We start from the raw sequence: 72,089 nt of genomic DNA on the forward strand, positions 1-72,089 counted from the left end.
ACAACCACATTTTCCATTCATCTGGTTATATATATATTATCATCGTAGATCTTGTATATAACTTAAGTAGATGTGCGTGGCATTCCAGAAAGGTGGGATCGCCCTTAAAGTTTCCAAATGCATTTGTAGCAAGCAAGAACTGAAGTACTTTGGCACACATACTGAGGGAAATGAAGGCATCCAAACCCTTAGAAAGTGCAAAGACACCTAGGACAACCATCTCAGTAATCTTTAGAGTGGCCATCTGTTGTTCTATGTATATTAAAGACTTTGTCACCTCAAGTATTCCACTGAGGAACATAGAAAACAGAGCAGAACATTTGACCGGAAACGTGAATGTCAGGTTGTGCTTTGGAAAATGATGAGTGATTGGGTTTCAGGAGAAGAAATGCTGCTCTATTACTCCAGAACTGTGCTCAGAACTCATGGTCAGTGCTAGTCTATCGGGAATGGGGCAATTGCGGCACAGCTTGCCAGCTGTTAGGCTTGTGAGCACCATCATCTGTTCTTATAGGGCTAGACCTTCAAAGATGCTGCCCCCCCCCATAAAACGATTGCTGGAATATAACCTTAAAACAATGCACAAACCAGAAAAACAATACAAGTCTTCACCATAAATGAGTAGGCATTCAATGCTTTGAACAATTGACCTATTATCAATAGCCGAGGAGTAACTCAATTTTGTATTACGTCAACCCCTGAGAATACATCATTGGCATGCACGGTGGAAATTACAAGGAAATATATCACACTATGAAAAGTGCGGAAAATAATGAGAAACCAGACGTAGAAGCTTGTAACTGTTGCCGGGGGAACCTTAATAGGAGTTAGGTGAATACATGGGGTATTTTCAGTAGGTGAATGAGTAATTGTCAGCGAACAAGGATACTGTCATAATCAGTAGCAAATATAAAATTATACCAAATAATTTGCAACAACAAACTTTGAATATTGTGCATGACGGCCACTACATTAAGACTGATGTCACAAAAAGATCTCCTACCAGAAAATTGTGGTTCACAAAGGTGGACATCATGGTCAAAGACACAAAAAGGTAATCTCACTTGTCCCTATAAGAGCCGACTACTAGGTTCTGGAGCTGTGCAGACTTCAAACCAGCCAACAGCTTAGTGAAGGCCACTGGCAGCTCACTTTTCTGGGTGACTGAACTCTAGATGCAGCCTGAGAGACTATAGAAACATGCGTCTGAACTCCACAGGTGATCTTCTCACCTACTGTTTTGAGATGTTGAATGAACACGCTACCCAGAAGGGCCCCTGGTGAACCTTATATAATTGCAAAGATTGTTAAGAGGCAAAGAAGTAAATGAAAGCCTAAGGGGGCAGGAGAAGATGTGTTTGTGTGTTCAGCATTATGACAATGAAAACCAACAAAGCAATCTAGTTGGTCACTGAACAGAAGTGACTGCATTTTGTTGAAAAGAGGAGGAGCTCCAGTCAGCAGCAGGCACAATGTTTAAGAGAGAGGGAATATAGAAACATGTCTTATGCATGAGTCTCATCACCCTTTCTGGGGACCCAACAATACAATACTCAATGTGATTCAACCATACTGGCTTTGGTTAATGTCACTGACATTTTTTACATTTTTATATTAGTTGTCAAAGTTTAACAAGGTTCATAATTACGATGATGACATGCCTAAATGAAGAACTTCAAGAAGGCCTTTAGGAGTACCACAAAGAGTCTAAGAAGCGCAAGTATATGGGTGATATTGGCTCCAAAACAGAGCAGTGTAGTTAAGTTTGTGGCTGGAGGACAGCAAATCTGATGCTTTATTATCTGGAGAATGATGTGCAGGCCTCAAGCTTAGGTATGGTTTACATATCCATGTAGCATGACAATACCAAAACATTTATAGAGCTATTCTATTACTTCTATCTTTTTCTTTTACCCAGGATGTTCCTATGTATTTTTCCCTTTTTGGATCAGTGTGGGAAGAGGCACACAAAGGTATCTCAGATCAGCCCCTTTGACCAGGACCCGGCATTTCGCAGGAACAAATAAGTGTGGAAATGTAGTAGCTGCAGCCAGGGGGGAAGCCTCATGGTTGATCCATTTAAAATAGTACCTCTTATCTCAATAACATGGAGCCCATTCAAATCAATTGTTTTAATGCATATGGATGATCGCAAACATCGTGTGCATTGGTTTTTCAATAATGAATATGAATAGTTCGCGGAGAGGATGTAGTTTGACAGCTAGATTGCCGACTTAGGAGCTGGGAAACCAAGGTTCGAGCCTCGGGGTCGCGTCCACAACCTGTGATTCTGGGCAAATCACTTAATCTCCCCGTGCATACCAAAAAAAATGAATGTGTCCTTGTGTAACGTAACCAGTGCTCATGTAAAGCGATCCAATACCTTCGGGTCGAGTTTGCGCTATATAAATCTGTAACAAAAAAAATAATGAGTGCTCTAGAACTGGAAACTGTTTACAATCACTTGTCACGCACCTATCCTTAACTTTACCCTCAATAAACTGATTATGGCAGTTTGCTGAATGGTGCATCCTCACATCAGTTATCATGTCATGCTGCCTCAGAGACTATGTCGATGTCTCTCTGTCTTCCTTTGCCACTGTTTGCGTCTGCGTACGTCTGTCTCAGTGTGAGTGTCAATATACATTTCTTCCTTTCCCAGAGTTAATTTGTCTCTGTCTGGGTATCCATGTTTCCTGCCCACATGTGTGTCCATTTTTCGCAGGTCCATGCCTTTCAGAAGAAGGTTAACCATTTTCATTCATTGCAATTGTTTGTTTTTAAAGGCCTTACTGTTCTTTGCAGACCCTCAGCCAATAAGCATGTTTAGGCTGTAGGAGTCTTGTGGCAACAGGCAATGATAGATGGTAGACGGTTTGACAGCAACCACATGAAAGAGCTATTATATCAAAGAGAACTTTCTTCCCTAAATGCAATCTAGCCTAGGTAACCAACAAAATTAAAAAAGGCCAATTTTCTTAAGAAAAGGACAACGAAAAACGCAATTATCAATGTTATTCAAAGCTTTACAAGTATTCAAGTCAGTCCCTGCAACTTCCTGATATTCTCAGTTGATAAGTAAATGTATGAACGTCTTTACACCATGACCATACACATCACATGCATCTGTAATGCAGAAACATATTTGTGTTCACAAAGTGCTTGACCCTGCTGGTCAACAAGTCTACAGCCGGAACACAAAGCAAAGTAAATCAGAGATCTATCTTTGACAGCTACTTAGAAACTGGTCCAAAGGCTTCAGAAGATGGCAAACAATAAATGTGTACTATGCGTGGGTATGTGTCTGCACTGGAATAATTTTATAACTCATTTAATTCTGCAATCACATTATCCTTTGTGATCAGGGTCCACGAATGAGGAATTGTTCCCCTCTCTGCAAATTTTCCACCATAATCTTTTTCCAGTATCGTTTGGAAATGGTGTACGTACCATTTCCAGTAGGATTGGCTTGAGGTGTCGGGCATGATGCACCAGTTTGCATAAGCTGGTCCTGCTTTTCTGTAATTCCTATAAGGAATTTGGACTTTGTCACTGAGAACCAGGAGACAGTCACTTGCCACAAGACTAGAACAAATTTCAGTGATCAAATGATCAGTTTGATACCACTGAATGCCACTGACAGCCTGAGGACGATGGTAATGAACACTGTGGTCACCATCATGACCAGAGATTGTATTTGTGCAAATGGCCTTGCAGAAGGGACACTGCTCCCAGCACCCACATAGCTGCTTTGCCAATACTTCATGTGGCTTCACTCGAAATGCCTTCAGACTAACTGTAGCAAAACCCTGCTTTAGACTTGTAACTCGACTTTCCCATGTTTTACACATTGCCTCCTTAAGAAACTCTAGGTCCTTAATTTGCTGATGTTCTATTCCTTTCAGGTCGTTTCGTGAAATGTTTAGGTCATCTCCAAGTTTTCTGCAAAGTGCATCCAACCACATTGAGGCACTGTTACTCTCATTTCCATTTCTATCTTTGACCACCTGTGTGGCTTCACCAATGGCTGAAATAATGAGAATTTGAAAAGAATCTAATGTGATGCTCAATATATTTTTTAGCCTTTGATTTCCTTTATCTGTACAATAATCTTGGACACATGTCTCAATGAAAGTCTCAAAAAAATCCTTTGTGAAATGAATGTACTGCCTGTATTGTTCAAAGTCTTCCTTCTCTGCAAGATAGATTAGAATGTGTTTTTCCAACTTTGCTCTGTTGCCATTGAGTGCTGGGTAGTCGGACCGCATCAAATCTGCAACTTTAAGAGCCGCCACATCATAGACTGTATTCTGGACAGCTTCTTCAATCTTGCTGCTCAAAAACTCAGAAAATGTAGTGATGGATGTTGCTCCTTCACAAGCTATCTTAAAACAATTAAAGAAATCACCTCTCTTACTTTCGAGATAGACGACAGGATCATTTGATACCTGGAATTCTCTCTGAATATTAATGAACTTGTGTGCTGCAATGTTGCAAAGATACAGTGATAAATCAATTTGATACGCTGCAGTTAGCTTAAAATTGGAGTTATTGGATATACTTTGCACCTCTTTACTTATTTCTTTCAATATCTCATGGATGTAGTGTTCACTGTAATCCATGTTCTGTTGTCGTATACTTTCAGTATATTCACGGACAAATTTTACAAGTTGTTCTTTTATTTGTTTTATGCATTCCGTATCATGACTACTTAAAGTCTTAGGAACCCTAAACCCATTTTTCTTCATTTGAACGTGCTCAGAAACATTAAGGGAAAAGCCTTTCCTCTTGGATTCATCTTGAACCCTTGCTAATGTACTAGGATTCTGCGTAAAATGATCCAAAATAGCATTTTCTACATGGACCATGATATTAGGGTGCTCCATGGAAGGGGCACTAGAGGATAATTCAGCCACCCACTGAATCCACAACTCATTAAAATTATCTGCAAGTTTTACTTCATCCAGTGTTTCGTTTTTTAATTTTAATGCTAAGTCTTTGCTTTTTTTAAACAAATTGTCTTCATACTCAGACTTCCTCTGGTCCAATTTACTTTGACCTTTTTTAAATCTAATCAGTTCTCCACACTTGGTTTTCAGTTCTTCAATAAGCTCTTGTTTAAGAACCTGAAGCCTGTTTTCAACATTGACTCTCCACTGGACAAGTATTTCATAATCCCTGTCTTCAGTGAAATATACTTCGAGGTCCTTCTTAATGCCATCGTAATTTGCCTGAACTTGATCTTCAATATGTGCATTCTCAATCTGGCTAATCTCCCCTTTCATAATTCGGTTGTTGTATTTATTCTGTACATTCAGTATATGCCTTCTGAGCTGCCAGGTCCAGTCATTAAACTTTGTTTCAAGTTTGCTGTAAGCAGAGATTTCCAAAGTATTCTTGAAACTAAATACAAAATTTTCATTTAACAATGCTTTCCAAAGATCTTGAATGCGCCCACTTAATTGTGAAATGCTTAAAACTTTAGATTGTGATTCTTTTTGTGCCATAATCAAAATCTGGGATCTAAGTTCCTGAACATTTTGACTGTATTTTGGGTTGAGAGGTGCCATTGGTGGATTCCCTTCCCATAGATGTGAAAAGTAATAAATGTGGCTATTGGCATCAAATGTAATAACATCACTGAAGCAAGTCACATCACATAGCTCTTGCTGTGCTGCTGTCCGAGTCATTTCATCTAGTTTCTGCTGAAGGCGTCTTCTACCCTCCATGTTTTTAACACTGGCTGCTAAGTCTGTCACATTTTGATGAACGAACAAACAGCTTGGGGAGAGTTTCACTTGTTTCATTCTTAAGAAGGCCTGGACAGCAATCTGAAGGATATCCTGAATTTCAGATGGGTTTTCTCCGGAGATGTTTATTAAAGTCATGTTTCCGAGACCAATGACAAAGGTCGCTAGCTCATTGTCATGATTAAGCATTGATTTATTGGCTAATTCAGAGGCCCTGAGCCCTTCTGTGTCAACAACTAGAATGAAATCAAAGCCCACCTCTTGCCTTAGATCTTGATCAACTCTAACCAATTGCATAAATGCTCCATGAGTACATCGCCCAGCACTGACAGCAAATTGCAGACCAAACATTGTGTTTAGTAAAGTGGATTTTCCTGTACTCTGAACACCAAGCACGGACAGAACAAACAACTTTTTATCTCCTAGATTTCGCATTACTTCATCCAATACAGCTTTAATCCATTTAATTGGAACATATGAGGCATCACCATCCATCAACTCAATGGGGAACCCATGAGCCATCAAGTCTGCAGCAATTTTTGGAAGCTTGTTCAGATCATCATACCTTCCTGGTACAGCATCCAGTGCCTCATAGATCTGACCCACTTCTCTCAATAGATGTTCAAGGCCAAACATTGAAGCATTGATTTTGTTGGATATTATTTCTAAATCTTTGTACACTGCATTATTCAAATTACTTCTCTTTCCTTTATCCACAAGAATTCTGGACCACAAAACATGGTATTGTTCACGAAGTTCCAAGAGTTGATCAGAGCTCAGCTCATCTATAAGCACCTTTAACCAATTCATAAAATAGAGTTTTGTTTTATTTGATTGGGTCTGTAATACTGTGATTAGTGACATCATTAGATCATTAATGGGATATGCTCTTTCCACCTGGGCCTGGCGTATGGCATTTTTTTCATATTGAATGTCACTTATATGCTCCTCTATGCTTCGGTTTCCTTTATGTCTCAAGCGGGTAAGCTCTTTGTCTTTCTCACACCATCTGTGCCACAAGCTTCCTTGAAGAGGAAGCAACTGTTCCTTCACATCTCCAACTTTTGCATCATCTAGGAGACACATCAGTTTTTTAGCAAGTTCATGGCCTTCTTTACATTCCTCATTGTCCTCGTCTATAAGGATTCCATGTTGTCGTGCAACACTTGCCCATTCATCTAGAGTGGATTTGTATTTCACAAACTGATCTACAGTGCGGATTTCAGCAGAGGTTGATAACAAACTATTAATCACTGAAACTAGCACATCAATTATTTCAGATTCATTTCTGTTCTTGAGAGGAATTTTAACAACATTTTTAACTCTTACAGGAGGACCTTTTTCCAAGTCAATGCACAGGCAAATTAATGGTTTTGGAGAACTCACAAGCTCTCTCAGTACTTTACTATCCATTGTGGTTTTGTCAGAACTAGAAAAAATTACTACATTGACAGATGAAATTTGCTGCAAGAAGCTAGCTTGCTTCACATGTTCTAGTGCATCGCCATGAAGATTAGTAAATGCAATACATTGGTGAAACTGGTCATCCTCTTTACCACTTGGGCAATACCAGAAGATTTCTGCAACACCTGCCATTAAGACAGAGTCGCATCTGCTACCGCGACAGTGCCGATGGAAAAATATATTATGACTGTGCTCACTTAGCAAAGTATTCATGAGCTGAGATTTAGAATTTTCAGACCTCCCCATTCTAAAGAACGAAACTATAGGAGTGGGGGCACCAGAATTCAATTGGGCACTGTGTTTTGCAGTTCTAGATGTCATTTTAAATATTTTACTTTTCTGCAAATAGACTTGCCTAAAAGACCAAAGAGGGAATTCTACCTTTGAAGTGGAGGGGTTTGGCACCAAAAATGGTAGTGCGAATTGACAAATGGCAAGCTTCATTGCAATCCACTGCCTCAGAAATTCATCAGCACAGTGATATATTGCCATTTGCAAATCCATAGGGTGCATAGGTGCGTGTTTTGCAAAAGGTGTTTCTTGTGACCTGTCGGGCAAACCAAAAAGGTCCACCATAATATCCATGTTTTCATCAGGAGGGCATATTTCTTTAGCAGTGGTGACATAACACTGACCTTCCTGAGTGGTGGGCCTACAAATCATATCCCTTGCACGGTAGTCCATCATCATGAGCTTCTGTAGAAAACAAAAAGGAAGTTCACTGTCTTTGAGCGTCTGGCTTCCTGAGATGTGCAGAGTATACCGGTTTATAACATGCACATGCTCTTGTGTCATTTTCATTGGAAAGTAGTTTTCTAGCCCAAGGTTTTGGATCAAGTCAAAAATGTCTTTATTTTTTATAGCTTCTGACATTTCAACAATTGTGGTACCATTGCCATCCATTTTGGAACTGTGAATGTTGACTGCTCTAGAGATGTTGTTTATTTGTCCTACTAATCTTTCCTTGATTATCACATCTTCTGTTTCCTCATAGTTTCCTAAAATGAGGTTGTGCAAGTCTTTCTCCAGCAATTTCAGATCATTGCGTTGGTCATGTTTCTTAACAATATCAGACACTTTGATTGACACATAATCTTTAATATGATCCCTCATGAAACCCAAACGCTTTTTTTTTTGTTTTGGGGTAACTTCCTTGGAATGAACTGCCACTGTTAAACCTGTCAAGAGGAGGAATGCGTGAGCTCTATAAGGACTCTGATTCTTAAGACTCAAGTATTCTTTGTGTGCAGCCTGCATTTCATTGAGCATGAAGTCTATTTCAGAGCATCCCAAAAGGTACGGAAAACAACTTATTTCCAGAGAGTAGCCCAATCGAAGTACAAATGAAAGTAGTAAGAGTTCCAGGTCCTTTTGCTCAGTGGCTCTCAAAGCTTTTAATAAAGAGTACATAGAAAGACCTATATTACATGTGGACTTTACCTGAGCTTCATACACTGCCTCAATGCAGTAGTGGGAACTAAAGCTGGTTTTTTGTAAGGCTCTTTTTTCTTCTTGTAAAACATGAATAAACTGATTAAAACTAGCGGTGCACATTTCCTTTTGTTCATTTTCAGACTGGTAAACCCACCTAATTATGGAGGAATAGCTATGAGGATTCTCAGAGGAATAGACATCATAATCTACTAGGCAGCGCACCTGAGTTTTGAGAAAGACCGTTTGCGTTTCAGGCAACCTTTCATACATTTTCATCACTTTGGTCAAGAAATCTGGAAGAGCTTTGTTGGAGAGGCATTCATTATTCCAGGTACTGTAGTTTTTAGTTTTTTCATTTAGTTTCTGTTTAAAGTCTATACATTTCTTCAACTGCACATCAGCATCTGTAACCTCCCAGGATTCAACCTCTTGTAGGAATGCTCGTGCTTCTTCTACTGCACTTGCAAGCTCTTCACCAAAGACCAAATTAACATTTTGCTTTGTTATGGCTTTGTAGGCTTCCATAAGCCCACTTGCTACCTGATGAACATCTTTAAAATCTTTCCTATGACATTCTAGGATCATGTCCCACACTGGTAGCAGGTTAAATCCTCGGTCAATTACACACCATGTTTTATTACTAGACACAAGCCCAGATTTCCACTGTGCAAGAGAATCCACTTCAACAGGGCCCCCCGTCTTGGAGACCAACAGTTGAATGTATTTCTGAATAGATTCAGTACCTATTCCTTGGAAAAATGACTTTGATTTGGAATTAGACACACCCACACCAGCTACTGCACTAACACTGAAGCCACTGAAGCTGGCTCCCACATAAATGTTAAGCATCTTGGTTGCTATTATTTTCATCTCTTCTAGCTCTTCAGCCTTGAAGCCCTCAGCTGAAGCTTTCCACGTATATATCCCACCAAGATGGAAAGGGCCCATGTCAACATGTGACCCAAATGTAGAGAAAAACTTCCCATATCTAGCAGCAATCATCTGAACTTTGTCTTGTTTGGTAGTGTGTCCAAGTAGTGCCTCAATCTTCTTTAGCTCACATAATGCTGCAGCAGAAAGTCTTACCTGATGTTTTTGGAAGAAACAGGAGGCAAGTGGAATGTAGTTGTATTTTGTGGTACAAATGTAAGTACTCTCAGTTGTCAATTTTCTCTTTTTATCAGATTCCGAAGCTCTGCTTGTGTCAAGTGAAACACCCAAATATCCAACTTTGGCCTTGCAGCAGGCACTAAATCCTAGACTCTCTATGACTTTAGTGAATGTTGATTCTGATGTGGAGGATGAAAACTCCTTTGTCTGAAATGCAGGCCCTTTGTCTGGACCAAACAGGCTGAAATTCTCTGGAATGCTAATTAGATGATCTCGCTTTTCTAAAATATCCTCCAGTTTATTAGTCTTGTATATCCCTTCCAGAATTCTTCCCCCTGATGCCCATTGTAAAACGTCCTTATCGTCTAGATTTTCACTTGAAGATAAAGAACCATCTGCAAGTGTTAACTCTTTGTTCAGACCTTGTATGACATCAATAAGAGTGCCCCCAGACGGAGGCCAACATTCTTTAGGAATGCTCATCACCACTCTCAGGTTCTCCAGTTTGCTTTTAACCTCTTCATCATCTTGGCTTTTGCCCAGAGTCTGCATTTCTTTCAACTCCATCAGTGTCACCTTTGCCTGCTCGTGAGCCTTTTTCATCGTTTCTGAGCGGTCTTCTTGCAGTTTCTTCAGAATTACTTTACTGTCTGGGATTCCGAAAACCTTTTTCAATGCCTGCTTCTCCCAAGGATGCTTTACATATGGTTCTAGCTTCAGATAGTCTTCATGAGTTACGTGTTTTATAGCTTGAGCACTGGTCACCCCAAGTGCCTTTTCCAACTTAGGAAGCCAGTACACTCTATCCAGACCCTCATCATCGAGGATCTTCTCAAGCTGCTGACGCCCAGTATCTGCCAGGACCAGATGGCCAAGTGGCTCCTTCTCCTCAGGCAACATTCCTGAAATAAAGGACAACAATGTCTTCAGAAGCAAAGCACAAGACATGTATGTAGTTTCAGTTCAGTCAGGTTGGATACTGTTTCAAAGAAATTAATAGCGGGAACAGGTTAGGAGGTGGAATGTTAGAAAGCGGGATTGAGGCAACTCTCTCATATCAGTTGATTCATGGGGAACATCTCGATTACCTTACAGTAAAGAGGACAGTTTTCATAATTTACATACCTGTAATTGGAGTCCATATCTAGTCCACACATTTAAAATTTAATGGGGGTCATTAACAAAAAAAAGTCTGTCACTCCAGTGCAGATCAGCATACTTTTGATCCAAGAAGAACGTGCAATAGTCTGCTCCTTGTGCAGGCATAACAATAACCTCTCACTCAAGCACCTAGGTACTAGTTAGTCTGGCATATGTATATACATAACTGAAAGCCAAAATAAAAAAATCAGATAGTGCCTAAAGTTTTATAATAAATAGAATGAGAGTATGGGTGTATCTGTGGAGGACCCCATGCTCAACAGTATTACTTGTAGGGAAGACTGGTTAAAAAGCACATTTGATTTTGAAAAATGAAGCCTGTCTTAGAGCCAAAATCTGGAGCTAGTTGGATAGAGCCCGGAGAGCAATATGAGATTTCTTGGCACTAAACAGAACCAAAACACGGAGGAAGGAACAGGATATAGAGATAACATAGCTAGACACCCTGTATAAAACTGCAGTTCTTCAAGCTTTTAAGCATGTGTGAATATTCATTGATAACAAGCTCCTTAAAATTTGAGCTTGTGCTGAAAGCCTTGTCCTCCAAATGTACATTTCTGAGGGGCCCAGGGGTTCAAATGAGCTAATCTCAGCTCTCATTCTGGTGACTAATAATTCACCTTTCTTTGTAGAAGATGAATTGAGTGGCAAAACTTCTCTCAGACCCTTAAATGTCAGGCAGTAAACTTCAAAGCTGTTCACAACTTAAGAGGCAGCCAGTGGAGTTGCTCCAATAGAGGTGAAGTATATGCCCATCTCAGAAGAGGTATATATAAGCTACGCAGCTTCATTTTTTATAACCTGTCGTGTTTGGATAGGGTTATCACGACGCCGGAATCCAAGAGAAGGCACTGGACTGGACCACATCCTTCCTCTCCGGGAGAACCAAGAGCGTCCGCCTCCCACCCTTTTGCTCCAAAGCCACCAAGATCATCTGCGGCGTACCACAAGGCTCCTCACTTAGCCCAACGTTGTTCAATATCTACATGGCACCGCTCGACCACGTCGCCCGACAGCACAACCTCAACATCATCTCCTACGCCGACGACACCCAGCTGATCATCTGCCTCACCGAAGTCCCTCTCACCGCCAAAGCCAACCTCCACAGAGGAATGAAGGCCGTCACCGAATGGATGGACAGCAGGCTGAAGCTGAACTCTGACAAGGCGGAGGTCCTCATCCTCGGCTCCACCCCCTCATCCTGGGACGACTCCTGATGGCCAACATCGCTGGGAGCAGCCCCAACACCTACTGACCACGCGCGCAACCTCGGGGTCATCCTCGACTCCACACTCTCCATGACCAAGCAGGTCAACGCTGGCCCCTCATCCTGTTTCAACACCCTCCAAATGCTCCGCAGGATCTTCAAGTGGATCCCCACCGAAACAAGAAGAACTGTCACCCAGGCCCTCGTCACCAGCAGACTGGACAACGGAAATGCCCTCTATGCAGGAACGACAACCAAGCTCCTGAGACGGCTGCAACGCATCCAGAGCGGCTCGGTACGGCTGATCCTCGACATCCCCCGTGGCAGCCACATCATACCCCATCTGAGAGACCTACACTGGCTCCCCGTCAACAAGAGGATAACCTTCAAACTCCTCACCCACGCACACAAAGCCCTCCACAACACCGGCCCAGCATACCTCAACAGACGATTCAGCTTCCACACCCCCACCTGCAACCTCCACTCAGCCGGCCTTGCCCTCGCCACAGTCCCCCGCATCCGAAGAACGATCGCCGGTGGCAGATCCTTCTCACACCTCGCCGCCAAGACCTGGAACACCCTCCCCACCAACCTACGATAGACCCAAGACCTACTGGCCTTCAGAAGATTTCTCAAGACCTGGCTCTTCGACCACAAGCAGCCCCCCCAGTGCCTTGAGACCCTCACAGGTATGTAGCGCGCTTTACAAATACCCTGATTGATTGATTGATTGATTAGGTAGTCCTTAATATATAGATTTGGCAGAGTTCAGCCTTGAATAGATGAGCTCCATCAAAATGGTTTTCCTTGCTTCAAGGTGGAGAGGAATACTAAACTTTACTAATTTTCAGCATCCCCATACATTAGAGAACTACAGATCCCAACTGTTGATTCATGGAAAGTTTTCTATTGGTAACAATTTAAAGGTTTCTGCCTGACATTTGGGGTGCTGGAAGCGGGCCCATTTCAGAACTAACAATCTTGATTCCGTCAATTGATTTTATTTTTCAAGATTACTATCTATGTTTTTTCAGCGTAACGTTATAGTTTGCTCTTTCTCATGTTATGTTATGTTATATTATACTGTCTGTATTTTTATAGCACACTTATCACCAGGCGCTTTGTATCTGTGTGTGAGGCTAGCCGTGGAGTGCTTACTCGAAGAGCCTGGTCAGGCCTTGGTTGTTATCCCAATTCAAACCATCGACTATGGACTATGGATAGGATAAATGCCTCTGTGCTGTGCGAGGAAGCCTGCTTGCAAAGGATGAATACATTTTGAGAACTGAACATAGTCACTTATTAATTTTTCCCCGTGTGGATAAAGATTTTTGCAGGGTTGGAGAGTAGTGACATCGGCCTATAGCTCTTAACCCCTTACCTGCGGGGCTAATTCCCCTGCTGTGCTGGGGGGAGGGCAGGGGCGCACGCAGCGCCGCGGTGCTCTTGACGAGCTCAGCTCATCATGTAGCACGGTGGCGCTGTGCTCATGACGAGCTGAGCTCTTCATGACCACGCCCGTTCCAATGGAATGCCCAGCACAGCAGGGGAATTATCCCCGCGTAGGCGCGGTGCAACAGTCATGACGAGCTGAGCTCGTCATGAGCACAGCGCGACCGTGCCTCATGACGAGCTGAGATCGTCATGAGCACAGAACGGGTTAAGCATCTCAGAGACCTATCCTGGTTTTTAAGCAGCAGTAGTACTATGGCTTTTTTGAAAGAATCAGGACCTATAGACTGTGTCAGAGACTTACGGCCTGATTACAATGGCGGGGAGGTTACAAAAGCCTTAGTAACCATTAGTTGCTAATAACCTAACTTTGAAGCATCTCGGAGTGTCCCGACCTTTTCTGAACCTTGGAGGTTGACAGGAAGCTTGTTGTAAGATATTACAAAAAACGCAGTTTTTTTGGAAGGGACCGCCGCGCTGCTAGAGCCTTGGACTACCGGCATTCAGTGGTAACACAGAATATATATATATATATATCCAGATTCCACTCTCCACGCCGCATTCTCTCACAGCGCTCAACAAAATGAGAGAGACGGACTCTTGCTTAGTATAGCAGCCGCTGATAATTTATTTATTTAATCTTATGTGCATTGCTGTATTCAAAAAACCAAACGCGTTTCGGCGTTCCCTGACGCCTTGTTCGCTGGTAGTTTGTGTGGGGAAACCCTCCTACTTTCATACAAAACAACAAACCTTCGTGATTGGCCATGGTTGATACAATAGACATAAACAACATACTCCAAAGCATTAGTCAACACCATAGGGACGAATTTGTGGAAAACATATTCCAATTAATGAATTGCTCCCTTTCTATCATTGTAGATATATATACATTTATGATTTTTACGTCTTGATCTGACAATGAAAAAAACCAAAATACAATTTACATATCACTGTAAAGATAAGCAAAAAATGTCTTCAGTCTGACTATCGTATATTAAAGTGATTACTATGCTTTGTCGTTTGAATTAATCATGTATCCATGGAATCCACCCAAATATGTGCAAAGTGCAAAATAATTATTTTAAAATTATGACATGTCAAAGTTCTATCGTTGCATCTCCCAGCCGGGAGTGCAGAAACAAGGTTGTACGTGAATTTGAAATGCATATATTGACATACTGAGGGGGAGTTAAGGGTGATGAGGCAGACGATCCTTGATGTAATTGTTAAAAATGGTATCTGTGCAAATACAATGATACTTCAATCGAAAGACAACGTGTTTGATTCCTGATACCCATCTTGTTATGCCACTATTACCTAGTTTACATATTTCAACTTCAATTTAGTGTTTTCTTTCTATCATCACATTATTCTATTTATACCCAGTTAATGAGAATTGTTGTATTTGGGATTATCATACAATATCTTTGCCATTCATGGTATCTTCTCCTGTGTATTATTAAAGGCTTTAATGGACAATTTAATATTATTCATTTATCATACAGCATCCCATCGACTAAGAATACCGCATGTTAATTGAACATATGAATAAATATAAAGCCTTATTTACAAATATGAGGAGTGTTCTACATGATTTCCAATGTATAGCCTTTAATACATACTAATTCTCCTTTGTATAGATAGACAGGTGAAGTTGTAATTATCTGTAGTGTCTCATAACTATCCTAAGAAGTGATGTAAGTCTTCGCAGATGTTAAGGCCCCGTGGACTCTTAGTTTCTAGTTTGACTATATAACTGGTTTCTAATCGTCGGAGTTGTTTCTCCCTGTCCCCACCCTGTTTCGTGCTAGGAATGTGATCTATCACAAAATAACTAAGAACATTGAGATTACCTCCATGCTCCGTTCTTACATGCCTAGCTACGGGGTACGTGGGGTCCAAATTTACTGTGGCCCTTAGGTGCTGTAAAATTCTTGCTTGTACCGGGAGCTTAGTGCTCCCGACGTATCTTAATCCACAAATACAGGTTAACATGTATACCGCATACTCTGTTATACAGGTGTAATGCCCTTTAATCTTTATGGGCTGATCAGAGAACGCACTAGTATAGCTTTTGGTGTTGGAGCCAAATTTACAGGCTCGGCAAGAAGAGCATTAAAAAAAGCCATTGCGGGATGAGAGCCAGTTGTCTTTTTTAAAAGTCTCAGGACTGGTTTTCACCAGATCGGATTTCATTGAATGGGCTTTGCGAAAAGTGAAGTTGGGTTTGTTAGTATATATGTCTTTCAGGATACCATCTGTCATCACTATTGGCCATTCTTTATTCACAATTCTTCTAATGACTTTGGATTGCCTGCTGAAAGTTGTAATAAACCTACAGGTTTGTTTGGACTTTTCTTGCTCTCCACCCGAGTTTAATGTGGGGGGGTTTTCTTGCATATTGATATCTACCCTGGGTTGTACAAGGGTTTCTCTTTTGATTAAGGCAATTTTTCTTAAGGTGGCTGTCAGACTCTTTTCCCTATAGCCCCTCTCCAGTAATCTGTGTTTGGTTAAGGTAAGAGCTTCCTCACAAGCAAGTGTCGTACTGCATGCTCTTTTTACTCTGAGGAATTCGCCATATGGTAGGCTCGCTATGGTGTGACTAGGGTGAAAACTACTTGCATGAAGCAGAGTATTCCCTGCAGTAGGTTTCTGGAATAAACTTGTCTCTATTTGCCCTGCTTTGATGTTGATCTGAATGTCAAGGAAGCTAATGGTGGTAGCATTTATATGGTGTGTGAATTCCAAATTACATCGATTGTTATTAATAACACTTATGAATTCAATTGCCTCCACCTTCGTACCTTTCCAGATAATAAATATGTCGTCTATAAATCTCCATAGACGTACAATGTGACGATCATAAAGGGCTTTATGTTCCCCCCTGAGGACATGCTCCTCCCACCAGCCCACATGTAAACATGCGTAGCTGGGGGAGAAGCAGGCCCCCATAGCGACACCTTGTTTTTGCCTGTAGATTTTACCATCATATAGAAACCTGTTATTGTGGAGGCACCAATGTATCATGCTAAGCAACATTTTGTTGTGACCATAGTATTCAATATTGCGTAGATTCAAATAATGTTCTACTGCTAATAGGCCATCAGTATGCTTGATACACGTATAAAGTGATTTAATGTCCAAAGTTATTAACAGATATTCATTTTCCCATTTTACTTCATTCAGTTTGGCTAAAAAGTCTCTAGAATCTTGTATGAAGGAGAGCAATGTCCTGACGGATTCCTGCAAAAAGAAGTCCACGTACTTGGACGTATTTTCAAAAGTACTGTTCTGGGCCGAGATGATAGGCCTCCCTTGTAGTGGATTGGTTCCCTTGTGAACTTTTGGGATGAGATAAAACGTGGGCAGTTTCGAATGGTTATTAAATAAAAATGTATGTTCTTCCTTGGTTATCAGACCTTCTCTTGTCCATTTATTAAGATCTTTCTTGTAATGTTCGTTTGCTTTATGGACTGCTGCTCCAATAGAGATTTCGTAACATTCCACTTCATCGAGGTGCCTCATTGCCTCTTCTCTGTATATCTTTTTATCCCACAGGACAATATTGCCCCCTTTATCTGCTCTATTTATTACTACAGAGTCATTGTTCTTTAATTTGGCCATAAGTTGAAAGTATTGGTTTTTCTTTATTTCCGGTTTTGAATTTATTAGTGCACGTTTTTTTGTAAAGAGATTTTAATTCATCTACCATCCTCCTTTTCCCCCTGAGATGTTTTCTTCCTGTAGGAGAACTTGTGTGTTTGGGGACATTTCATTTGTTTCATCTGTTCTTAGATTATATAATGTCCTTAGCAAGGGAATTTCTTTTACTGCAAGGCTCATTGTTTCCTGAGTCAATTGTAGTGTCTTCTGTTGTTCTGTTGTATCAGGGTTTTTTATAGCAAAATATTTAGTCAATTTTAACTTTCTGATGAATTTATATACATCTATTCTCGTCTTTACAAAGTCAAAGTTACTTTCAGGACAATAGCTGAGGCCCAGGGCTAGTAACTGTTTCTCTGCCTCATTGAGCTCGATTTTGGTTAAGTTAACGATTGTCCGGTCATTATTAATGTTCTTTTTTATTTGTTCCAATTGCAATTTTTCTGCCACCAGTTTCCGCGTCCTTTTGTTGCTTCGTCTGCGTTTGCGGCGTCTCCTGTTCCTTTCGGTGTTTGAACATTTGGTTTCTGTTGGTAACGCGGCCTGAGGGACTGGATTCTCTGTTCTCGAATGTATTCCAATTCCTCCGCGTACGTTAAAGGGCCCAGTGATGCCGAGATTTGTCCTGTGCTTCCTCTGTCTGAGTCTTCATCACTGGATATTACACTCCCTTCAGAGCTTGAGCTCTCTGGCAGCAGTGAAGATGTTGAGGCCAAATCTGCATTGCCACTGCTTCCTTGTGTCACTGGGGTTGTTTTGTTCAATTTCTGTCTCTTTACCTGGTCGTATTTCTTTGCAAATGTGAATACTTGACCCCTGTCATAATCGTTTTCATCCCTACTAAATTTCCATACTTTCCTTTTTTTGATTGCATCTTCTAACTTTGATTTCCTTCAGCGCATTTCTTTAAACAGTTTTTCTACAGTGTCTTTATTGTTCATATTTGTGAGAGCATCAATTTCCTCTTTTAGTCTGCTAATTTCTTTGAGATCATTTTCCCTGTCAATTCGTGCATATTTAATTAGCAGGCAGACTAAACGCATAGACGCTTCTAAATTTGATTCTGCCCATTCTTTTAACAGCAAAGGGTTCGGTTTCTCAAAACTTGGTGCAAGCATGATGCGAAGTCCACGGGGTATGCGACCTGCCTCATGATATTTCACTAATGATTTGGCTTCCCAGTATTTAGTGACTTCGCTCCTGTGATGCTTTTCTAGTTGTTTCATTAAATTTCTCAAATTAGGGTGCTGGTCAGTTTTATCTGGTGGTGCTCCCTGATGTATTTCAACAACCGGAAGGTTTCCAAATATATATACACTGAAAAAAACATAGGTTTCACACCAGTTATAGTTAGGAGTTAGCATTTAAAAAACCTATTAAATTCGCTGAAAAAACCATAGGTTTCACACCAGTTATAGTTAGCTGGAAATTTTACTGGCATAAAACCATTGACATTCCCACGTTATAGTTAGTTGGACTCACTATAACTTGCGCGTGCAATGCACTGCTGATGACGTCACATATTACATCACTCATGACATGGTCAGTGACATCACTCATGACATCACTGATGACACCATCCAGGGAATGTGTGTCTTCTGAAAAATAAATATTAGTGAGTAATGTTTAAATATTTAAATATACGTATTAGTGTTTAACTTTGTGTATAAGTGGCTGCATGGGTTGGTGAGTAGCTACATGTGTATGTATATGGGTTATTAGATGTTTTTCTTAGTATCAGTATGAGTGTTTGTATGGTTTGGTGGGGGTATTACTTAGCACATAGATGCATGAATGACTGACTCTCTGTATGTGTTTTGAAGACAGCATATGTGCAGGACTGTATGGGTGGATGAGTGTGTATATGTGTGTGTTACTGAGTGAATGACTGTCTCACTAGTGTCTTTATCAGTAACTACATATGTTTTAATATAATATATGTGAATATTGATGTATATAAGTGAGTATATATGAGAGTGAGGGATTCTAAGAGTTCCTGTTTAAATTAGTATGTGTTTCTATAAGTGATTGTTTAAGAGAGTAAGTATGTGTAAGTTTCCTTAGAAGTAAGGTGGTAGTGTGTGTATAGCTGTATATGCAAATAAATGGATGTTCAATAGTTTATTTGCATGTGTGGGTATGTGTGTGAGTAACTTTTGGATGACTGTGTAACAGGATGTATAGGTGTATCACTACATATGATGAGTGAGTATATGTATGAGTGACTATATAGAACTGTTGGTGAATGACTGAATGTGTATATAGATGGTGGAATTACTGAATTGGTTGTTGTAACTGGTATGGGTATTTCCATTTTTTTGAACATTTTAGTTTCTATTTTTGAATGTGTTTCAAGGGTTACATTACAGTGAAAAGAGGTCTGTCACTCTGTCACAAGAATGATGTCATGAGTGATGTCATGAGTGATGTCACTGACCATGTAATGAGTGATGTGACGTCATCAGCAGTGCATTGCACGCGCAAGTTATAGTGAGTCCAACTAACTATAACCTGGTAATTTCAATGGTTTTATGCCAGTAAAATTTCCAGCTACCTATAACTGGTGTGAAACCTATGGTTTTTTCAGTGAATTTCAAAGTTTTTTTAATAGCAAATCTCTATAGGTATGAAAAGTAATATTTTTTAGAACTAATTTTATATTGTATAATTATGTAATAGTATTTTTTTTGTTTATTTATTTATTTATTTTTGTTTGCCCCGGAGCGCTCCCAGGGCGCGTACCGATGCGCTCACCAGTAAGCAGTGTTACGGCGTGCGCCGTTGCACGTACCGGTGAGCGTTCCGTTAGCGCTATTGCCGCGAACGAAAACAACATCGTGACGTATCGCGTAGCCGCGTGATGCGTCATATGACGCACTGCGTAAGCACACCCGGAAGCACCCGAGCGCTTTCGATCGCGCAACGTAAGCGCCCCGGGGCACGACGACGGGCCGCCCCGGGGCGTGACGACGGGCGCGTAGGGTCATGTGACCCGAAAATAACACTTTTCATTGGTTCAGAACAGTTTTGTTTTCCAAATGATGAAAGCCCCCACCTTTTTTCCTCATTCTCACTTTGTTCTTTGAGTGAGGAAGACCGGCTTATTTCTGACAGATATGGCTACAGTACTATCAGCAGCTGGAGCATCTGCCCCACAACCACCACCACCACCACCACCACAAGGACCACCAGAACATTACATTGGTGGTCAAGAACAAGAGGAGGAGGAGGAGGAAGAGGAGGAAGAGACAAGGCAGTTCCTGCCTGAAGACAATGCCCCATACAAACCTAGGGAGCATTTCATATGGGAGTTTTACAAAATCCCAAGGGGTTCCAAAAAAGTGAACGCTGCGAAGGTAACCTGTTTGATCTGTGGTGCTGTGCTATCCAGGGGGAACCCTACAAAAAAATATTCCTTTGGGAATCATACGATGATTCGGCACATGCAGCGTTTGCACCCCAACAACTATTCTGCAGCAGAGGTGAGAGAACTCTGCAGCAACCTACCCCAATCATCTGCCAGAACCTCAACAACAAAAGAACCCACTCCATTACGCTCATCAACGTTGCTGGTGATAACCACAAATGCCCGAAGAAACCAGTTGAGCCGTTTACAATTCCCTGTTTTTTGTTTCTCCCCATAAAAAATACAAAAAAAATGTAAAACTGTTCAGAAAAGCCAAAAAAAGTAAAAAATGTTCAAAAAACCAATAAAAAAAATATAAAACAACAAAAAGAATAAAAAAAAGTTCTTTTTAGAACTACCTCTAATTTATAAAAATAAACATATTTTTAAAGAATCTCTGTCAATCTTTTTTTCTGCAGGGTACGCGTACCGGTACGTGCACCGGGGCGCACACCGAGGCGCGCACCAAACAAAAAAAGAAAATAAAATTAATGAAGGAGTGAGCATGAGGAAAGAACACAGAGAGAGTAATGTTAAGAGAAAGAGAGCTAGAGGGAGCAACACAGAGGGATTGTTTATTACATAGTAAAAAAGAGAGAAGGTGTAATAGGGTGTAAGTGAGAAAAGGAAAATTAATAAGGGAGCGAAAGAAGGGAAGAGAGAGGAAGAAGACTAAAGTAGAGGTACTGGGAGAATGTGAGTGGGTGTTGAAAGTAAAAGGAAGGACAGTAAAGGATGGGGAATGAGGGGTAGTGACGGAACCGGAATAAATGAACAACGGTGAGGGAGGGTGAGAAAAGAGCAGTGAGTGTAAGTAAAGAGGGGTGAAATAGGGTGGATAAAACTGAATTAGGGTAAGACATGGGGAGTGACAGAGAGAAAGGACAGAGAGAGTAAAGGAAACAGTGACTGAAAGGGTCTGAGTGAAACAGCAAAGAAAGGTAAGTAAGGCAGTGTGGGTGAATTATAGGGAGTCAGTATGACAAAAGAGTAGTGACAGAGTGAGGGGACAGAGACAGGGACGGTAAGAGAGACACAGTGAGGGAACGGAAGTGAGGAACTGTGAGGTCAGACGGACTGAGAGAACGAGTGAGAGGAGTGAAGTAAATGAGTAAGAGAATGAGTGAGGGAGCAAAGGAAGGGAAGAGAGTGTAAGGGAAGTAAAGCAGGGAGACTGAAAGAAGTTGAATGTGGTAGGACAGTAGGGAAAGAGGAGTAAACATGGAGGATAAGAATAAGTGAGGAAAGCAGAGTAAGGAAACAGGAGTGAGGTAGGGTGAAAGAATAGTAATGAGGTTAAAGCAAAGGGTGATGACAAATTACATTTTTTTAGTCATACTTACCATATAATTAATGTAAATTTAATTACCTGTTTTAACTACACTTTGTATCTATGAAAGAGAGACAAAATAAGTTATAATTAGTAAAATATATATTTTAAAATAGAAGATACAAGTCAAGAGGTTAAAAATCATAAAAGTGTACTAAGAAATAAAGTAAGAGTGAAGGACACAGAAAGGGAAATAAAGTAATGTAGAAGGACAAAAAGAGGGAAAAAGAAATAGAAGGAGAGCAAATTACTAAGAGTAAGGTAGATACGGTCAGTGACAGAGAGTAAGAGAAGAGAGAAATGAACTGAAGGTAAGAAAGATACTAAAAGAATGTGAGTTAGCAAAACTAAATCAGAAAACAGGAGTAAGTAAAAAGGGAATGACTGAGAGGGAAAGGAGTCTGATTGAGGATGCATTTACAAGAATGAGGAATGGAAGATGAGTGAGAGTGAGTGAAGGGGAGTTACAGAGTGAAGGGATGAAGGGAGAGAGGATAATATAGAAGGATTGAGGGAAAAGGAGTGAGGAAGTTAGTATCCAGAGGGACTAAGGGAAGGACTGAGTGAAGTGGAATACAATGAGTGAGGAAAGGAAAATGAGTAAGGGAGGAAAAGAAGGAAAGAGAGGGGAAGAGGAGTAAAGCATTGGAACAGAAAGAATGTGATTCGTTGATGAAAGTAAAGAGAAGGACACTGAATAATAGGAAATGACAAGTACTAATGAAACCGGAGTAAAAAAAAAAAGAGATGAAGAACTATGAGAGAGGAGCAGTGAATTTGTTTTAAGAGAAATGATAGAAGGTAGATAAACATAAGTGACCATAAGACAAGGATAGTGAGGGACTGAGAATATAGAGGTAGTGAAGGAAAAACAAAGAGAAGAGGACAAAAGAAAAGAGCATAGAAAGATAAGTCAGGGAGGGTGGGTGAGTTATAGTGACAGACTACGACAAAAGAGCTGAATGAGTAAAGAGGAATTACTAAAACAGGAAAGAAGGAAAACACGGAAAAGGGAAATAAAACAGAGAGACTGAAAGTTGAAAACTGATGCAAGGGAGAGAGGGGATGCAAACAGTTGAAATGGGAATAAGGGATTGTGAAAGAAGTGGAGTAAAGGAACGGGGGTGAAACAGAGTGAGAGAAAGACATTATAAGTGAGTAAAAAGAGCTGAAAGAGGGTGGAAAAAGGAAAGTGAGTGTGAGACAATGGGAATAGAATTTAAATTACACAATACAAACTATAGAATAACTTGTACAACATGTTACATAGTTTATTTTTGCTGTTCTCAGAATATATTGAATTTCACTTAAAACAGTGAGTTCAAATTACTCATATGACAGCGGAAAAAAACCACAATCTAAAAGATTGTGTTTTAAAAAAACCCTTATAAACTTAAAAATCACAAATGCACACTAATCTTTGATTCACTTACTTTTCCTTTAGGCCAAATAGTACATCATGAAGGTCCTTTTCGTTGGAAAGTACTCTGTTGTTCACTAAAAAAACCATTTCATCGACTTTCTAGAAGAAAAGCTCCAAGAACATCTGAAATATTTTCATTATTTTCATATACACCTTTTTTTCAGTCATGACTCTTTGCTCATTCCTTCACTTTTCCTTAAGGCCAAATAGTGTCAGATGTATGAGTATATTTTCAAACGACTTAAAAGAAACTCTGAAATTACCGTTTTCCCGACGTTCTGAAAGAAAGGCTCATACAACATTTTCACAATATTTAAATTTTCATAATTCCATCTCTGACTCACTCATGTTCATCATTTTGTATGATACTGATATCACTTACTATGAGATCCACTTACAGTACCTATATGACAATTACATTTTTTATATTATCTTGATCACTTTTACTCAGAATATAATTTTAAACAGTAAACTAACTTTTATTAACTGCTCCCGTCTTCATAGGCCAATTACCTTTACTTAAAGTTTGGTTCTAAAAACACTAGGTAAGAATTTTTTAAGTCAAAAGGCAAACGATGTTTGAAAGTCAAATGAGTATCATTACAGTTAGTCCAACCTTTTCGACATTTTAAATAAATTGTATAATGCCCTGATGTTGTTGAAGGACCGTCATGATAAATAATAGCTACAGTTGTAAAAGTTCTTCCCGAAATTGATAACTGAGAAGCCACAAAATTTTTATTAGAAGTTGTCAATTTACTTCCATCAGGTCTACATCGTTGGAACATTAAAATGACATACTGACCATAAGTTTGTATAAATAATGTGGATAGCATTGCAGACTTACATTGGGTACATATCATATTGTGATCAGCTGCTTTAAATAGATTATTAAAAGACACTGATTTGCAGTCTGGTAAAGTCAAATATATACATCTTTCAGTGTCCATTCTAGTACTACTTGATAAACTACAATTGTCGCAGTCATGCTGCCATTGATAAGAAAGACTAAAAAGATTTTTTATATCTACTCCTTCATCTTCCAATACATCAAACATATACATTAAAAATTCCTGACAATCCTGCTGAATGTTCTGTGAAAATTGTTTTTGACCAGAACATATGTCTAAAAGATTTCGAATTTCTGAAACACTTTCTATTTTTGCTCTATCACTGTTACATTTCTCAAACACAGAATTCAATAAACAGCAGAATGTTTGATCTCGATTTTCAACAATCTGTTCTTGTAGATTTTCAAGAAAAAAAACAACATTAACCACTACATTAGCATAGCAGTTGACACCAGAACTGTTTTCAAATTGAAATCCAACAACATCTTCAACAGAATCCTTTTTCTTTCTGCTTACAATTACAGTTTCATCTACTTGTCTTTTTGCTAGTACCTCACTGCAATTATTCTCATTTCTTCTTTTTCGGCCTACCACACGTTTTTCAAACAGAGGATATTGAGGCAAATGTGGAGCATACTCTCTTTTAACCTATTGTATTCTTTAACACAATCTAGATCTGCACAAATCTTTGTCTCATCACACTCAACCAAGTACAATCCTGATAAAGTTCTGACTCGTGATAATGCCACATATGCCATACCTTCTTTAAACACAGAAGTTCCAATGTTCACCAGAGCACTATCTACACTTAAACCTTGAGATTTATGAATTGTGACTGCATATGCCAGACAAATAGGGAACTGTTTTCGGCGAACATATAAGTCTTTCACAAGCAAAAATCTAGCTGAACAACGACTGATTTGTTGTATTTCATCAATGCCATCAAATTTAATTTTTAAAAATTCAATTCCATCTCTTTCTGTAATTCACAAAATCAACAACATGACCCATTGCTCCATTTACCAGACCTCTTTCAACATGTAAATTCCTTCTCAAAATGATACGACAATTTAAACACACATTCAGAGTCTTTTCAAAACCAGCAGTTTTAGATATAGTCTTCTCTAATGAATCCAATTTTGATTTCAAATTTTCACACAAAATAATTGTTGCTCCCATATGCTCTATTTTATCTATAGCTTCCAGTTTCACAATCTCTTCATTTTCTAACTTTAACATTTTGTTGTGAAGATGGAACATTCTTTCACAGTTGGCATCAAACATATCCCAGATTTGTTCTCAGTAATTTTCTTAAAAATATTCTCTGGAAGAATGTTTTCATCTGGATACAAGTTTGAAATTAATCGTGCATGTAAAGCTTCCTTCCCATGCTCACTTAGTTTTCCGATTCTTACATCTTGTAGAATATTTTTATAATCTTCATCCTTTGCCTGTCGCATATTTTGAAGCAGTTCTGCATATTTGAAGTTTAACCATATATTAACATTTCCAATGCTTCCTAGGCACTTCCTGGTATCTTCATGCGTGAGCATTTTAAACACAGGTTGTCCTTTCACTGGAGTCAACTGCAGTAGATCTCCAAAAACAATAATGTGTTTTCCTCCGAATAAGACATCATATTCTGTTCGAAGAATTTCTTGCATTCTCAAATGCACAAAAGCAAGCATTAGCATCAGTAAACGATGTAAAGTAATCCCTTTAATATTATGTGCTGCCAGCCCAGTTGGAGCGGTTACAACACAAGACAGCGGTGATTCAGTCCTTTTCTGCAAATAAGTTGCAATTGCTTTAATCAGAAAACTTTTTCCAGTTCCCGCTTCTCCACTCACGTACAGTCGGACAGGCTTAAATGATGTACATGAGCACTCTTTTTTTCATGACTGAATCCATGTTCAATCTGTTCTGTGACTTCATCATATATCTGTTTCTGCTCAATGTTTAGTTGTTTCACCAAATCTTCTAAGTTAATTACATCCTCTTCAGCTTGTTCCATAGCTCTTTCCACCTCATCCATGGCAGTGGCAGCCTCATTTTGAATAATTGGTCCTCCTAGTGGATCCTGACTCAATGAAGTAGAACTCTGACTGTCTTGAGAACTATCTCTCGCAATCTCTGCAGCAATTGTTGCTTCTTGCTCTATTTCTTCGTTCAACTTTTGCAGATAATTTGGAAAAACAGGACATTCTATGGTATCCTTGGTTGCATTAAAAGAGTCTTCGTAACAGAGAAAATCTCCAAGTAGTTCCTCTTCTGTACGCCATTGTTTAAAGAGTTGCAAAAGAGCCAAATAGTAAAATTCCCTTTTGTCTGGATTTTCGCAACTCAATTTTCGATGATTAATCAAATGACCTTTTCTCTGTTTCACTAGACATCCTTCACATCCAATGACAGCGTATATTCCATTATTGATATCTTCTATGATTTTCCTCTTATAAATATATAATTTTGCAGAACTTCATAGAGACATGCGTTCTCAAGGTGAGGACTTCTATTTGGATAGTATGTATCCAACATGTTTGTCTTCAAAATATCTGTACTGTCTGGTTCTTTCTCCGCCAAATACTCTATTTCTTGTACAGATTTCAAAACTCGGTTTCGTGTTGCAGCAAGACCTAGACTCACCCAATGATGGTTCTAGATTTGGCATATAGACTTGCTGATGACAATCGATCAGAACATTCATATGCTCCAATTTCTCGATGTGACAACATCTTTAGACTGTAACTGTATAATTTCTTGCTTAGACTCTTTTCATGTGAAATGTCCTCTCACATTTCCTTCAGTTCTGTCTTTTCTTTTTTTGTGATGTAAGACGTCACATATCGAGCCACAGCAATAGAGTTGTCAGCAACAAATTGAATATCCATGTTAGCATTCCACATGGACAAATTCACTGGGTTGTAGTCGTTGATGTACTTGGACTCTTCGTTTCTTTTTAAATTGTATGTATTTTTTGGTGATTTCCTCGTCACAGTATGTCGTAGAGAAGACATCAAATTATTTACTCTTCCTTTAGAAATCACTGGTCGTGGAAAGCCGAAACGACATTTTGTGTAGAACTTTTCCTTGTTTTTGAATTTTCAACGACAATACTTCCCACAACGATGGTATTGAAAGCGTAAAACTTGTTGCCTTAAACTGTTTTCCTCGGTAGTTTTCGGAACAGCACATGTTGAATACTCTTCAATGAAACTCATCACTGTTTCATCCGAATCTGTTCCAAATTTGGGTGCATCTTTAATCCACAACAACAGATGTATGTGAGGAGCACCTCTCGCTTGATACTCCTTTCTCCAAAAGAAATCCAAAAGCTCTCCAAGGGGAGGATTTTTTTTGTTGGTAATAAAAGACATCATAGCTTCAAATCTATGATTAAAATACCTGCATGCATTCACTGGATCCAAAGAACACAGTTCTCCAGGTGTTTTGAATTCTACATTTTGTATATTTGCATTTGCCTCGCGTATAAATTGAAGTAAGTCGTCCCATGCATACTCGGCACAGCTAAGAGTGAGGAACCATGTAGGAGTTCCGAAGTTTTTTAGCATACATTTCAATTCCCCATGACGATGGTACCAATACTCGTTTGTACCTCGCTGACATGCCATGAGATTGATTAGATGAGATTCCAAAATATTATCTTGCAGATTGACTTTCTCCATAAAGTCCCTCGCCGAAACATTTTGCAGATGTGCTCCACTTTTCAGTATATGATTTACTGCATAAGAAAGCCCAGACAAGTCACTTTCATACAGTAGATGAAACAAATATGAAATACATTGACGAAACCTTGGATCTTCAGCATATAATCTTAAAGTCCGGTATTCAGATGCAGGAATTTGAAGTGGTCGATCGTCATATCGTTCACCTCGACCTGTTGGAAATAGCTGTGGAAAAGAACGAGCTTCCAAACTTTCTTCCCATACACTAATGGGACTTTCTTTTGCTGCTTTCATTTGAAACAATTCAATTGCATTCCCCATTACTTCTTTGGAATGCAAAGGATGAACAGTATAATGTTCATATATTTCTTCACTTCTACACACATCAACTTTTTCAATTTGGCCGGCTGAACAATCACTGTCTTCTTCTGCAGCTATTTCCTCTGCTCCAACACATACATGTTTGTAGTACTCATTGTTTTTGACTAAATACAACTTTGCCTTTTTGACTTTCCTAACATCCACTAAATCTTGCCAGATTTTCTTACTCTTTGTCGGAACCCCATTAACTAGAATAACTAAAGGTTCCTCTTCCACTTTCTCTACACCAATTGTATCGATATTTTTCTTGAAATCTAGAGGCAATTAAACAACTCTTCTCTTTAATCCTCTCTGTAAATCTGAAGGAGGCAATTTCCCTATCTTAGGCTCCATGCGAACAATAGCCTGAAAAGGTTGGACACATTGAATCAAAATAGATTCATATGTATTTAAATCCATCAATTCAGCAGGAATGTCTACCAACTCAAGATTATTATGAACAGCTCTACTAGGCATTCTGTTTTCATTTAATTTATTATAACAATATTTACAAATATGCTGATCAGAACTCAAATCAAAAGAATTCTCGACCAACAAATAAGTTATAAAATTCTTCCATTCACTATTGTTTTCCATTTCACTTTTTGCATATAAATCAACTAACCTAGTCTGAATCTAATAATGAGTCCGTCGACAACACACACAAGTAAAATTAGGCCTTTCACTTGATTTCACCTTAAACTTGCTAATTTCCTGGTCAAACTTTTCTGTACTTAAAATCTGTACATTGTCTTCCACATTACCTTGTATTACTGTGTCAATTTCTACACTGTCCTCTTTTTCACAAAAATAACAAATCTCAATTTCTTCACAAATCTTCTTCACATCTAATTCAGTTCCATGCATAAGAGCACTATTTAACTGTTTAAGCTTAAGTACTGGACTGTTTGCATAATACAACCTTCTCACTAATTTCCTCATTTTGTTATGATGCACAGCTAACATCCTAAAATGATGAAAAACACTCTGACATACTTTTCTTGAAAGACAAGCCAGTGAATGTCCATGCAAACCTGTGTTTTCTCTCACTCTACAAGGATCTAAGTCTTGCAACATCTTCATTTTCTGTTTTAGACTTTTCTTACCATATCTACGTAAGAAATTACGAAGCACATCGATTGAATCCTGTCGCACACTACAAATAATACTACACTTCCAAGTGTACACTGGACCCTTAGTACGTCTCCCTAAAACTTCATCACCTAACACCTCTTCTGCATCACTAGACACAAGTTTCTCTTTTTCAATCGGACAACCATCTGTCATCTCATATGCTCGACCACTGGTGTCAACTGCATGCACCAAATCATTCTCCTGGAAGTAACTCTCCTCATTAAAAAATGGCTCACAACTTGAACTATGCATCCATTCTCCAGAAAAAACTTTACAAAAATGTGTTCGATTAATTACTCTTTTGCATCTACTGTTGGATTTGAAAACATCAACTGTCTTGTTAAGTGTCCTAATTCTATTAATTACTAAAATAAATATTTTTTTCTTAACTTCAAAAGCTTGATCAACAATCTTCTCTACATTTTTCTTTTTCTTGTAAAAAGCAGCTCTGTTTACCTTTCTTAACATTTTTCAACAAATTTAAAACTACCCTATTGCGAAACATTCGTTTACGAATGTCACCAAATTGATTTTGCCTTCTATTCCTATACATATTATTGTCTACTGCTGCAGTAGTAAAATTTGTTGGGGATCTCTCCTTCCTCTTCAAATTTGCTCTCTCCTTCTGTACATTCACATGTATATTATCATTTTTTTGGGATCTACATATGTTCTGAAAAAAAGACTTAGTTGTCTTACCAGGAGCTTTTTTCCGCGTTTTTTGAAGTATTTGTTGTAGGAGACTGCTTTAATTCCGTTCCTGTTTTTGATTTTTTCCGCTTAGCATCTATTCTTCTCCTCTGCCTTGAGGGCATATTTCCTTACTATTGAAATCTTGATTTCAATCTGTGGTAAACAAAAAACAAAAAAACAACAACTCATTATAAACCACTATTACCAAACAACAAAGCAATGACAATAAGCAAACGATATAAACACTATAATGCTTATACATATGACCTTATCTCCGTTTTTTAAATGTAATTCTAAAAAAATATTTCGGGCACATGAATTGGTTTTACATTATTGACAAGGATTAGATAGTATCTGCATGATTAAAAGCAGATTGTACACAAGAGGTAAGGCCTGTCCTGGGGAGCATAGGTGGTGAGACCGGTGTCTAAGAGTGCACTGGACTGGACTTCATGAAACCTATCCCCCACTACACTCTTAGACACAGCCCTCACCTTCTTTCCACCCCTGGACAGACCTGTCTTCCACTACACTCTTCAACACAGGCATCACTTCTTATGCACCCCTGAACAATCCTCACCTCATCTGCAACCCTGAATAGACCTCAACACATCTGCACCATTAGACAGGCCTCAGTTCATCTACACCCCTGGACACACCTCATCTCATCTGCACCCTGTTACCATCAATTATACTCAATGTATTGAGATCTGTCCAAGGGGCACAGATTACATAATGCTTGTCTAAGGGTCAGAGGAGGTAAGTCCTCTCCATTGCATTCATGGACACAGGCCTCAACTCCTTTGCACCCCTGGACATGCCACACCTCATCTGCACAATCCACTTCCTAATTTGAGGAAACACACGTGACATGATTGTGAAAGGTTCAAATATTTTTATGTATTCATGCACACACTATTTATTCCTTCTCAAAAATGTTAAAGCCATTGATTTACTCCAAAATCTTTTTTTTTATAACATTTTAGAAACAGAGCGTAGGTCCTATGCACAAGCATTAAATTTCACTACTGAAACCCATTGATTTGCCCTAAAATCGTTTTTTAAATAACATTTTAGAAACAGAGCGCAAGTCCTATGTACAAGCATTCAATTTCACTACTGAAACCTCACTATTTCACAAAATACAAATCCTCTATCTTGCAAATATTGATACCATGCATTTTCAAAAAGCATGACACAAACCAACAGCAAAGAAGCTCAGTCTGCTTCCTAATCTGAGGTAACACAGGTGACATGATTGTGAAAAGTTTAAATATTTTTATGTAATCATGCACACACTATTTATTCCTTCTCAAAAATGTAAAAGCCATTGATTTGCCCCAATATCATTTTTTGAATAACATTTTAGAAACAGAGCGCAGGTCCTATGTACAAGCATTCAATTTCACTACTGAAACCCATTAATTTGCCCTAAAATTGTTTTTTAAATAACATTTTAGAAACAGAGCATAGGTCCTATGTACAAGCATTCAATTGCACTACTGAAACCCATTGATTTGCCCTAAAATTGTTTTTTAAATAACATTTTAGAAACAGAGCACAGGTCCTATGTACAAGTATTCAATTTCACTATTGAAACCCATGGATTTGCCCTAAAATCATTTTTTAAATAACATTTTAGAAACCGAGCGCAGGTCCTATATACAAGCATTCAATTTCACTACTGAAACCTCACTATTTCACAAAATACAAATCCTCTATCTTGCAAATAATGATACCATGCATTTTCAAAAAGCATGACACAAACCAACAGCAAAGAAGCTCAGTCTGCTTCCTAATCTGAGGTAACACAGGTGACATGATTGTGAAAAGTTTAAATATTTTCATGTAATCATGCACACACTATTTATTCCTTCTCAAAAATTTAAAAGCCATTGATTTGCCCCAAAATCGTTTTTTTGAATAACATTTTAGAAACAGAGCGCAGGTCCTATGTACAAGAATTCAATTTCACTACTGAAACCCATTGATTTGCCCTAAAATCGTTTTTTTAAATAACATTTTAGAAACAGAGCGTAGGTCCTATGTACAAGCATTCAATTGCACTACTGAAACCATTGATTTGCCCTAAAATCGTTTTTTAAATAACATTTTAGAAACAGAGCACAGGTCCTATGTACAAGCATTCCATTTCACTACTGAAACCCATTGATTTGCCCTCAAATCATTTTTAAATAACATTTTAGAAACAGAGCGCATGTCCTATGTACAAGCATTCAATTTCACTACTGAAACCTCACTATTTCACAAAATACAAATCCTCTATCTTGCAAATATTGATACCATGCATTTTCAAAAAGCATGACACAAACCAACAGCAAAGAAGCTCAATGTGCTTCCTAATCTGAACTCTCTATTTATATTGAATGAATCATAACTCACCTTTACAAATGCTTTGGGAGATTGAGAACAGTGTCAGATACACACACCAATATTTCTTTAGCAGAGCAAAAGGTATGTACTCCAGGCACTGCAACCATTAATGGCACAGAAAATCTGTAATTCTACACACATATCCCTCTTGTTAACCAATCAAAACTCTTCCCTCTCTATTTTCAAACCAACACCCTTCCCCCCCCTCAGCCCTTTCTACCTGTTACCATAGCAACTCCCTCCTCACTGAGCTCTCAGGGTTAAAAGTTTATTCTACAATGTTGCAAATGAACTCAGCAAGGATGTTTGACCTCTCAATACACCAGCTTATCAGGTGCAATGTTTCTTTAAATGACTTTTTCTTAACCATTCAAATTACTTCTTTCACAGAACAGAACCATGCACCCTAACTTTCAGTTGTCAACTATCTGAATCCACCAATCTTTGCTTGAAACTGCACAGTTTTTTTTGTTGCAAACTCCTACTGTTCCAACTGCCATTTTATTCCAACACTTCATCTGACTGCACCAGAACCTCCTCTCACCATGTATTCTGTCTGGATTATTGGCCATAGCTACATCCACTGGGCTCAAAGGCATGCAGCTCTCAGTAATTTTCACAACCTTGATTTACCAAATGTGCACATCAAATGGATTGGCCAAAGAGGATTGAGATGTCATCAATTGATGCCATTGGTGAAAACCTTTCACCATCTGCCACACCCTGACCTTAAAATTTTGCACTGTGGTGGAAATGACCTAGGCACTTTGACTGGGGTAGGTCTGGAAATGGTTTTAAAGGACACCTTTGGGCAATTGATGACACTTTTTCCACAAACTGCCTTGGTATATTCCAATATATGCCAAAGACAGAAATGGAAGTGCTCCAACCAATTTTGTCCACAATTTGAAAAAGCACGGAAACATGTTAATAAATCTGTTTCTGCTTACATGAGAGACTATGGAATGGGTTCAATATACCACAATAACTTGTGTTACAACATGCAAGATATCTACAGAGGAGATGGTGTGCACTTCTCAGATGAGGGGAATAGAATATTCCTCCTGAATTGTGCATTGGTACCTACTTGTATGTACCTAAATCAGCCACACAACCCAAAAGCTCTTTTCAGGGCTACCCTACCTCTGATCACTCCAAATGATTATCTTTTTCTAACTTTTTTCACTATTTTTCACCAAAGTATGCTCCCCGGTAGGCTCCCCGGTGCGCGTACCGGGCGCTCCCCCGCGAAAAAGTAATTTTTTTTTTGTGGCATATATGTACCTCCTAAACTCCCCTCAGAAAAACTAGACGGTCAGGGTGTGTCTACCGTGCCCCCTTTTACCCATTCACAATATTCTTTGTCCTCCATCTTGTGTCTCAATTTTTCCGAAACACAAGATGGAGGACTTCCGTAGCGCTGCCGGTACGCGTACCGGGGCGCTCACCGGTAAGCGCTCCCAAATTTTTTTAAAAGGTCATTTACATAAAAACCTCTGTAGAGATGTTCACCATATATAGGCCATACTACATACCAGTCCCTACCATTTTCCCAAATTTGATGATATTCCATTCAGCTATTTAGGCTATAGCCCTGTCTAAATATCCTGAGGTAAATTACATGACAAAAACACATATGAAAGTGTTAGAAAAACCAATTAAAATGTTACTTACATTTTGTACTTTTATGTTCTGACATTTGATTGGTTATGTACATGAATATATATAAAAAAAGAGAGGGAAACACAGCCATTTTGACTAGTACTTCCTGAAGTACATTTGAAAAGGATTTTCACTGAAAACTTCAACTGCTTTCACAAAGGTAAGTTGTTAATTTGGAAAGGGAAGTATGTTGTGCACTTTAAGTTAATTTGGGAAAACATTTTCTGATAGTTATATACTATCCCTCTGTAATAGTTATAGATTGAGATAGGCTTCTCTGTGATAGTCATGGATTGAGTTAGGCTTCCCTGGTATAATTATGAATTTACTTAGGCTTCATCACATGCACTTTTTAATAGTTCTACTTCCTGCCTGAAACCATACACTGCCGAAAATTTACTTCACTGTTAAAAATTCAGAAATACCTGTCTGAACTTAAACCCAAAAGTACCCTAACTCAACTAATAAAGTTATTTTTTATGCAATTTACAGAAAGAAAATGGAAGAAAAACAACAATCCAATGTTATTTCTTTCGAAGTAAAGATTGAAAACAATCCAGATGAAAAAGAAGATGTCTTGAATTTCATGGATGACTCTATAGACCAACAATTAATTGACTGTTTGGAACAAATTGAATCATGCAATGATAACTATGAGGAAATTCCAGACAATATAATGTTAGAAGTTTTATTAAATTTTGAAAAAGAATCAGAAGAATAAATTTATATTTATTAATCAAAAATTGTTTGAGACAGTATTCATTTTTATATGTAATTCATGAAGTAGTATCAAAATGATTATAATATAAAGTGAGACTTATAGTATTCTGTGCAACTTTTTTGTCTTACATAGTAATTTTACTCATTTTCATCATCATAAGGGAGCAGGATAAACTACACATGATCCCCTAGGCCTTCTCAGGGAGTGCTTAAAGTTTCTATTTCTGCTTTCCTGACAGACTATGATATGGATTCCATATACCACAATAACTTCTGTAACAACATGCAAGATATCTACAGATGAAATGGTGTACATTAAATTTAAGACTCTGCATTGGCACCTACATGTTGGTACTTAAAACACCCAAACAACACAACCACTCTATTCAGAGCTACCCTACCTCTAAGCACTTTAAAATATTATTTTACTGTTTCACTGGGTTTTCCCCATGGTACGCTCCCCGGTACGCACCCTGCGAAAATCGGAAAAAAAAAAAAACTTTTATGGCCCCCACATCAAACCTAGGGGGTTAGGGGGGATCTACCCTGCCCCCTTTTGGTCATTTCCCCCTATGTTTTTGCCACCTCTTGTGTCTCGATCCTACCGAGACACAAGATGGCGGCCGCTCCGGACTGTTTGGAATGTTGACAGACACCCGAGAGCCAATCAGCTTTCCGCTCGCGAACTTGCGTAGCGCGCTGGAGCGCGCTCCGGTGCGCGTACCGGGGCGCGCTTATAGATATATATATTTTTTTTAACCTAAATTACTCAAAATCTACTGGAGCACATATCTTGAGACATAGCAAAGGCACATCGGGCTACCAGTCCCTACAATTTTGCCAAGTTTGGTGGAAATCCATTCAGCCGTTCGGGCTAAAAGTGAGTCCAACCGCCCTATGGAAATTAACATGGGGAAAACACGTTTTGGGACCCCCCTTTTATCTCGGCCCCTGCTTGACGAATACCCCCCAAACTTTCAGGGAAGGAGCGGAGCGGAGCTGGCCATTCTCTTGGACTCAGCCACTTCCGTCCATTGACGCCAAAGTTATTCCCAATAGAATGTTGCGGATTTCCTATGGAAAACGATCCTAACTATAACTACCTACTGGCGACCGCCAGTAGTTAATATATATATATACACACACATACCGCAAAAAGTTCCAAATACGCTCCGCTCTCAGACACCGGAAGAAACGCCAGAAACCAAGTATCCAATGGTGTTTATTTACACCTACTACATGTTTTGGCTTTTCCTAAGCGGACATAATACATATGTTTGCTACTTTTACAGAGCAAGAAGTTTTTGGGCAGAAGATAACTCAAGTAATGAGGCAGCGATTAAGCGTTGTTTTTACCCCTACAGTTAATGAAATCATGTCGGGTTATAAGAAGGCGGGTCACGGCTTGAAGCAGCTTATTGCAATATTATTGGTTACTGCCCGACTTACCATTGCTAGGGCCTGGATCTCACCTAAACCCCCACCATAAGTGGACGGTTGGTCTTAGTAAGGGAAACATTTGATATATATATATATATATATATATCAAATGTTTTCCTTACTGGATCTCCCCTAAACCCCCCACCATAAGTGAATGGTTGATCTTAGTAAGGGAAACATTTGAAATGGATATATATATATATATCCATTTCAAATGTTTCCCTTACTAAGACCAAATAGACGGGAAAAATGCCCTAGGTCTATGGGGATTTTTCATTTTTTTAACATGACTACAGCTCGAACTGCTGAATGGAATTACTCCAAATTTGGCAGAAAGCTAGCTGTTGGTCCAGAAACCGTGCATTTTGTGTTTTGTTGTAAATCTGTTAATTAGTTTCAGAGAAATTAAAGTTTAAACTATATAGATTTCTGGGGGCGGGAGTCCCTGCAGTGGATGCACGCATCCTGTGGTAAATAAATAAATAATACCCTATTTTTGACTAAGCATATAGTATAACAGATAGCTCAATAAATAAGAGTCAAGATTCGAGGTAGTAGGAGTTTCTGCAGGTTTATTACAGCATAAGGACAGGATCAGGACAACCTGCATGGGAACAGAGTGACAGGGCCCAGCAGGGGAAAAGAGGCCCAGCAGCTGCTGGGGCTAGGTCTGGGATGAGCGCGCTAACTTTTAATAACAATACATTGACTTATATACATAGCGCAAACACATAGCATTACATTGCAGTAGGCGTAACAGTGGGTGGAGCAGAAGGCGTGACGCGTAGCAGTCGCGAAAGATAACAGTAAAAAGAGGTGTAACTGGGCGTGTACATAGACATGTGGTGCAAACGTAACAGAATATGTCATGAATGGGCGGAAACATTGGAGGGGGCTACCTAAGGAGCCGGGACCTCTAACCTAATGGTGCGCGAAAATTGGCAATGACGTGTTACTAGGAGAAGCTGGGGCTACGAACTCTGTGCTAGGAGCAGAGACTAGAGTCTGGAGGGTCGGAGCGACACGTACCTAAACCCTATCTAGTATCTGATGTTTAGGGAACATGTTGATATAAACTAGAAGTCATGAGGGGAAAAGCTAACTTGATTCTAAGACTGGACCATGCATTATTCTACATGTAGTGCGTGATGAAGAATATTAAATGACCATTAATACAGTATTTCTCTAACGTGGAGCCGAATAGGCTAGACAATGACGGAAACTATTGATGCAGTTCAGTAGCTTAGGAATGCAGAGAAGAAGGACTGAACTGATAGCTGGAATCATAACATACTCTTGGCAGACTCAGAGGCAGAGCCAAGCTGCACCGGGCATTGCGAGGCAGGAAGTAAGTGAAGGGTCGAGGATACAGGTGGGGGCTGTACCGCTCCTCAGCGAGGCTTTCAGGAGACAGGAGCTGAATCCGATGTCCGGGCCCTTTTGAGGCCTAGAAACGGGGACATTATACTGGAACAACGTGCACACTGGAAAACGTGGCAACATTACTTTACATATGCCTGATATTCGTAGTATTCACGAAGACTGGAAACTAGCATACTAAAGGTGGACACAACTGGAATTGCGTCATTAATCGGACATGGGGAATAACATATGCATATTGGTCATGCACACATAACATATGATGGATGAGGCGTAGGGACACAGAACATGGCAAAATTTACTTTTCCACATTCCCTCCTTGTCACTACGTTTCCATCAGGAAACATCAATATTCATGATACCATCTATCATTTCATACAGTACCATTTGCTCGTCTCGAATTGTCTTGGAACGGGATTTAGAACGGGGTTTGGGACTAGGAATACAAGAGGTAGCACACATGCTACAAATCGCAGGGCCACATTGTATACAGAGGCAGCAGCTAAATATGATCGCTACTGCTATACTTAGAAAGGACAGGACTTTCCATCCCCAGGCGGAAATTATATTCCAGAACCTACCGGACCATGTCCAGGTGCCTGGATCTTGGTGTAACAGATGGGCAATTTTATGGAGTCTGGTTATAGCTGAATAAACAGACGGCGCGTTATTTGGAATGAAAATGCAGCAACTAGATCCGATGACTCTACAGGCCCCGCCCCTATCGGCCAGTATGACGTCAAGGACGAGACGATTTTGCAAAACGACAAATCTCATAGCAGATTGTTCTTCGGTTAGGTTACCTAGAGCAGAGGCAGTCTCATTTACTACAGCTTCAAGGGTTCTTGTTAACCTACGGATCAGTTTACTATTCTGGACAGGTCCTACAAAGAAGAAGAAACCTTTATTGAAATCTGTATACTGTTCTAGAGTAGTTTCAGTATAATCGACAATTGGGGACTCCCTTCTATGTCTAATGTGTACTAGATATGTGTTTCTGTGATAATCAGATGGGGCTAGGAAAACAGGTGGCAGTAGGAAAGCAATGTAACAGGTTCCCTCCCAATCGAGGGGCAGACGGACATATGCAGTTTGACCACAAATAAAATAAGAATGACGTGACGCTTTGAAAACAGATTTCCCACTGTTACTATACTTGATAACAGTAGTACAGTCACTATGACCTACATGTATGGAACCATAACTACGGACACATAATTCGCCTTTGACAGGTAATACTGAAATAGCAGGTAAGTCTGGAGTAGTATCAGACTGAACATTCAGGACCATGAAATTCGACGAATAATTACCTAAATTATATACTTCGTTTTCTAGATCTAAACCTGTTCTGTGGGGGAAACCTTGCTTGTCTGGAAAACATGTACTGTTAAGAAAAGACATATCTGTTGAGGATGACGTTAACGTGGACCATGCTCCACACGAACCATTATGTGAGAATGGATAAGGAAAGAGTGGCAGAACTCCCTTCGGTGTCTGGAAAGGGGGGAGTCGACCACACACCCAACAATTAGTGGCATTGCTGGTCTGGTGTGAATAATGTAACATACGGATGAAAGAATTGTTGCGCATAGCAAGGCGGTAAGAATATTCGTGAGGAGGCAGATCACTAAACGTGTGCTCTACTGTAGCATTAGCAGACATATTTACATGAGGAACTGGAAAATACAGATAGAACGCATAGCTGGTGCAGGAAATCATTATGCTGATGAATAATACGAAACTCAGAAAAACGATACATCTGATTGAATTTTGACTGACTCTCTCACTATGGAGGTCTATTTTATACATGTCAGAAACAATCTAACCGTTTCACCTAGGGGAGGACTTATACAATCAAACTGACTGACTTATTTTACTAGACCTGAGCTTTAACTTATACTCCTGTTGCGGAGTTTTCTCTAACAAGGGAGGGGTTGTAATAATGTCTTTTGCGGGACAGTCCTTTAAAACAATGTCTTGACAGTTTTTAAAATCCTGGGAATCCTGGGAAATGTTCTTGGAGACGGGTTTCAATCCATTGAAAAGTTTTACATGAGAAAGGTGGACCCACCCCTTCCTGCCTTCCAACTTGACGGCAGTACGGGTGGTCAAGAGGACCTGACGTGGCTCCTTCCAACGTGGTTCCAGCGGACTTGATCTGTCGAAATTCCGGACCATCACTAGGGAGCCTGGAACGATTTCGTGCGGTGCCACCTCGGTATTGTCTGGAAAGGCGGCAGCAACCTGTGAACGACATGAGTTGAGGGCAGACATCAAGGAAGCTAGGTAATCTGTCAGCATATTACATGAAACATCGGTAATACTTCGGGGTCTAGGAGTACCCCACATGTTAGGGGGGCGGCCGAATACGACCTCATACGGGGACAGACCTGATCTGGAATGTGCGACCATGCGCATATAAAATAAAGCGACTGGCAGAGCTACTAGCCAGTCCACACCTTTTTCCTTACAGACTTTTGCAATGCGGATTTTCAGAGTCTGATTATGTCTCTCTACGAGACCGGCTGCTTCAGGATGGCGTACACAATGAAACTTCCACTGGTACCCTAACAAAAGGGAAACGTGCTTCATGAGTTCAGATGAGAATGGCTGACCGTTATCAGAATATACGACTCTAGGGAGTCCGTATCTAGGGAAAAATTCACGAACCAACTGCTTGGCAGTGGTCGCGGCTGTGTAATCTGGGACTGGATATGCTTCTGTCCATCTGGACAAAGCGCATACAACTACAAGGACATACTTGAAACCTCGACATCGCTCCATCTGAATATAATCCATCTGGAGGACCTCAAAAGGGTGGTCAGGGGGCTGGAAACCACCTTGTTCCACCGGGACACTTTTACCTGGATTAAACTGACAACATATCATACAGGTACGGACTTTCTGCTTGGCTGCAGCTCGTAAATGCTTGTTGAACCAAATGTTCTGGATACTGTCTAACATAGCTTTTTCTCCTAAATGTGCTGGACTATGTGCGGTATTGATAATGACTTGAACCATAGAGTCGGGGAGAAACCAAATGGCTCTACCCTTCGTTAACCATCCTTGATCTGTCTGGACCCCTCCTTGTTCAGACCATTTCTTGATTTCATCGGGGGTAGCATGTAACTGGATATCTATGACATCTTGTGTAGGGTCCTTAACTGTCATGCATTTAATCGGATCTGGAGTATGTGTCTGATTAACTGGAATGTCTGGAGTCTGTGCTGTAAGCTTGGCTGTGCGGTCTGCTAGATCATTACCTTGAGAAATAATGTCAGTAACTTTCGTATGTGCTTTGCATTTCATGATAGCGATGGATGTCGGTAAATGTATGGCATCTAACAGGGCTTGAATAAGGAGACCATGCTGAATCTTGGTTCCATGAGAAGTCATAAAACCTCTCTCCTGCCAGAGCACTCCGAAGTCGTGTACAACTCCGAATGCGTAACGTGAATCTGTGTAAACATTAACTTTCAAGTTCTTGGCATGTATACAGGCTTGTGTCAGAGCAACTAGCTCTGCTGCTTGAGCGGACAGGGTGTCAATACGGTGTGTTTCAATAACTTCAGTGTCAGTAGTCACTGCATACGCGGCGACTAGTTCTCCTGTACTAGTTCTCATACATGAACCATCCACATAAAGTGTCAGGTCAGGATCTGGTAACGGAATGTCTGTCAGGTCTTGTCTTGGCTTTGTCGTAATATTAACTACTTCCACACAGTCATGTGGGTCAGAATTTGAACTAACTGATGGTAACAGTGTAGCAGGATTCAGGACGTTGCAGCGTCTAATTTCTATGTGTGGCTGGAACAGTGTCAATTCATAACCCGTTAAACGTGCAATTGTCAAGTGCTGAGTTTGTGTTCGGTTTAAAAGAACTTCTACTGAATGTGGGACTTGTATTGTCAGGGAATGTCCTAAAACTATGGAATCACTTTGTCTGATAGCTAGTGCTGTAGCTGCAACTGACTTGAGGCACGCAGGCAACGCCTGGGCGACTGGATCTAATGTGCTCGAAAAATAAGCACAGGGCTTGTATTGTCCTGCTTGATCTTGTGTGAGAACAGATAATGCTGTACCTTCACGTTCAGTAACGAAAAGTGTAAAAGGCTTACTGTAGTTCGGTGTAGCTAGAACTGGAGCTTGACATAGGGCTTTCTTTAACTCGTTGAAACTAAGTGTATGTTCAGATGTCCAAGGGAGGACAGTCGATACGGCTTCCTGTGTCGTTAACTGTATCAGTGGCTTGGCTAGAAATGCATACTGGGGAATCCATTGTCTACAATAAGAAGTAAGGCCGATAAAGGCACGTACCTCCTTCTGGGTTCTGGGCTGGGGAAGACTCGCTATTAACTGGATACGGTCAGGTGTCAACTGCCTACCCCTCTTGGACAGCAAGTGTCCTAAGTATACCACTTGCTGGACACAGAATTGAAGCTTCGAAGGTGACACCTTGTGCCCCATCTCGGCTAGAAAATACAGAACTGTAAGGGATGCTCGCTCACAAGCACGTTCAGAACGGGCTGTGATCAGTAGATCATCGACATACTGGAGCAGGGCAGTGTCAGTTGGCATGTGAATGTTGTCTAGTTGTCTCTTAAGTGCTTGACTGTAAATACTAGGGCTTTCTGTGAAACCTTGAGGAGCGCGTGTGAACATATAGCTCCTTCCATTTAAACAAAATCCGAAAAGAAACTGGCTGTCTGGATGAATTGGAACACTAAAAAATGCATTCTTAAGATCTATGACAGTGAAAAACATGGCTTCGTAATCAATGGCTGTTAACAGGGAAGAAATATCTGGGACAACTGGGTACTGAGGAATAATACATTTATTAAGCTCTCGTAAATCAATCACTAATCGATATACCGGGGGTGCATTTGGATCAGTACGTTTCATGACTGGAATGATCGGAGAATTGCATACATTGGAGTCAGTTTCTACAACTACTCCTTGAGCCATGAGCTCGTCAATAATTTTGGATAAGGCTGCTACAGCCTCAGGTGGCAATCTGTACTGTCTGATTCGGGGTAACACTACACCTGGCTTGAGAGTCACACGATAGGGTGTGATTTGCATGTAACCTACATCAGTTGGACCTTGCGCCCATAAGTGCTGCGGAACATTAGACAATCTTGAATCAAAATCTCGTAATACATAGTGACCCTTAAAGTCACGTAGGAACAGACGTATTCCCTCTGGGGAACAGCAAATAACTGCACCTAATTCTTTCAGTGTCTTAATGCCTAACAGGTTTTCTGGACATGACTTAGTAAGTAACAGATCAGTAGTACGGGACAATGGACCTACTTCTAGAGTAACTGGCTTTGATATCTCGTTAACTATTGGTTTTCCTGAAAATCCAAGGGAAACATTTCTTGAGCCTGAGAGCGGAGCCCCTGGAACTTCGGCGTGACTAATTGTGGTCCTACTTGCCCCTGTATCAATCAAAAACTTTCTGTCTTTCCCTAATACTTGACTGTGAACATAGGGACCTTCTTGATCTACAGGTATCTCGATGAGAGGCAAGCCTACCTCCCTCTCTAGGCTGTTTCATGAATATGGCTGGTACTCTGGATACTCTGTCTGTGCATACTGGTACATCTGCGATGTAACGTGCTGTGTTGCAGCTATAGGCTGCGGTGCGGGAACTGTCTGTTGTGCATTCTGTGACTGAGGAATCTGTGAAACTTGTTCTTGTCTAGGCGGACGTGGTCTTTCTTTAGTCTTACCAGTAGCTATGTTATGTTTCAGAACTGCACACTCATTTATAAAATGACCTGGCTGTTTACAATAATTGCAGTTCCCTTTAACGGGAGCTGCAGGATGACTGGCTTGATTCGGACCCCTCTTCTGACTGTCTTGAGGAACAGATTGTGCAACTAGCACTTTCATTTTCGTGTCTTTCATACGTTTTCTTTCGTGCTCTTGCTCTTCTCTGATTCTATTCTGGTGGTACTGGAGCATCTGGAGCATCTGGGACGGGGTATTTGCTTGCCAGGTGCTTTCGACTTTCAAAACTCGGTTTTTAATTTGTGGACTTGAATTCTCGACTAATTTAGTAACAAAAAGATGAGGGTATGACTCACTACTTGTCTTGAGACCACTATTAATACTGAAACATTTTTCAAATCTAGAATAAAAATCACTAATATCTTCATCTTGTTTCTGTTTACAGGCTGAGATTGCATCCCAGTCTTCCTTTCTCGTTGTCAATAATCTGGGTAAAACTTGAATCAATAATTCTGGTAATTCTTTACATTTATCTCCAAGACCGGTACCTGGTACTCGTGCCTTGTCTTCAGCTTCTAGAGCTGTCCAATCGATCTTTTTCTCTCCCACCTCCCATTCTTTTTCCTTTAACTTTTCATACACCCCTGCGGGTAACAGGACCTTTAACATTTTAATGATATCTGGGTAAGTGTATTCTCCCATACGGAGCATGTCTTTTAATTCTCTATGGAACCCTGCTGGATCTTTATCATGACAGGGAATTAATTTCTTCATTTCAAGAAGTTCCATCTTTGAAATCGGAGTGTATAAAAACACTCGTTGCATTTCGCCACCCGCCCCTTGGACTGGGTGGACTTCTCGTAACGGATTCTGTCTGTCTATGTAGAATGGCTTATTTTCTGGGGGTGAGACATGAACAAAATGCGGATTCAGGAACGTTCTATATTTGTGGCGCTGTTCTAGAATGATACTGATTAAATCGGTACCTAGACCTCTCCATCTATACTGGAGTAACTCGTTCAGGACATCGTGTAACGGGCCTGGATCAGAGTGCTGACCCTCATACAGAGTAATGAGGTACTGGATCATATACATACCCACCAGTCGTTGCTCGGCTGGGGGCAGTTTCAGAAACATTTGTGCCACTATTTCGTCTGGAAAAGTGGTAGAATCAGTAATCCATCGGACTGCTGATCGGGCTAGTTCTTGTTCATGCATAGTACTTAATTCGCTATAACCGATTCGTGATTTCAGAATGTGATCGGTAGCTTGAAATACTTGCTCTAGAGAACCTTGTTCTGGTGCTGGATGATGAAAAATAGACTTGTGTTCTAGACGTAAATGGCGATCTGGAAATCTAGATTTTCCTACATACGCTATTCTGTCGGAATTCTCGTCTTCCTCTTCAGGATCAGAGATACTTTCTTTCTCGCTTACTTGTGCTGCTTTACGCTGTTCGTGTAACCTTATTATTTCTTTACGAAATTTCTTGTACATACTCTCCATGGCACTAACGGTCTTGTGCTTACCCTCGGCTATATTATCACTCCACCTTGTCAGGATTCTCATTTCGGCGGGATCTTTAGACGGGTAATCTTGTTCTCTTATTAGACAATTGATCAGGAACTTTAATATCATGAGCTGAATCTCGGCTTTCCTTTGAGACATAATCTCGCCAATACTTTCTGGATCATCCCCTGTACGGATGAAACGATATATTCTGTCTAGATCTTCTTTCATATTCGGTAAGGTGACTAGATACTCGGTCACTCTCCTTACACGTAAGGAATATAAAACCATATTATATTCGCCTGGAACTGGATCATAGACACATTCGTTAAGGGCTTGTCTGATTTCTGTGACAGACTTATTACTTTTAGGAGTACGCTGTGATGCTTGAGCATGTAATTCGAGTGCTGATAAACGCTTGTGTGGCGGCGGGGTTTGAGGAGTAGTTCCTCCTGCGGCCCCTAGACTGGAGTCGTCTACTGAGGCTCTACGTCCTGGCAGAGTGGGAAATGGAACTGTAGGCTGGACCGGGGGTACCGTAACAGGTACTCCGGTGTCTGGAGGAGCGGGAAGTGCCTGATTTGCAGGGACTGGCGGAGCGCGAACAGGATTTGCATATTCTGGGACTGTGTCGTCCAGATAGGACGAAATAAAAATATCAGCTGCGGTCGGTTTGTGACGTAACTTGGTCGGAACTAATGGTGGCGGGAGATTACTGGATGCCTCTGGGGTCGCTTTTTGCACACCTTCGGCAAGAAGAGGATACATACCCTTAATGAGGGCATGCCTCTGTCTGTCTGACTGTTCGGCTTTGACTTGTTCACCTATCTCGATTAATTCTCTTTCTTGGGCTCGTTCTTGGGATTCTCTACTTAACTCTGACTTTCTGACTTCCTTTTCGGTTCTTTTATGAGCTTCTTTACGCCATAACTCGATGGCATCTTTCTGTGACTGTCTGGCTTTCTTTTTCCATAATGCTTCTTCTACTCGCATGATACATTCGGCATCCCATGTACCCGATACGGGCCATCTATACTTTTCTTCTAACTGTTTGGTATACTCTACCCATAAATCTAGATACAATATGGCGCTTATGCCATGTTTCTGATACATAAAATGACCTGGACTGTCCCTAGGTGGGACAGGAACCGCTTCCTCTAACAGACCCTTTCTAGTTTTTAACTGACGTAACTTGGAAAAGAGCGGCATTGTAAACTTGAATCGGAACACAATACAATACACGAAGAACAATAACAATTGGGAAAACAATTCAGGCATACCACGACATTGGAAATACATTAAACAATATCATAACATAACAGTTCGAACAGGATATTACCTGAAAATACTGAGAACAGAAATACAAGAATTTTCTCGAGAACGGAACAGACTAGAATTACTGGATGCACTGCTGTAACAGTACGGAACATATCGGTCCCATAAAGGGACGCATCAAGACCCGTATCCACCTAGGTGAACACTTCGTTTGTGAGTCTGGGCACCACCAACCCACGGACCAGGAGTCAATTTAGATTGGTCCTGTCTAGATACTACCCCAGCAATGGTACTCACCGGGCAGCACGGAACGGAAAGCCTCGGACGGGACTGGACTGCTACGACGACGGACTTCGGACTTCGGACTTCAGTTACGGGTGGGCCTCCGGATACCTCGGACCTTGGACTCTCGGCTTGGGCTCTGGTCGGGACTCGCCGCGTTCCTCCACCGTCTCGTTTGGATGCTGGACCGCCTCCTCCGTCTCCTCCGTGGGCCTGAGGGATACTTGAAGCAGAAATATCTGCACGTGGCCGGTATGGTTCCGTCACGGCTGCAGAGGGTCAGGGGGTCGGCGTGGCTTCACCGACGCGTGGGGAAAGGGCAAGTCCCTATTCGGGCGCCATTATGTGGTAAATAAATAAATAATACCCTATTTTTGACTAAGCATATAGTATAACAGATAGCTCAATAAATAAGAGTCAAGATTCGAGGTAGTAGGAGTTTCTGCAGGTTTATTACAGCATAAGGACAGGATCAGGACAACCTGCATGGGAACAGAGTGACAGGGCCCAGCAGGGGAAAAGAGGCCCAGCAGCTGCTGGGGCTAGGTCTGGGATGAGCGCGCTAACTTTTAATAACAATACATTGACTTATATACATAGCGCAAACACATAGCATTACATTGCAGTAGGCGTAACAGTGGGTGGAGCAGAAGGCGTGACGCGTAGCAGTCGCGAAAGATAACAGTAAAAAGAGGTGTAACTGGGCGTGTACATAGACATGTGGTGCAAACGTAACAGAATATGTCATGAATGGGCGGAAACATTGGAGGGGGCTACCTAAGGAGCCGGGACCTCTAACCTAATGGTGCGCGAAAATTGGCAATGACGTGTTACTAGGAGAAGCTGGGGCTACGAACTCTGTGCTAGGAGCAGAGACTAGAGTCTGGAGGGTCGGAGCGACACGTACCTAAACCCTATCTAGTATCTGATGTTTAGGGAACATGTTGATATAAACTAGAAGTCATGAGGGGAAAAGCTAACTTGATTCTAAGACTGGACCATGCATTATTCTACATGTAGTGCGTGATGAAGAATATTAAATGACCATTAATACAGTATTTCTCTAACGTGGAGCCGAATAGGCTAGACAATGACGGAAACTATTGATGCAGTTCAGTAGCTTAGGAATGCAGAGAAGAAGGACTGAACTGATAGCTGGAATCATAACATACTCTTGGCAGACTCAGAGGCAGAGCCAAGCTGCACCGGGCATTGCGAGGCAGGAAGTAAGTGAAGGGTCGAGGATACAGGTGGGGGCTGTACCGCTCCTCAGCGAGGCTTTCAGGAGACAGGAGCTGAATCCGATGTCCGGGCCCTTTTGAGGCCTAGAAACGGGGACATTATACTGGAACAACGTGCACACTGGAAAACGTGGCAACATTACTTTACATATGCCTGATATTCGTAGTATTCACGAAGACTGGAAACTAGCATACTAAAGGTGGACACAACTGGAATTGCGTCATTAATCGGACATGGGGAATAACATATGCATATTGGTCATGCACACATAACATATGATGGATGAGGCGTAGGGACACAGAACATAGCAAAATTTACTTTTCCACAATCCTACTAAAATTTGATTGGCTGCCAACACTTCAACCAGGAAGTGTTGGAAGCCATCTTGGGACTCGGCTTGAATTAGAGTCCCAGAAAAAAGTACAAAATAAAGAACTGAGGGCAGGGTAGGAATACCCTGACCCTCCAGATATAGTGGGACCCCGCTGGGGTTTAAAAGCTTTTTGAAAAATATTGTTGTGGACTCGCGGGTGGATCCATGTAACCGTGGCAAAAAGAAAGAAAGACGTGCGTGCTGCCGGACATCTTTTTTCTAAAGCCCCTGGGTGGGTCAAACCCTGAGAGCATGAGGGTAATAAAGGAGGTGGTTCATGGGGCCCCCCTCCTAGGCCTTTCTTAAGCACTGGGGACTGCCTCCTCCCTGGGGCACTGTACACTAAGAAGGTGGGGGTCCACTCAGCCCCCCCGCAGCCACAGGGACCTTCATATTTCCAGGGCACATACATAATAATAAACAATGTGGGGGAGACCCTATGGCCTCTCTTGAAGTCCAGTGGACTACCGCCTCCCTGGGGCAGTAATAAAGTGCAGGGGAGCCTAGTGACTGCCCCGGGGACAGCCACTTCCCCAGGGCTGAAATAGGATATTTGCCCCAGGGACCGCCACCTCCCCGGGCACAAACGTAATACTTAAGGGGGTCCATTGGGGCCCTCCTGCCCTGGGGACTACCACCTCCCCGGGGCTAAATACTTGAAAGAGGGTGGATGTGTGGCCCACAAAGTGCATCCTGGCACGCTGCTGGTTGAGGTATTAAGTTCTCTTGGCTGCTGATAGTCCTTAGGGGCACATTAGACCTCCTGTTACCTCCAGTAAGCCCCACGCAGTGGTATTGCTGGGAGGTGGTCAGAGGCTATGCCCCCTTTCTCTGCCACCCTTCAAAAGTGCCTCTTGGTACACTGTTGGTCAAGGGATGTGTTCCTCTTGCCTCTTGAGGGATTCAAAACTAAAGCGTACTTCTTCCTCCAAGCAGCAGTGCGCCAGGAGGCGTATGCAGAGTGATGAAGAAAGGGGGTGTGGCCTCTGACAACCTCTCAGCAATCCAGCTGTGTGAATCTTACTGGAGGTAAAAGGAGGACTAGTTGGCCCACAAGGACCCTCAAGAGCTAAGGGGATTTTATCCCCCAACTAGTAGTGCGCTAGGAGGTGCGTATGCAGATTTGTGGAGAAAGGGGGCGTGACCACCAAAAATCTCTCAGCAGACTCACTGTGTGGTACTTGCTGGAGGTAACAGGAGGGGTAGTTGTAGTGAGCTTTGTAGTGAGTTTCCAGAAAAATAGTCTATAAAGACTAATTTTCGTTTTCACAATGACGTCGGTAACCATGATCACCGCAAATATGTCGCAAAATGACAAAACAAATGCAGGCATTCGATAGCCACAACCACATTTAAAACTTACAACTGCAAAATGGATTATAACCAACACACTAAATTCATAATTAGCTAAACGACTATATAATAGCATGTATAGCATATACAACTCCCTTAATATCTCTATAATATAGTGCATAACTTTTCAATCTATGGCTGCATGCATCACTGTATCACTAAGTGTCTCATTCACTGTATTAGTATTTGACAGGATCAGTGAGACAATGCATCAGTCTATCAATACTTCTGTAACAAAATGAGTGACTGCCTCAGTACATCTATGAGTGGGTACATCAGCTTCACAATGTGTCTGTGATTGGCTGCGTAAGTCTCTCACTCAATCTGTGAGTAGGTGCATGAGTGCTTTTGTACATTTCTAAATAAGTATATGACGATCTGACTTTATGTGTGAATGGATACATGAGTGTCTAAGTGGGTGTCTGAATGGGTAGGTGTATGAGTGTCTCAGTGGACCTGTGAGTGGGTGTATGAATGTCTCAGTGGGTCTGTGCGAACATACGTGAGTGTGTAAGTGGGTCTGTGAATGGGTGTGTGATTGTCGGAGTGGGTCTATACATGGGTGTGTTACTCTACGAGTAAGTCTGTAAGTGGGTGCATAAGTACCTGAATGGGATTGTGAGTGAGTGCATCAGTATCTGAGCGAGTATGTGACTGGATGTAAAGTGTGTGAGTGGATATGTGAATGGGTGTATGTGTCTGAGTGAGTTTGTGAGTGCGTACATGAGTCTATGACAGTGTGTGACAGTGACCGGTGATTGTGTACAAATATATATATATACATATAAATGATTTCAGCAAAATATCCTTCACGGGAGGAGCGACAAACAGCTGGTGCCGGCGGCGAGGTAAGGACAGCCTCGCAATAATTTGTCACAGCAAAAATTAACAAATACGCCGCACTCTTCTTGAATGATTTCAACACAGTTTATTGACCGGTTACTCTTCCTTTCACCTACGCATTTCGAACTTTGCAGTTCCTGATCACCGTAGTATCACAAGTCCATCATTTACCTTATGGGAGCATTGTGGGCTTTGTAGTTTTTATGTATATATGCATGGCTAAACATAGCCTATCTGTGTCTTTCGCTGTTTATATGAGCCGTGATTCCCCCACCGAGTCATGGCTGTTGTTAAATACTATAGTGGTTCAGTATATTGCTGTGGGCTTCTGTAGTGGGTCGCATGATAGTATAACTATCATGCGACCCTATAGACTATTTTAGTATATATGTTGTTTCCAAATTCTTCAAGTTTTTCTGCACTCTTTAATTGCTTTGTTTGTTCCATAATTCACTGTAGATATGAGCACTACATCAGAAAAAGTGACCCATAGATAAGAAGTCAATTTCTCTAAGTTAGTGTAAATATTCAATATTAGTATTGTATCTGTTGTCCTCGCTGTGGAAGGAGTCATGTAGTACACACCGATAGTGGACATGGCAACACTAATGGCACTTAGCCGAGAAAGTATGTAACACCCAGCAACGTAAAGCGGTGAGCGATCCTGAACTTATATATTGAGTTATTGTCGGGCCACGCATTCAGCTTAATATGGCTCATTTAAAAGACACTTAGCCAAAATTAAGGAGATGAAGTCACACCATATTGCTAGTAATGCTGCAATGCTAACTATTAGACATTGCCCAAAATGATAGTTATACTATCATGCGACCCGCTACAGAAGCCCACAGCAATATACTGAACCACTATGATATTTAACAACAGCCATGACTCGGTGGGGAAATCACGGCTCGTATAAACAGCGAAAGACACAGATAGGCTATGTTTAGCCATGTGTATATATACATACAAACTACAAAGCCCACAATGCTCCCTTAAGGTAAATGTGGTGACTTAGCATAAATTAGAGAAACAAATGATGGACTTGTGATACTACGGTGATCAGGAACTGCAAAGTTTGAAACGCGTTGGTGAAAGGAAGAGTAATCGGTCAATAAACTGTGTTGAAATCATCCAAGAAGAGTGCGGCGTTTTTGTTAATTTTTGCTGTGACATATATGTATATATTTTTTTTCCCAATATTGCTTATGATGAAAAAATCCATTTTGGACAAGTAACTAGTGTCACTAACACACCCATTTCTCAAACATGGGGTCATAGTATCTCCACCCTGACCACTTATGTTAGCTTTCACACACAGCAAGAAATTTCAAAATAAAATGGATCACAATGAAGAGACCGTGGCAATTTCTTTTGAATTATCCACTACATTTATTGAAATTGACAGCACCAATAATGAAATATTCTCACAAGGAGGAGATGACTTGAATGATTTTTTTGATCAATCTCTTGACGGCGAATTTATCGAATGTTTGGAGACCATAGAGTTACAAGAATCATCATTGCAGACTTTTCATGAGGAGATTCCTGATGAGATGATTGAAGAGGAAATTCCTGATGAGGACATGTTACTAGTTCTTTCAAATTATGAAAATTCAGAAGAATAAATTTATATTTAGAAATCAAAAATTGTTTGAGACATTATTCATTTTTATTTTTAATTTATGAGGTTGTAGCGAAGTTCTTTTTTTTTCTGCTGAGTGACGTCTCGGCCTATCTCCACGGGATGCAATCCCTACCATCTCGGCGTTTAAGCCCAGGGGGACCGGTAGTGTGGTAGAGATAACGTCTGTTAACGTTCGATTCGAAGGAAATCAGGAAGTGTTGATAAACATTGTCTGCGCCATCTTGCCTTTTTTCAAATGCCACACTTTTGTCGTGCACGGCAGCCATTTTAGATGCCTTGACCAGACCCACTCTCTGCACGCTGTCGATCCTTAGCATGGCTCCCCACCCTCGCAAGCATCTCCCCCAGGCACTGGTCACCCCCGCTCTCTGTCTTACGCATGGGCAATAAACCTCCCCCCATCTGCGCTGCTCTTCCCTGAGAATCACACCCTGTGCCTGTCCGACACCTCCCTTTCGCCCTATTCACTACCGCACCCTCTGACACTCCTCTTCCTCTGTGTCTGATTGTCCAGGCCGGTCCCAGGCTATCAGCTAGCCCTGCAGATGTAGTTTATGGCCCCAGCTGTAAAGAATCACCCCTCTTCAAAGGAGTTATAGTAGATCAAGGCCCACACCCGATGAGATCCGTCACACCACACGCGTTCCTACTATCTGAAAACCATTCTGTATTGTGATTGGGGAGGGGACCGAGCCTGAAGCGGAAGATTCCAGGGATGCCTCTTTGTACATCAAAGTTTTTACAATTATGTGTCACATTAAAAATATATAGCACTCCAACAAAGTAGTAGGATTATAAAACTTTAATAACTTATAAATATATACAACAAAACAAAAACAGTAAAAACATTTTAACATTTTTAGGGAAAAAGAAGGAAGTAGCGGTCAGTTGTGCGAATAGTCCCAACGCAGCACAACGTCCAGATTTCTGGACGGCACCCAGGTGATGTTGCCTGGGTGCCGCACTGATTTCGGTATCCGGCGTGGGGCGTCGCGGGGGATGGGTCATCAGTAGCGGTCTGTTGGGGGGCGTGGCTTGAGCGCCGAGGGAGATGGCGGCGTGAGCTCGGAGCTCCGTGCCTCTTCCCCACCAGAATCCTGAATTAAGGGCCGGAGAGCCCGTGTGTGCCCCGGCGCCGATAGCTTGACCGGCGGAGACCACCTGGACGAGGTTTGGGCGGCCGGCGGCATCGCATCGCGGAGAACGGCAGCCGATCGTTGTGGCCGCTGGAGAGGAGGGGAGGACGGCGCCGCGCAAGATGGCTGCCGCGGCGGAGCACTGAAGGACGGAGGGCTGTGCCGCGGGACACACTGCCGGCGCGCACAGGGGAGGCGCGGTCTCCACCAGCGTCGAACCCCGCACAGCGGAGGACGATCCTTGGACCCGGCGGCGGTGAGCAGCGGCCTCGGAGGCGTGAGGTAAAGGCCACCCGGGTGCGCCGCTGCGGGAGAGCCTCACGGCCGGACTCCATTGCCGCGAGGGTTGGGTCCGGAGCTTCGACCCAGGCCGGTGCGCCACACGAGCCAACTGGTGGACGGGGGCCGCCTGGAGAGGGGGTTCACGGGGGACGGTGCACGGCGCTGGGCAGCTTGCCCCCCCCCCCCCCCCTCGCCCCCACAGCGGAGGCCTGAGAAGCACAAGGGGGCAAAACGAAGGCGCCCATGGGCCAGTGGCGGGTCTTTGGCGGCATCAGGCTTCCGGTAGGGCGTCCAACCTACCGCGCCGCTCAGGGGGAGTGAGAACAATCCTCCACAGTACCCGGGGATTGTGCGACACGGCGGACGCCACCTCTGATGCGCAGTGTTCGAACAGCGAGGCCCCATAGCGCGCAGGAGCTGGCCACGTAGCGGAGGCCCGGAGACAGCAGACAGCCGAATAAGGCGAGGACGGCGAGGCCGGCTACTATGGGGAAGCCAAGAGCTAAGGCGGAGGAGGCGGCGACGTCAGATGTGGCAGAGGGGGGCCCTGCTGAACCGACGGAACTACAGCGATTGCAGGATCGAATATTGGACGCCATAACGGCCACTAGAGACACGCTACATAACGATATAGCGCAGGTGGCGTCGGGGCTGGGCTTGCTCCGGGCGGACCACGACAAACTAAAGGACAGGGTCAAGGATGCTGAAGCGGTGCTCAATGACCTGGCGCCGGCTCACAAGGTGATGGAGGGTAAGCTAACGGAGGCCCTGGACCGCATCCGCACCCTGGAACGGCGAGCGGAGGATGCAGAAAATAGGAGCCGACGCAGTAATGTGCGGGTCGTAGGCGTGCCAGAGACGGAGGGGACGGGGGACATGATTGCCTACATGGAGGAATGGCTGAAGACCGTGGTGGCGCCGGAAGGGCTTTCGCCATTCTTCACCCTGGAGCGTGCTCATAGAGTCCCCTCGGGACCTCCCAAACCCGGGCTCCCACCCAGACCGATCATTGCCAAGTTACTCCACCACAAGGACAGAGATCTACTTCTGCAGAAAGCTCGAGAGGATGGCCCTTACCAAATAGCGAACAGCAGAGTCACACTTTTCCCAGACTTCACTTTCGAGACGCAGAAGCAACGGGCCTCCTTCCTCACAATCAAGAAGGAGCTCCGAAATGAAGGAATTACCTACTCCTTGCTTTTCCCAGCCCGGCTAAGAGTGGTAGTGGACGACAAGGCGATCTTTTTTGCAACGTCAGCGGAGGCCTGGGACTGGTGGGAGACATATAAGGCCGGGACTGACGGCGCCAAGGCAAGAGAAGAGCGGGAGAAGGTGCGGGAACGCTCGCCCAAACGGCTGCGGAAATCGAGGAGACTATGGAAACGAGGGCGGGGGAAACTGGGACCGACGGCCTCCCAGACTGAAGCGGAACGGCAGGCCGCGCTGCTAGAAGTAGAGAGGCTCGGACGGGCGGAAGGCACCGGGTCTACAGGGGCCATGGACTCGGACACTCATGTATCGGCCTCTGGCTCGGAGTCGGATCTGTCGGAGATCCACCGCACTGAGGGACCGCTAGTGACACCGCAGACGGCGGACGAGATCCTGAATGTTTGAACTGCTGGCCTTGCTCAGTGGGTAATGTTTGAGGGGCTGGGTGGGGAACCATTGCCTATGCACATAGCGGGGGTCGGGGCACACCAAGGGGTTCGGGGCGAGGTGGTTGTGGGGATTTGGGGAGGAGGCGAGGAGCTGGGCGGCGCAGCCCCCCACTGGACGAAGCCGCGCTCCGTAGGCCCTTAAGGCACCCACAGCTACGGCTGTGTAGTTGAGACCTGGGTCATCAGGTGTGGGAGTTTGGATGGGGACTGATATCTCGATATTGGGGCCTGTTCTGGGGGAGGGGGGGGGCTCCACGGTTGGGGATTGTTTACCTTTTTTGAAGTTGTTGACCCTGGGTGTACCAAGGGATGGGCTGTTGAGAAGTTTTGTTTTGTTCTGGGGGGGCACCACCACCGTCGCAGGGCTGGAGCTGGAGGGAGTGTTTCGTCCGGATTACTGGGACAATGGCTAATGTGAATGGGTTGACCTGTATTACTTGGAATGTCCGGGGCCTACACACTATGCAGCGCAGACACAAAGTACATGCCTATTTGGTGCGCAGGGGAGTACACATCGCGATGCTACAGGAGACGCATCTTACACGACAAGAGGGGGCAGCGCTACAGAGGCGATGGCGGGGACAGGTTTTTCACACCAGCTACTCGGCCTATGCGCGGGGAGTACTTATATGGGTTAGAGCAGGCACGCCTTTCCAACTCACGCGCCAATGGGTAGACCAGGATGGGAGGTATGTGGTGGCAGAGGGGAAGCTAGAAGGTAGAGATATAGTGTTAGCTAGTATATATGCCCCAAACACAGACCAGTTGGCTTTCCTCGCGACGCTTTCAGGGACGCTGGCCCACTCCCTGGCGGGCCCGGTCCTGCTGGGGGGCGACTTTAATTCCATTGCCGACCCCTTGCTGGATAGGTCCCACCCCCCTCTGCGTGACTCCCCAGTTCACAGGCTATCCAGAGGTAGGAGGGAATGGCAGGAGCGCTGGGAACTAGTAGATGTCTGGAGAGGGCAGCATCCGACTGACAGGGATTACTCATTTTTCTCTGGACTGCATGATCTGCATGTCCGGTTGGACACGATACTCTGCTCCCGGGGGGTGCTACCATGCGTCACTGGTTCGGAGTACCTGTCAAGGACAATCTCGGACCATAACCCACTCCTGGTTCGGCTAGCGTGGATAGCAGAGAAGCCCAGGGTTCCGCTCTGGCAACTGCGGCCTGAGACCCTGGAGGACCCCCTCTTCGGGGAGGCCCTTGCGGAAGGAGTGGCCTTATATTTCACCGAAAATGAAGGGACGGTGGACTCTAGAGCGACGGAATGGGACGCCTTTAAGGTAGTGGTGAGGGGTATCTGTATCAAGGATTATGTAGGCGTGCGGAAAGTGTTGCTGGGCGACTTGGCTAAGGCGGATGCTAAGCTGAGGGAGGCGGAGAGGGGGCGGCCTGGACACCCAGAACTCCAGGAGACACTTTGTTCGGCCAGGGAGGCGGTAGCCGTTGAAGTGGAGAGGCTCCGAGCCTTTGACTACAAGCGATATATGCTGCGCTCCCATGTTGAGGGCGATAAGGCGGGCACCCTCCTAGCATGGCTCTCGAACCCCACAAGACGATGCGCTCCCATACTTCAACTGAAGGATAAGGCGGGCGTGGTACAACACACTCAGCTGGGCATAGTCGCCGGCTTTCAGGAATATTACGAGGGCCTGTACAAGAGTACCCCGGGAGATAGGAGGGGGCTGGTAGAACCCTTCCTGGCTGATCTACCCCTGCACCGGCTGGAAGCAGAGCAGGCGAAAGACTTAGGGTCGGACATTGACGCGGGAGAGATACGATCCGCGGTGCGGCGCATGGCAAGGAACAAAGCGCCGGGAATAGATGGGCTCCCCATAGAATTCTATAGCAAATATTTAGACGTACTGGCACCACGACTCCTGACCGTATATAAGGAGGCCAAGGCGACGGGCCGACTACCGCAGTCGATGCGGGAAGCATTGGTGGTCCCGCTACTGAAGCCGGGCAGAGAGGGTAATGACCCAGCGTCCTATCGACCACTCTCTATGCTCACCGCGGACTATAAGATCCTGAGCTCCATACTAGCGGCGAGGCTTCTGCCTCACATGACGGGGCTTGTGCACGACGACCAGAACGGTTTTATACCACAGCGCAACACCACAATAAATATCAGAAGGCTTGTCCGTCTCATGAACGGGCTGGACGGCGGGGCAGGGACGGAACTGGTTCTCTCGGTCGATATTGAAAAGGCCTTCGACAGTCTCGAGTGGGACTATCTATACGTTGTCATGGAGCGCTTTGGGCTGGGAGCTGGTTATATTCGTTGGACGAAGGTCCTTTATGCGGGGGCGTTAGCGAGGGTGAGGGTGGGACCGGCGGTGTCCCACCGCTACCCAGTGGAGCGGGGCACTCGACAGGGCTGTCCCCTATCGCCGCTTCTGTTTGCGCTGGCTATTGAGCCGCTGGCGGCTGCGGCCAGAACGGGGCGGCACGTCCGCGGAGTGCGGGCCCGAGACGGGCAACATTTCATCTCGCTATATGCCGATGACCTACTACTGTTCCTCTGCGACGGGGGTGAGGACTTACGGAGAGCGGAAGCCCTACTGGAGAGCTTCGGAGAGATGTCGGGCCTAAGGGTTAACTGGCCCAAGACGAGTTTGTTCCCACTGTTGGAGGGCGCTGCCCAGCCGCACCACCGGTCGGAGGTGGCCTGGAACCCTACCTGTATTAAATACCTGGGGGTCCATATTTACCATAAGCCGGAGGACCTGCTTGAGGGCAACCTGGGGCGATGCATACGCGGACTGAAGGGCTGCATGGCCTTCTGGGCCACGCTGCCACTATCGGTAGCGGGCCGGATTTCCCTGCTGAAGATGGTCGCCCTACCGAGATTATTGTATTATTTCCGGACGCTCCCAATCTGGCTACCTAGCTCCTTCTTCAGACTCTTTAAATCTCAAATTACGACGTTCATTTGGGGATCGGGACGATGCAGAGTAGCGCTAGCCACGCTTTCTCGCCCGAAAGATGAGGGGGGTCTGGCGGTGCCGGACTTTGAGCTTTATTACCTTGCGGCCCAACTGCAAGTCTTCACGCAGGAGGTAGCGAGGGTGTTTCGGGGCCCTGAGAACGACAGCTTGCGAGGGACGCCCAGACACGTCCTGGCATATATAGTCCTCCGGCAACGGCTGGACAGTCGGGATCTGTCGTTGGAGCAGTGCACGTATCGTCAATGTTGGAATCGGGCCCAGAAGAGGGCGGGTATCCAGCGCCCATATGCGCCTGAGATTCCCCTGGGCATGCTAACGGCCTTGCCACATGGCGGCGACTGGTCGCGCCTACAGGAGTGGGAGGAAGCAGGAATACAGGTGGTTGGAGACCTCTTTGAGAACGGCGCACTGCTCCCATTCCAGGAGTTAATAGAACGCTTTGGCATACCGAGAGGGGGATTTCTACTTCATGCAGCGGTGACCAGGGCAATGCAAGCCCACTGGGGTACGGGACTTGAGGAACCTGGGACGGCAGCGGCGTGCCAGTACACCATGATGGCGGCGGGCACGATCAAGGCGGTGACGTGCCTCTATAATAGAATGATTAGGGAGAATATCCCTCCTCTCACGGCCCTGAAAGCCAAGTGGGAGGCGGACCTGGGTAGGGACGTACCTGACACGACGTGGGCACAGCTGGTCCGTAGGGCTCGCAACAGCACGAGAAACGCTAGGTTTCAACTGATCCACTACTATGTGTTGCATAGGGCGTACATGACCCCGGGTAGAATCAGGCGGTATTTTGGAGATGGGACAGTGACCTGTCCCCGATGTCCGGAAGAGGGGGCTGAGCTAGTGCACATGTTGTGGGCATGCCCGGCCCTGCGGGACTATTGGCAGGACGTTGGGGAGGTGCTGAATGAGGTGACTGAAAGATCAATAGAATATGGGCCAGGGGAATGTCTTTTGCACTGGTTTCCCCATACCCCCAAAAATAAACTCACGAGTAAGTTTATCGACATGGGACTGATGGTGGCTAAGAGGGAGATCACTAGAAACTGGAAGGCGAGAGTGGGGCCAACTCCGCGGAGGTGGCGGCAGGAATTTCTAAAATGGGCTACGGCTGACAGCACGCATAGGTACCAGCTTGCGCGCAGGTCCCCCAGCCAAACAGCAGCTGACACTGCGACCTCATGGGAAGTAATGGTGCAGGCACTTAGGGACAGCGAGGCTGAAGACGAGGAGGGGGCCCCCGGGGCGGAAGGAGCGGAGGAGGCAAGCTGAGGCAAGCTGAGGCCCTAGGTGCAGCAGGTATGCAGGGGGGTTAATGCCAGCAATCCAGACATAATCGCAACGTGGCCTTCGACGGGGGGTGGTGTGAGGGACGGGATAGGGGGGGAGTTTTTAGTTTGCGCAGGGAATGGGAGTTGGGGATTAGCGCGTAGGTTGGTAGGAATGTAAAAGTAGTCATGCACATAATCCGGACACTATCCACTCCTCAATATTGAACGTCAGGCAAGGATGAGCAGAGATAACAACGCCGCCCAACCCCCGGGTTGTGGGCATGACGGCTGTGTACTGATTGACGAAGCATATTGTGTATCTGCTAAATTTTATGGTGCTACTTTTATATGTAATGACCTGCACATGCATGACTACAATAAAAATTATTTACAAAAAAAAATCAGTAGCGGTCTGTTGTGCGAATAGTTCCAAGGCAGCACAACGTCCAGATTTCTGGACGGCACCCAGGTGATGTTGCCTGGGTGCCGCACTGATTTCGGTATCCGGCGTGGGGCGTCGCGGGGGGTGGGTCATCAGTAGCGGTCTGTTGTGCGAATAGTTCCAAGGCAGCAGAACGATGGCACCAAGGTGATGTCCAGTAAGTTGCCGCTCTCCGAATAATGGCGTGGGGCGCCCCGGGAGGGGGGGGGGGTGAGGCCGTGTGAACGGGCCTCCCCAGGTGGAGGCTCGTCTGCTGTAGTGGGGCGCCCCTTTACCGTTTCAGTTGCCATTCCGTCCGCTTTTGGTCCACTGTGTCAAAATCCGCCATTCAGCTGAGTTGCGCCCACTGTTGCGGTGCAGCGATAGGCGGATGCCACAGGACTCTCAAAATGGCGGCCGGCTCTTCAGATTTGGGCGTGGTCCACTGAAATGGCCCTGGGACACCTTGGAAATCGGACGCTTGTCTGCTAGGTCTTGGACCCCATTCTCGAAAGCATCCCCTCAGCCTTGAGGATTCTACAAAAGTCTTGGGGGCCCCCGACTCCTGCAGGCTTCCGTTGGGGAGCGGCTGCCATGATTGCTCGCGGAATGACCACGACGGAGCCACGAGATGGTGGTGCTTTCATGCTGACGCCAGCTTCAGTCTGAAACATCCAGAAACAAGGTGGGGCTTTCATCGTTTGGGGAAAAAAAAAATGTTTTAATCCAATGAAAAGTGTATTTTTAGGTCATATGATCAAGCCTTCCATCATTAGGAAACCAAAAGTAAAATGAACCAATGAAAAGTTTTATAAACAAGTCACATGACCTGTTATGCGGCATAGGGTATAAAAAGCGTAGAAAATCCGTTGGCACGTGAGGCAGCGTCAGTAGCGGACCGATGTGCGAATAGGCCGAAGGCAGCACAACGCGCCAAGATCCGGATGGCACCGAGGTGGTGTCTAGCAAGTTGCCGCACTGGTGTGGCCATCGTACAATGCTGAAAGTGGGCGTGGGGCGCCCCGTTGGCCTGTGAGGTGGCGTCCGTAGCGGACCGATGTGCGAATGGGGCCAAAGGCAGCGCAACGCGCCAAGATCCGGATGGCACCGAGGTGGTGTCATAGTTGAGAGTTCTGAGCAGCGGTTGTAACACTGTCTGAAGCTTATTTGCAGCTGCTGCAGCTTCACTACGCGCCAAGATCCGGATGGCACAGAGGTGGTGTCTAGCAAGTTGCCGCACTGGTGTGGCCATCCTATAATGCTGAAAGTCGGCGTGGGGCGCCTCGTTGGCCTGTGAGTTCGCGTCAGTAGCGGACTGATGTGCGAATAGGCCGAAGGCAGCACAACGCGCCAAGATCCGGATGGCACCGAGGTGGTGCTAGCAAGTTGCCGCACTGGTGTGGCCATCCTACAATGCTGAAAGTCGGCGTGGGGCACCCCGTTGGCCTGTGAGGTGGCGTCAGTAGCGGACCGATGTGCGAATGGGGCCAAAGGCAGCGCAACAATATTTTCTGAATAGAAGACACCACAAGGCGCTGAGATTCGGTTGGCACCGAGGTGGTGTCTAGCAAGTTGCCGCACTGGTGTGGCCATCCTACAATCCTGCTCCGAATAACGGCGCGGGGTGCCCGAAGGGGGGGGGGGAGGCGGCGTGAACGGGCCTTCCCAGGTGGAGGTTCGTCTGCTGTAGTGGGGCGCCCCTTTACCGTTTCAGTTGCCATTCAGCTGAGTTTCGGCCGCTCTTGATGCTACAGCGACAGGCGGCTGCAACAGGACTCTCAAAATGGCGGCCTGTCCTTTGGATTTGGGCCTGGTCCACTAAAATGGCCCTGGGACACCTTAGAACTCGGACGCTCAAATTTTTTTTCCTTTCCTCTACATGCAAAAAAGGTAAATTCCCGGTACGTTACACGCTTCATCTGCCACGATGTACTCTCCAGAGGAATCGAAAAAAAATAAAGTTATGGTAACTATACCATGCATCGTCATATGGAGAGGTGGCACCCATTAATTATAGTGTTGCATAAAAGAGAGATTTGGAGGAGAACCCCCGACCTGCCAGTACATTCATCAAAGACCTGGCACTGAGAGCATCAGAGGCAAGGGAAACGGTCCCAAATATTTAGAAGAACTTTGGAAAGATTAAAATGACATGTTTAGATTGTGGCAAATTAATTTCATGTGGACAGATGAGTGTTACTCTAATAAATACAGCATATGAACATCATCATAGTCGATGGTTGGTAGAGACATTTTGACTATATCCTGGACCTGCCCGTCCTCGCCCAAAATGGCGCCAGAATAAATGGGAGTCGTAACTCCTTGTTGTGTACTGGTTGCAGAACATTGAAATCACGAGATACGTATGCAGTTTTGAAGCACATGGCGGGCGGGGACGAGAATTGATTGAATATTTCGACATCCCTATTGATATTAAGTTCTGATGTGTTATTGATTACTGTAATATTGAAAGTTCGAATTAACGTCACCCATGGTACTTGCCCGCAAATGTATATCTAGATAATTTTATTGTAACTGGCCCTGTCGTATTTTAATTATAAAATGTACGTCCACCGATTCCGCAACTGTTAGACACCTTAGTTCTTGCAACCTAATGGCCCGCCCGTTACGTTCCTCTACAGTGTAAATGTCTGCTCATCATATACGATTACAGTTTGCTCCGTGGCCGGCCCACGTGGTTATAGGCCCGTATTTGTATACTGACATTTTCACAATAAAGGTTTTTAAAAGAAAATATGGTAGTAGTATTTACATTGGTAAAGTTTTTAATAATAGTCACTGTTTTAGAATCAGTAAAAGGCAAGTGAAATAAAGCATTCGAATTACATGAAGGGTAAAAGGTATAATACGCAGGAACGCAGTAAAGATAAATGGTCAACGGTTGTTGTGTTTTCTACTCCTGCAACATAAAGTGATCGATAAGAATCTGATATTCTGGCGTATCGGCGACTAAGACAGCAGGCCGACCCTCTTTTGCTCAACGGCTCCGTCATGGGACGAAGAAACGCCCTTTTTCTCGAAAAAGGAATATATTTTACTTGCAGGACAGTTGTAAATTTTCCGGGAAAGTACATTAGCCTGGAACATTATAACATATGTTTAAGAAAAAATAATGTTCGAAAGTAATAAAAAGCGTAATTTTTAGGTCATATGACCAAGCCTTTCATCATTAGAATAAGAAAAGTAAAATGAACCAATGAAAAGTTTTATTAACAAGTCACATGATCTGTTATGCTTACGTTACGCGCTGCGCGCCCCGCCCCGGATCACTTCCGGATGCGCTAACGCGGCGCGTCATATTACGCATTACGCGACAACGCAGGTCCAGAATATAGTCAAAATGTCTCTACCAACCAGCGGTCGGAACACAACCCCTTTCAGCAGGCTAAATAGTTCTGTTAAATGACAACAGAAGGGAGAGGCAACAAGAACCATCAGTCAAAGAGGGGAGGGCAAGTTCTTCTCTACCGGGTCACGTTGGGGCGCTACCGGAACTGATCGAATTGGTAGTCTACAGAGTTTCTGGATGTTTCAGACTGAAGCTGGCGTTAGCATGAGAGCACCACCATTTCGTAGCTCCGTCGTGGCCATTCCACGAGCAATCATGCTAGCCGCTCCCCACCAGAAGCCTGCGGGAGTCGGGGGCCCCCAAGACTTTTGTAGAATCTTCAAGGCTGAGGGGACGCTTTCGAGAATGGAGCCCAAGCTCTAGCAGACAAGCGTTCCGAGTTCCAAGGTGTCGGAGGGCCATTTTAGTGGACCACGCCCAAATCTGAAGAGCCGGACGCCATTTTGAGAGTCCTGTGGCAGCCGCCTATCGCTGCACCGCAAGAGCGGGAGCAATTCAACTACATGGTGAGCGAGACGTTGTAGTCGAAAGAGCGGCCGGTAAACAGCTGAATAGCGAAAGAGGCACAGTGTAGCAAAAGCGGGCGGAATGGCAACTGAAATGGTAAAGGGGGCGCCCCACTACAGCGTGTCTTTAGGTGAAACGGATTGTGGGACAAGGTCAAGAATGGAAGAGTTACCAAAAGGCAAAAAGTTCCGCTTGATCCCGGGAGCCGGCCACCTATGTCGGGGGCGATCTCAGGCCACACCAGGAGAACACGACTTGGGGAGGGGGCCGGAGCCAAGCGCCCCCTCCGAGTCCGTGCCATCACACCGTCCCTCGGGGGCCTCCGTTAAGCGGTTCAGGGTGGCACCGCATCACATTGTTTACAAATGCAGTAACGTACTCAAACAGCCCCCACTTACTTTTAGAATAATGAAGATGAAGCAAGTGCAAATAGGCTTCAGACAGTGTTACAAGCACTCTTCAAAACTTTGAATCATCAGAGTGCATGAGTTTCATGCTCGATCGATTGAGCTAGCCGGATCGGGCAACAAAAAGTTTAAAATAGTTATGTAAATAGTTGTTTAATAAAATGTTTTACCCTGTTACTTTGCTGGTGTGTTGTATATATTTGCATAGAGTTTATCGTTATTTTGGGCGGGGTGGGTGGTGGAGCCGAGCTGTGTTGCAGCCATCATGGTGTGGAGTTCAGTTCATCTCACTAGTTTCGTATTTGTCATGAGGGGTTGTTCCTAATGTTTCTATTTTAGCGAGGACAAAAAGAGATCCCATTAGTGGCCTACTGATTTTGCTCGATTCCTTTTGTTTTTTTACATGATTTTTCGCTATCTGCAAAGACTAAACAGAGTATTGCGACTCTGTGCTTGTTTGTAAATAGAGAATGAACCAAAGAGAACCAATTCTAAAACAGTTAATGCTTGGATAACAATCAATCAAATGGAGAGAGAAGCAGGCACGACGGATTACAACGGTGGCAAAGGCCTGCGTTAACTACCCTTCACTATCTGCAAAGAGAGAGTACACCTAATAGAAATGAGGGGGGGGCAGCATTCAAAGCAGATCAGTGTGCATAAACACGAAAATGTTTTTACTTACCACGTACTTGACATTCGACAGCTTATGATATTTGCTATTAAAAAACCATTGAAATTCACTGAAAAAACCATAGGTTAGAGACCATATATAGTTAGGAATTAGCATTTAAAAAACCTTGAAAATTCACTGAAAAAACCATAGGTTATAGACCATATATAGTTAGGAATTAGCATTTAAAAACCTTATTTTACTCACACAAAACCATTGAAATTCCATATATAGTTAGTTGCACTAACTATATATCGCGCACCCGCAATCCACTGCTGATGTCACATATTACATCATTCATGACATGGTCAGTGACATCACTGATGACATCACTGATGACATCTCAAATGACATCACTGATTACATCACTGATGACATCTCATTTGACATCATTCTTGTGCTAATACGATAAACCTCTTCAGACTCTAATATAACCTTAGATACACTCAGTGTATACAGACACTCACACACTGTCACTCATCCATGGAGTTACTCACACACCTAGTCAGTCATGCAAAGAAACAATCTCACCTCCATTTCCTCAACTATACAGTTATACACACCTTACTTATTCAAACATATACTAACACATATTTACTCTCTTATACAATCCCTGATACAAGTTCACAATGATCCATACAGCCACTCACACATTCAGTGGCTCTCATGCACAGTTATTTATGTATGCCAACTCTCACATGTATTGTGTTTTACATATGTACTTACTATGACATGTAGCATTGAGATATCCATTCACTCATCAATACACTCATGCACACAGTCAACTGCCCATGTAGCTGTTTCCACATGCACTCTTGAACTCATACACCTAGTGAATCAACTGCTCACACATCTATGCACAGAGTCACACACCTCCCAGCCACCCCCACACAAACTCAATCTCCCATACAAATACTTGGGCAACCAATCAATAACACATATAGCCTCTCGTATAGCTAATGAACAACACATGCAGCAGTTTACATCACAACAGACATACTGATGCACACATTCAGACAGTTTAGTCACTAACCCATGCATTTAGTACAACACATTTATTCACTCACTCATACAGTCAGTCACGCACCTACTAAATCCTTCATCCAGACACTTATACATCCACTCATTCTTCAATATATCAAACATATTTAAACTTTACAGAAACACACAGTCACTGGATGATGTCATCAGTGATGTCATTTGAGATGTCATCAGTGATGTCATCAGTGATGTCACTGACCATGTCATGAATGATGTAATATGTGACATCATCAGCAGTGGATTGCGGGTGCGCGATATATAGTTAGTGCAACTAACTATATATGGAATTTCAATGGTTTTGTGTGAGTAAAATAAGGTTTTTAAATGCTAATTCCTAACTATATATGGTCTATAACCTATGGTTTTTTCAGTGAATATATATATATATATATATATATATATATATATATATATATTCTATATTCACTGAAAAAACCAAAGGTTTCAGACATGTTATAGTTAGGAATTATCATTTAAAAAACCTTTGGAATTCACTGCAAAAACCATAGGTTTGAGGCCTGTTGTAGTTAGGGAATATCATTTAAAAAAAACATAGAAATTCACTGAAAACTATAGGTTTCAGAAATGTTATAGTTAGGAATTAGCATTTAAAAAACCTTAGAAATTCACTGAAAAAACCATAGGTTTTAGGGGTGTTATGGTTAGTTGGACATTTTACTCGTACAAAACCATTGAAATTCCCACGTTATAGTTAGTTGTACTAACTTTAACTCGCGGGCCCGCACTGCTGATGATGTCACATATTACATCATTCACAACATGGTCCTTGACATCACTGATGACATCACTGCGCGGAACGTGTCCGCCATTTTAGGATTGTTGTGTAGGATCCGCGTAGGGTGTGGGACGAATGCGACTTTCCCAATGCGGACCCTATGCGACTGGTACGCGACTTATAGCTCATACGCGATATGTACGTATTATGCGACGGTCGGATGCGGTGGGTGTGTGACCCCCGTGAAATTTTTTAATGTTTAAAAACGTGCATATATATATTTCATGTAAATATTAAGACAAGACATTATCTGAACTAATCATACAAATAATATTCTTTACATATCAAAAAAGTTACATTACTTTTAAATGCAATTTTGCCAAGTCGCGCTGGGTGCAAGTTGGGTGCGAGCTGCGTACTCGCACCCTACGCATACCCATCTGACCTATGAAAAAGAGATTTGATTGGTTCATTACACTTCCTATTGCAAGTATTGAAAGACCTCACCCTTTTCAATCACTCTTCTTAGACCTTCCATAGGAGAAGCCTTCTGCTAAAAAGAGCTGCTGTTTTTTGCGGATTGCAGACCTGGTTCCCCTATTAATTTTGAAAATGGCTACAAACCAACTCTTTTCAGAACTACCTACTCTGGTTAAAAAAAGAGCTAAACTTGTATGCTAGTGTGTGAAAGTTTAGATGAATGTATGTGTAGTGCATAATTGACTGAAAGAATATATTTGTGATGTGTGGTGAATGCATAAGTGCAGAACTATAAGTAAGTGCTGCAGCATGACACTGTAAACTGTTTAACTACAGCATGCTGTGGTACTTACGAAGCACAGGGATGCAACATATGTACATAAATGTGTTGCAAGTCTGTGCTTCCCTCTGCACAGCTGCTTAAACTGCAGCCATGTGGTGACACAGGCACTCTTGCACCATGGTGCAAGGATGTCTGTGTCATGCGGAGATTGTTTTTGTGCAGGAAGGGACACCTTTATGCACCAAAACAATCAGAAAAGGCATTTTTCTCCTTCAATATATGCTGTGCATTGTAGCATATATTGAAAGAGAAAAAATGAAGAGAAGTGAAAACAATTCTCCTTGTTGTGCTTTGCTACACCAATTGGAGGATGGTGCAGCATTCACAAACATAGCCAGATATATAATTGTTGATAAAACTGGACATATGTCTTTTTCTATGACTGTTCTGGGCAAACACGCACAGCAAAACCTATAGAACGCCATTTCAGCGCAAAGTGGTGTGTATGATGAGATTATATTTACATGGAAAACAAGGTATACAGAATGCCTTTTGCTCACCTTGTAAATAAGAAAGAGAATTAATGGCTAGGCCGATTCTTATTATAGGAGTAAATGTCTGTACTGCTAACAGAGAACAAGATACATTTATAAGTACTTATGTTTTAGGAAACGTATAGCACATATTTATGTATGACTGAAGAGAAGGGATGGGGTCTACTGTGACATGTGCAAAAACACTTAGTGATGTGCTTTAAGTTAAATAGTTTTATTTCTTCTAATTCTAAAATTAGCAGGCTCTACAAGACCACCATATGACTCTATTATGTACTATACCATGTATCTTGCAGACAGCTGCTCTGAAGCTGTCTCCTATTTGATACGTGTCTGCAATATAATTCTCAGGCACAAATCTACTCCATCCATCTTCCTTTGATTTCCTCAGACACGGTCGCTCCTCCTCACGCTGCTCCTTGACCTGACACCAGACGGGTATCGTTATTGCAAGTCCACCGCCTGCATTGTTGACGCATATAATATTTAATTGTAGACGCATATAATATTTAAATTAGCACCGTACGCCAGATCGCTACACATCGACTTTAAACCTGTTGAACCTGAATAATTAGCATATCACTGTAGCGCGAGTCGCCCATAGCGCGCTGCAACGCTCTTGTCATTTGTGCTGCCTTTATTTTCAATGTGTGCCTGACTGTGTCATTATATTCGCGTTTCACCATTTCTGTGTCCCAACCCTGCATCGCTTTTGGCTGAGTGCCATTTTGGCTTGTTTGTTGTTGTTTTGCCTTCCCTCCCCGGATCTCCACCCCACCTCCCGCATCCCAGCTGCTCCTCCCTCCCACAGATCGTCAGGCTCCACTCTCCCTCGAGTCCTCTGTGACCGTCCTGATTTCCTCAGACACGGTGGCTCCTCCTCACGCTGCTCCTTGACCTGACACCAGACGGGTATCGTTATTGCAAGTCCACCGCCTGCATTGTTGACGCATATAATATTTAATTGTAGACGCATATAATATTTAAATTAGCACCGTACGCCAGATCGCTACACATCGACTTTAAACCTGTTGAACCTGACTAATTAGCATATCACTGTAGCGCGAGTCGCCCATAGCGCGCTGCAACGCTCTTGTCATTTCTGCTACCTTTATTTTCAATGTGTGCCTGACTGTGTCATTATATTCGTGTTTCACCATTTCTGTGTCCCAACCCTGCATCGCTTTTGGCTGAGTGCCATTTTGGCTTGTTTGTTGTTGTTTTGCCTTCCCTCCCCGGATCTCCACCCCGCCTCCCGCATCCCAGCTGCTCCTCCCTCGCCCCTCCCCTCCCACTATCCACATATGACAGATGCTCCCACGCGCAGCGTTCACGCGCAGCGGTCACGCCCCATGCGCGCCAAAGGTGCGCCAAAGGTAAGCCCGTCTACGCCCGTCCGCGCCTGGACCGCGCCCAGCGCCAGACACCCTGGCCCCCGCAAACCGCACTCCTCCCGCATAACGTATGATGCCGCCACCCTCTTAGCCCTTAACCCCGGACGCACACCACAATGCTACGAAGCTGCCCCAGGACGTATCCACGGTCCCTTCGCTTGCCACTCCTGCAAGTTCGCCTGCAGCAAGACCCACACCAAATCCACGACCTCCAAAAACAGCTCCGACTCTAACTACCTGAAATGCATCCTGCTAAACACCCGCTCGATCCACAAACACGCCACAGAACTCTGGGACCTACTCAACACTGCGTCACCGGACATCGCCTTCCTTACAGAAACCTGGATGAACGCATCATCAGCACCCGACGTCGCCATCGCCATCCCGGACGCGTACAAGATCATCCGAAAAGACCGTACCAACCAAACAGGAGGCGGCATCGCCATCGTCCATAAGAACACCATCAGAATCACGACCAGCTTCGACGACTACCTTGCAACCGCCGAACACCTCCACTTCCAGATCCACACCGACCCCAGAAACACACTCAGGCACCCTCATCTACAGACCACCAGGAACCCGTAAACAATTCAGCGAAGACATCACTGACTTCATCGGCCCACATGCCCGCCCCTCCGAAAACTACATTTTACTGGGAGACTTCAATTTCCACCTAGAAAAGAAAAACGACTGCAACACCGCCACCATTCCGGACAACCTGGCCAATCTCGGACTCAATCAACTTGTTGACACCCCCACCCACTTACTCGACCCTATCTTCACCTCCAGCAAACACATCTCCTTCAATCATACCAAAGCTCTCCATTGGACGGACCACAGCTGTGTTCACTTCAGCTACAAAACTACCAAGACTCACAACCCCCCACAACCTATTCCTCGAAGAAACTGGAACAAAATCACCACCGACCAACTCATCACATCGCTCAACCAAAACCCTCCAGCCCTCTCATCGGACCCAAACGAAGCTGCCACCAAACTCAAACAATGGATCACTCACAGCGCTGACGAATTAGCACCCCTAAAATACTAGCAGATCAAACAAGGTAGCAAAAAGGCCCCCTGGTTCAACGATGACCTTAAGAATTCCAAGAAACTATGCCGTACTCTCGAAAAAACATGGAGAAAAAACCCAACCACTGACAACCTGACCACCCTCAAGGCAGCCACCCGCAAACACCACCAGTTGATCCGATCCACCAAGAAATCAGCTTTCAAGGATCGACTCGACAACAACACCCACAACAGCAAGGAACTATTCAACATCGTCAAAGAATTTACCAACCCCACCGCAGCCTCAAACGACATTACTCCCTCCCAAGACCTCTGCGACTCGTTATCCTCTTTCTTCTACAACAAAATCGCCGACATACATAACAGCTTTAAGAAAATTTTGAAAGAACAGCCCACCTCACACACCTCCAAACCCGAACCGCTCCCCAACAACCTTAACGCCTGGAACCCAATCTCCACTGAAGACACCATCCGCCTAATGAAATCCATCCATTCAGGCTCACCAACCGACCCCTGTCCCCACCACATCTTCAACAAAGCAGACTCCATAATCGCATCCCATCTCCGTGATGTCATCAACTGCTCCTTCAACTCCGCTACCTTCCCAGAAAGCTGGAAACACGCCGAACTCACTGCCCTCCTGAAGAAACCCACAGCTGACCCATCTGAACTTAAGAACTTCCGCCCCATTTCCCTCCTCCCTTTCCCTGCCAAAGTCATTGAGAAAGCTGTCAATAGCCAGCTCGCCGCCTTCCTTGAATCCAACAACTCCCTCGACCCCTCACAGTCCGGCTTTCGAGCCAAACACAGCACCGAAACCGCCCTCATTGCAGCGACAGATGACATCCGAACACTACTGGACAACGGAGAAACAGCTGCCCTCATCCTACTCGACCTCTCCGCCGCCTTCGACACAGTCTGTCATAGCACCCTCATACAACGCCTCAGCAACGTCGGAATACAAGGGAAAGCCTTGGACTGGATCATCTCGTTCCTCGCCGGGAGAACCCAGAGAGTCCGACTCCCCCCATTCAAATCAGAGACCATCGAAGTCATCTGCGGAGTCCCACAAGGATCATCACTCAGCCCCACCCTCTTCAACGTTTACATGAGTCCCCTCGCATCCATCGCGCGACAACACAACCTCAACATCATCTCCTACGCTGACGACACCCAGCTGATCCTTTCCCTCACCAAAGACCCTAACACCACCAAAACCAATCTTCATGAAGGCATGAAAGAAGTAGCCGAATGGATGAAAAACAGCCGCCTAAAACTTAACTCAGACAAAACGGAAGTTCTCATCCTAGGATCTTCACCCTCTGCCTGGGACGACTCTTGGTGGCCATCGGCCCTGGGCACAGCACCCATATCCACAGACCACGCACACAACCTGGGCTTCATCCTAGACTCATCCCTCCCGATGACCAGACAAGTTAACGCAGTTTCATCCTCTTGCTTCAACGTACTCCGTATGCTCAAAAAAATCTTCCGTTGGATCCCCACCGAAACAAGAAAGACGGTCACCCACGCACTGGTCACTAGCCGACTGGACTATGGAAACACCCTCTACGCCGGAACCACAGCCAAATTACAGAAAAAACTCCAACGCATCCAAAATGCATCGGCCAGACTCATATTGGACATCCCTCGCCAAGCTTACATTACCGGCCACCTGAAAGACCTCCACTGGCTTCCCGTCAACAAGAGAATAACGTTCCGTCTCCTCACCCACGCTCACAAGGCCCTCTACAAACTAGGACCCGAATGCCTCAACACACGACTGTCCTTCTACACACCCACCCGCCAACTAAGATCCTCCAACCAAGCGCTTGCCGCAGTTCCGCGCATCCACAGATCCACCATGCGAGGAAGATCCTTCTCCTACCTGGC

At 43.5% G+C, this 72,089-nt stretch overlaps 1 protein-coding gene across 1 annotated transcript; it reads right to left on the bottom strand.

Annotated features, from left to right (window-relative positions):
- Nucleotides 1-3,320: 3,320 nt before the first annotated feature.
- LOC144783174 (interferon-induced very large GTPase 1-like) lies at nt 3,321-53,455 on the bottom strand. Its single transcript, XM_078662291.1, has 2 exons — nt 53,443-53,455; nt 3,321-10,660 (listed from the first exon to the last, which is right to left on the bottom strand). Exons 1-2 carry the CDS (start codon nt 53,453-53,455, stop codon nt 3,321-3,323), a joined length of 7,353 nt encoding a protein of 2,450 aa, XP_078518417.1.
- Between the last annotated feature and the right edge of the window lie 18,634 nt (nt 53,456-72,089).

This window comes from Lissotriton helveticus, chromosome 9 (genome assembly GCF_964261635.1).
Source record: "Lissotriton helveticus chromosome 9, aLisHel1.1, whole genome shotgun sequence".
Taxonomy (NCBI): Eukaryota; Metazoa; Chordata; class Amphibia; order Caudata; family Salamandridae; genus Lissotriton; species Lissotriton helveticus.